General features: G+C 39.2%; 2 protein-coding genes across 3 annotated transcripts; both read right to left on the bottom strand.

Moving 5' to 3' along the window:
* Window positions 1-3,433: 3,433 nt before the first annotated feature.
* Window positions 3,434-36,342, bottom strand: LOC139951492 (uncharacterized). Its single transcript, XM_071950400.1, has 22 exons — window positions 36,211-36,342; window positions 35,438-35,776; window positions 27,695-28,039; window positions 26,975-27,301; window positions 19,115-19,417; window positions 18,517-18,834; window positions 17,145-17,441; window positions 15,922-16,251; window positions 15,102-15,386; window positions 14,552-14,575; window positions 13,699-13,977; window positions 13,164-13,298; window positions 12,504-12,531; window positions 11,489-11,538; window positions 10,788-10,991; window positions 10,019-10,129; window positions 9,238-9,425; window positions 8,700-8,822; window positions 7,835-7,946; window positions 7,165-7,261; window positions 6,770-6,869; window positions 3,434-6,526 (listed from the first exon to the last, which is right to left on the bottom strand). Exons 1-22 carry the CDS (start codon window positions 36,272-36,274, stop codon window positions 6,449-6,451), a joined length of 4,137 nt encoding a protein of 1,378 aa, XP_071806501.1. The 5' UTR covers window positions 36,275-36,342; the 3' UTR covers window positions 3,434-6,448.
* LOC139951500 (uncharacterized) lies at window positions 20,141-22,466 on the bottom strand. Of its 2 annotated transcripts, none has more exons than XM_071950434.1 (2): window positions 20,840-22,466; window positions 20,141-20,727 (listed from the first exon to the last, which is right to left on the bottom strand). In XM_071950434.1, exons 1-2 carry the CDS (start codon window positions 21,203-21,205, stop codon window positions 20,437-20,439), a joined length of 657 nt encoding a protein of 218 aa, XP_071806535.1. In that variant the 5' UTR covers window positions 21,206-22,466; the 3' UTR covers window positions 20,141-20,436. Both variants share the same exon structure in this region; 1 of them encodes a protein (XP_071806535.1).
* Window positions 36,343-58,673: the final 22,331 nt, after the last annotated feature.

The raw sequence follows: 58,673 nt of genomic DNA, 5'->3' as shown, positions 1-58,673 counted from the left end.
CATCGCGGGATTGTCAGTCGGTACACCTCGTGTCGAATCCGTTGTTTCTGATGATCGCAACGTTCCAATATACTCCATTTTGTTTCATGGCCCCCTAATTTCTTTTGTTATGAGTTTTCAGAAAATGTTGATGATGTCAAAACGTAGGTGAGCGCATTTTGTTAAACTGACAGTGTTATTGTGTGAGTAGCTTAAAACAATTATGAGAATTTTTATAAACGGTTGAAATAAAAATAATGATAAAACAAAATTCCCTCAAAGCATAATTTTGTAAAACAAAGTATTATTTCTTAATTCTGTAAATGAAGAGTTATTTTTGAGGTAATGATTAAATTGGACAACTAGTGGAATTTATGACCCGACTATAGTCGCCTCAAATAATTGCGACTTCGATACTATAGTCGCGAAACTTACTCCCGTTGCCCCAGATGCATCGTGAAATATTATTTGCCGAAGGCGCAATAAAGTAAAACTCGTGCTGAATTGATTGAAAGATTGTGTCACTGACGTCTGGTTGTGTTTTGTAAAAAGTTTTTGTGAATAGTCATGAGCGACAAAAGTGGTTATACCAAGCAGGAATTTGATCACAACTACTTTTATAGTACGTAGCCGCGATTAACCAAGTGAGTTGTAGTCGCCACTCGACAAGCAATCAAAATTTGCAATTTCTCATGAGTTGTTCCAAAAGATATGATTACGACTACATTCCAAAAGATATTATATGGTTACGTTCCAAGCTACGCAACTACTCGGCTACGTTAACGTTCCAAGATACGCTTAGGTATACGTTCCTTCAAGTAATACTAAAATATCAAAAGGTACGTTTTCAAGCCCGAGTCAAGCTACGCTTACGTTCCAAGATACGCAGCTATGTTTACGTTCCAAGATGCTACGCATAAGTCCCAAGATATGCTTACGTTCCAAAAGATATGTCAACGTTCCAAGCTACGCAGCTACTCAGTTCTGCTTACATTCCAAGATCTGCTTCAGTCCTTGAAGTTACGCTATAATATCAAAAGGTACGCTTTCAATCCTATGTCAAGTTACGCTTACGTTCCAAGATACGCAGCTACGTTTATGTTCAAAGATATGCTTACGTTTCAAAAGATATGTCAACGTTCCAAGCTACGCAGCTACTCAGCTACGCTTTCATTCCTAGATCTGCTTGCGTTCCTTCAAGTTATGCTTTCAAGGTACGCTTTCAATCCCGAGTCAAGCTATGCTTACGTTCCAAGATCTGCAGCTACGCTTACGTTTCAAAATACGTTCTCACAAGGACGCTCTTGAATCCCTCAAGATTTCCTTCAAGATTTCCTTCCCCCAAGATTAAACCATGTTACCAATTAAATGGAACTCCACTTGAATGTGTTGAATCTTTGATGCTGCTCGGGTGTTCTTTACAGAGCAATTTATCTTGGGATCTCCAGGTCAAGGAAACTGTTTCTAAATGTAACCGTATGATAAGACTGATCCGTATGATAGTTGGCAATTGCAATCCTGAAGTTGCCCTACACCTGTACAAATCACTAGTTTTACCTACTTTGGAATATTGTTCACCTGTTTGGTGGGTACATTGACATACTCGAAGGAATTCAACGTAGGGCTAGCAGGATGATTTTGCGTCAAAGATATATGAAGCAGTCCTACCAGGGCAGAGTAAATGCATTGGGATTGATGGTTTTATCTAAACGTAGAGATTTTTTAAACTTATCTTTTATTGCCAAGCAGTTGGTTTTTAACACATGTCATGCTGGTTGTAATTTTCTCAGCAATTCTGCAGTTATTCGTTTTCCTAAAGCGTTTTCTGAACTCAAACCACAAACCCGAAACTCTTTAATTCTTCATTCCTTTCAGACGTTTCGTTCCATCTTGCGAGATAATTTAGCCAACTAAGTTTATTTTGGTTCGGCCCGGTAGATGTTTGGCCTTGATCTTTCCTGAAGTTAAATTTTTACATGTGCACATTTTTATTTCGTCTTTTTATTGTCTTTGTTATTATTTTATTACCCCCCCCCCCCCTCATTTTAACTCGTATTGGTGTTTCTGCTTATTTTTTTGACAATATTTAATGGTCTATGTACTTTTTAGTTGGTTAATGTACTTTTTTCTAACAGAAATTATAGTGTTCACGGATTTACATTGAGCTTGCAGGGTTTGGGGATGGTGATGGTGGAGGGCTTCCCTTGGAATGTTGCTTGCTGGTGTGCTGTGGTTTTTGGGGGATGGGTGGGGCAATGTCGCAGAGTTTTAAAATGTTCGTCTCAGTTTTGGCGTGTAGGGTCGTATTGGCCAGTTATGGGATGTTTTGGTATAATATCATGGCTGGTTGATGGGTTTTGCATGCTAAAATAATGTTCGTCTCACTGAGACGAAACATGTTTTGTGACTTTTTTTGCTCATTTCTCAGGGGCTGCAGTTCCTCGGTAAATGGTATTTCGGGGGAGGCTTTCTACTGTCATTGTCTTCAGGCCCTGTAGGTTTGGTGTGAATCTGTGGACATTTTGAAAAAGTACCTTGTGTATATCGTTTGTGTTATTGCTTTTTACTTGCCATCTTTTGTGTAAATTTTTACTGCAATTTTATAATGTTTAATGTGTAGTATATAATGTGTATCTTTTATGAGCTAGGTCTGGGAGAGCACATCTTTTTTGATGACAGTTTTTGGACTTTTGCCCTTCCCTGGACGGCCTGTGCTTGTTTTATTGTTTTGCTTTTTTTTGTCCGAAGAATTAAAATAAAATAAATAAATAAAATAAACAACTTTCACTGTGAATAACACTACAAGACCCACCAGTTATCTGTTTGGCAGAAAATACTGTACAAAATGTCCACGTGGTTTTCAGGAAAGGCAAGCAACAGCTGACTACGTAACAAGCAATATGCAACTGTGGCTGGTAAGCCTATTTTTATCAAGGCAGAAATGTAATGCTAAACAAATTGTTGTGCCTAGCAGCTCTATGAAATTGGGCCCAGTGGTTTTTCAAATTAATAGAAACTTTGATTGGCTATAATGTTCCCGTTTTTATGGATCCTTCCCTTAATCCATTCCCCCCATTGTCTATAAAAGGAAATGTATTTTTTCCGCCTCGCAAGAAGGTTCAGTTTGGATCGAAAACTAATTATAAAAGGCCATCTACCCACTCATTGCTGCACGAAGCTTTTATATGTAATTCTACACGCCATTTCATTTTTTATTTATTTTTTTACAAACAATGATGATTGTTAATTTTGCTCATGCAGTTATTTTGATATACATATTGGACAACTTTCATTTTATATGGCAACGAAAGCGTTCTTTCAATTATACACATATATTTGTTTGTTGTCAAATTTATTATTTTTAAATACAAGTAAAATAGTGGATAAAATGATTTATGTTATGTGAATAACATCGTTAAATAACTAGTTTACAATTGGCGCCTCATACGACACAACGTGCAGACAACATTCAGCTTTAGATTTCGCATCCAAGACGTCGACTGACACGTGACTACATCTTGCTGTGGCTTTGCGCATGCGTCAAGTCGTCACCAATGTTGTCTGCACGAGTTGAGGACCCCAAAACTGTGGTTTTGACGTACGTTCGGAAATACCACAGCCGTGCTGGACGTGAACGTAGCCTTTATAAAGGCGCACGCGGCACCTAGATGTCACTCATGCCACTCAAGAAAAGAGAAGAGCGAGAGTAGCGACGCAGCGAAGCGCCTTCAATAAAGGCTAACGTTACAACGTGAACGAAGTCCGCGTTCACTTAAATCTAAAGGTCCCTATTGGCTACGCACCTTATATCCCTTATAACTATACCCTGCCTATATAGAAGGATAGTATTTAAAAGCAGTGGACGCTATTGGTACCAATTCAAAATATTTGTAAGCATAAAAGCTTAGTTGGTAACGAGCAATAGGGAGCTGTCCAAGAGTGTACATTTTCTCAAAATACATTTTGAGAAAGGGCTCCCTCTGAAGTAACGTGGTTTTTGAGAAAGAAGTAATTTCTCAGTAAAATATTTGAACTGATTTCGAGACCTCACGCGTAAAGGTGTCCATTGTCTTTAAGGTGATTAAGCCAATAGAAAAAACGATCCAGAGACCAGTCTCCACGGTGAGATTAAATCTGCAAAAGTTTCATTGAAATGCTAATTTAAGTTATTGTATTGTGCAGTTTTATTGGTATTTTCGTTGTTTGTCGATAATTAAGTTGAGATCCCACATCATTACATTTACATATTATCAATAAAAATTATATGATAAAAGCGTTTGGCTAACAGTTTAGGAGCGGACAATGAGTTGTAAAACTCAGTGGCAAGTAGTCAGTGAAGAGCCTGCTTTTGACTCATACTTATACTTCCAAAAAACATTAACAAAAATTTCATTGAACAATCCGTACTAAAATGAGCTATAACTAGTGTAAACACGTAACAACACATCAAAGACCACAACAAAACTTATACACCCTATGATCTTAAAAGTAACCGACACGATGAACATAAAACTGATTTCTGCAGTTACTCCGGACCGCCACTGAGTATTAATTGGGACAATTATCAATATAAGGGAAACCACTCAAACCATCTAGAAACACATGCTAAAAGATATGTGTACCTGAAAAATATTGTTGCAACTGCATGCCTCAACTCAAGCAGGAGCTTCTCTGCGTAAATAAAACTCTAGCCAGAGGGTTCATGACCATGCAGCCCTGTGATATTAACAATAATTAATCATTCTTAAAACAGGGTTATTATCATTACACTTTACAGCATACAATATAAGCCAATAAACTTGGGGGTATGAGTTTAAAAAGTTAAGGGGTTGCGCGTCAGAGCAGTAAAGGTATGTCATCACCAACAATCCATTAAACACAGTAATGGGGCCGGGTGGGGAATAAGCAAGACCGTTAACTTTATGGCAAACCCTAGCTCCTCTGACGGGTAGGACTTAAGCTCGAATAATAAAATAATATAAGCTCCATATCTCTGGTGTAATACAATCTCGAAAAACATATTAAAGTTGCAGCTACTCATAGTTGTTGTCGAAATTAATAACAATTACAATCGAACAATTTAGGGAAAAAACTCCGAATTCGCATGATAAACACAATTATTTAGTCCTGATTGGCAACGTTTGTTTTCACACAAATAACTTAAGAATAGTAAAATAACTGTTTTAAGTTCTGACAATGATTCAAAGACCTTCCCCTGCCATTCCGAGCCAGTGGATGTGGAGACCTCACTGATAACCGTACGAAAGATTAGTGGTCATCGCCAATCATTAATATTTATAAATATTTGTGTGTGATTGCGCCTGTAAACAATTAGAGGGATTGTGGATGTAAAGGCGACATATCTTTTAAGAACAACCCCTAGAGCAATTTCAAATAATGCGATAAGATTTTGTTTATAGCAAACGACGTTCGGAGATATTATGTACACGTTTATTGTTTAAAGCCACCTGGAAGAGGTATTTTTTCAAAATAAAGCTTTTGTCACTAATCTATGTGTTTTGATGAGTGGAATGTGAATAAACAGTTAACTAAGGTTTTAAACAATCAGTTCTTATGTTATTTACAAATTTAAGAGTAGACCCCGACCCGAGAGGGCGCTGTTCGTGACGTCAATCGAGGCAGACTTTGCCTGTAATGCGTAGAGTAAACACAATTGCAAAGTACATGTACGGACCAAGTCGTGACTTGTACGTTTCAAAAAACAAAAAAACAAAAAAAACAATTTCCGGCAATGCCGACCAGGTGTATTGCTGCTGAATGCAGAAAAACAGTTTTTGAAACAGGCAAAGTCTGCCTCGATTGACGTCACAAAAGGGGTAGGCGGAGTCAGCCCCCCAAACAACTTTATATATTTTTTAAATATATAAATCGTGACAAACAATTACTAAAAAAAATTGTTTTATTGTTCGTAAGCATATACTCTTATGTTTGAAAGGAAAAAAATCTATTTCCAGGTGACTTTAAATAATGTCTGACTGCACATCATTTCTTTTGATTACAGGAATTACATAATTTTCTAAAAGGGTCTTGGTAAATGTTACATGCTCGGGTGCTTTAGTTTTCGAGAAATTAGTAAAACAATGACACACAATTTAATACAAATATTGTCGTCTCAGTTTTAGGATGTTAAATGTATTTACCAGTTATGGTATTTTCCCATAATTGGCTAATTCGTGTTTACATGTACTGAAATAATTTTCGTCTCATCACTGGGACCAATATAATTTTTGTGACTTGTTTTACTAATTTCTCAAAAACTACAGCACCTCATCAAGTAGCACTTTAAGGGAAGCTTTCAAAATCAATCTTCAAACCGTGTAAGATGTAAATACATGTATATGGGCATTGTGTTTTGTTTCGTACAAAAAGTACCCATTGAAATCCTTTACAATTCAACCGCATATATTTTAAATCCTCGATTTACGCGTCACCATCACACATGAGAATTCTAAATCCGTTCGTGTTTGTCGTCTGGAACTGTGACCTCATAAATGATATCTTGGTAAGCCTTTATTGAGATACATTCCTGAAACAAAACATTGAAACATAAACAAACAAATTTAAAACCGGGCAACGATGAGCGAACTGAATATTTATGTGCAACCTGTAACACGGTATTGTGTGCGGATTGGTTGCAGTATTAACCTCCACATGAGTAATTGCAGATATCATAATACAACAAAAAATAATGTAAACATTTTGCATGGGGAAGTGTTTCTTAAAGGAAGTTTATCAGGGTCAGTGGCATCTTGATAAAGAATATGCTTACCCCGCCTGAATTCATGAGCTTGTGCAGCTCATTGCCGATTTTCTTGAATGTTGGTCGACGATCTTGCTCAACTTTCCAACAATTAAGCATCATTTTATACCTTGATAAAAACAAAAGGAAAGGTTAAGCTCCATAAGAGATAATAAAAGACAATCCTTTATTAACAAAATTATTTTGTTGTGTTTTTGCAACTTAGTTAAGTTACATCCTAAACTTTAAAAATGACGTTGGATTAAGAGTATGCTGGATATTTCCAAACTACCTTATATGAAAAACCGCAAATTGCAACTGATACTTAAACAAAGCCAATGTATAACGTGAGTGAAATTAATAATCAGTTGTAGCAAAATATTTTTAATTGAATGATATGTTTGAAAAGAAGCAAAATTACTTACAATTCTTCTTCACAGTGGTTTGGTTTTGGCATACGATATCCATTCTGAAGTTCGTTGATCATCATCTTGGCACTCATCGAAGGATATGGTCGAGCACCTGTTGATTAATTAGCACAAGTGCATGGGTTTGTGTTGTTGTTGTTGTTGGTTTCGTATATTTTTAGTTTGTTGGGATGCATGCATGCACATTATACGAATACAGGCTCCTAATTCTTCTGAAAAGGTTTGACATTTAAAAATGGAGCACTTTACGAAGTCATTCTAAACAGCTCGAGGTAAGGAAGGTATTCGGTGACAAGGTTAACCGGTCCCAAACGTAAAATGACCGGTCCAGTGAAACAGTGCCATCACTTTTGTCCAGACGAGAAAACTTTAATCTGCAAGGCGCTTTGTTTTATGGAACATTTTAGTGTGTCCTGATAATCGTCAAGCAATTTTACTGACTATATAAGAAGTCAAATTACTTTCAAAGTTCAACTGCTTAGTTTTAAACAAGTCAACCGGACGAGATGAATCGCGGTACCTGTCAAAGTGTATGGCTGGAAGTGCCTACCCGTTGATAAGTTGTAGCCCTACTGTAACCCATTTAACATTAGCCGCATCGAAAAAAAAGATAAAGTTCTAATAGTTCAGACACGTAGCTGCCGGGGATGAGATTTCGTCTGCTCACCAAGGGTAACTATTTCCCACAATAGTACGCCGTAAGACCATATATCGCTGAATGTAGTGTACTCGTCGTCGATAATAGATTCCAATGCCATCCAACGAAGCGGCAGCTTACCCTTGTAGAAAAGAGTACAATTTTAATTATTAGCCTTACAGGTAGCTTCTACAAATATTATAGGCAATGGACACTGTTGGTTTTGGTAACTACTCAAAGTAGTTATTACCGTAAAACCTCTCTCGGTATAAAACATTGTGAGAAATGGCTCCCTCTGAAGTGACGTAGTTTTCGAGAAAGAAGTAACTTTCCACGAACTTGATTTCGAGACCTTAAGTTTAGAATTTGAGGTCTCGAAATCAAGCATCTGAAAGCACACAACCTCGTGTGACAAGGGTGTTTTTTTTTCTCTCGTGGTTATCTCGCAACTCCGACGACCAATTGAGCTCAAATTTTCACAGGTTTATTTTATGCATATGTTGAGATACATCAAGTGAGAAGACTTGTCTTTGACAATTACCAATAGTGTCCACTGTTTTTAAACGATTGTGTATAATCTGTAAATATGTACTGAGACATTTATCTTCGCTCCAGAAGGAACGAAACAAAGTACGCCTTGTTAAATGCATCTTTACTGATTCATAGAAGGTGAACTTGTTTTAAAAAAAACATTCGGATGGTATTTTTGCTTTTTAACCATAATGGGAGACTTTGAATGGGTCACAAGGCAGCAGACTTACCAGGTCATTTTCCATTGTTTGCGTAGTTCTGAATGAGCATGCGGAACAATAGATTTACCTGGTAAGTCTGCTGCCCCAAGCGCCTCAAAAGAACCCAGGTGTTTCTTCATTCTCCTATGTATTTTCATCCTTACCTCAGATTGCCGTTCGTAGGCTCGAGTTTCGATGACATCTCGAGCGAGTCCAAAATCTGACACTTTGCAAGTCATATCTTCAGCCACGAGGATGTTCCGAGCTGCCAGGTCTCGGTGGATACACTGGGGCACATCAAGGTAAATCCAATAAATTAACTAATTTTTCAAATGTATGACAACTAATCCGTTTAATTAAATACATTGATCAACATAAACCACAAGGGAAACTGACTAGGTAAATATTTCAATGATAATTGTGGTTGAACAAAGAATTGATTGTAGTGGGATTCGAACCAACGACCTCCGGATTAATATTAACGTGCCGACCCTCTATAAACTGAGCTATCTAGCCCAAATGTTGGCGGTGTCCCTATTAATTTGTCAATATCTTTGTTCGTGGTGCCAATCAGAAGGCATACAATCGTATTCAATGTATGTATTGAAACATAGCATTTTTTTGTGCAACCCCTTTGTGCGCTTAACTTTGTTTGTAGAGTCTTAGTTGCTGCGTTTAAAATAATATTTGAAAAACTTTTACCTGCTGAGAACTCAAGAACGCCATACCATCAGCCACGTCATTAGCGAACTTCATAAGGTCTCTGGATGTAAGTGACTTACTGACACCGTGTAGGTTTCCATAGACCCGGCCTCCTTTACTGCGACTGTCTTTCAGTAGATCTTTCAGGTTACCTCGCGATAGATACTCAACAATGATGTAAGGAGGGTCTAGAAGAGCGAGAACAAGTAAAGCATTTATACCCGATGAGTAATTAATTTTGGAAATTGTTGTCATGTTTTATTGACAAGGGGCCTATAGTCGGTATTTCCTCTGACGGTAGCTTTCCTACGGAGCCCCTTTTGGGTCAGGTAAAACAACAATGTTTTCTTTTAAATTGTACTTCGTTCCCCTTGAATCATTTTGTTTCCTCAAAATCATTTGTTCCCCGAATAATATTTCGAGAGAACGAAATAGTTCCCAATATTTTGTGTACGAACCCACGCCCAATGTTACCTATTATGCAGGATAGACGATTGTGAGGGGTTGGTGGGGGCTTGCAGCAGGTCAATAGGGGGCTTACACTGATTTTTTTTTTTGAGAATCGGTAGCATATATCCAATAACAACAAAAGAGATCATTTATCAGGATTGAAATATGAGATGGGAATGGGTGGCCTGAGCAAACACCAAGTATTGGATTCCACATCCAACTTCAAGTTGAAGGAAGTCCAAGATGAGATTCAAGAAACACTGAATAGTTTTTGGAATATTAAAATACATTATATAATGAATGAATATCAATGGTTAACTAAAAATGTTACCCTTCTCGATGCAGAATCCGAGCAGTTTGACAACATTGCCGTGGTTAGGAATTTTTCTCATTAACTCAAGTTCTTGGATAATGTCTTTCTTTTCATTTGAACCAGCCCCATCTAAAACATAGGAGAAATACATTCAATTTGATTTTGAGGCATTTTGTTGAAATGAATCGATAAGAAACAAAACCTGTACAACTTATAATTAGACTTTCAAAAGTTGTGTACACTATCTGCATAATCCGTATTTTCAATGCTGAATTCATCATAGATTCTTGACAATTAGACACATTTGTTTCAAACAATTAACGGTGAAATCTGTACCTCCACGAAAACTTTTAAATTTGGTGCTATACTCTAGGGAAGAGTGAGGACGTATAGACTTATTTAACCTTTTTTTTTTCAAAAAAAAGTTCCGCGGTAAAGACTACACAGAGAACGGAACAGAACCCTGTTATAGTGTTTTTTTGTTTTTCTTGTCTCAAAAAAAAGCTTCCTTATCATCTTTTCATAAACTGCATATTTTTATGAAGTTGCCATACATGCAGCAACATTCTACTTGTGGGGTCAAAGCATAATACTATAATAGTCTGATTTGCAATATTGTTGCAATCGCCTTGGAAAGGGCTAACACCTCCATTGTTATGGATGGTAAAACATCGAAGGGGTATAGGGGGTTTGATACGTTGTTTGTTTTGTTTTGTTTTGTTTTGGGTCGGGTTTGGGGTGTTTTTATCGTGTTTTTTTTTTTTTCTTTTTAAACTTAGTTTATAACCTTTCAATGTTTTAACAGCAACTACTGTAATTGATGATTCTTCAATAAGACCCTTGGCTTCAGCAAGAAGCACCTGTCCGAATGCACCATGTCCAAGCTCCTTGCTGATAGTCAGCAGATGCCTCGGAAACGCCTTTTGTGTGGTCGGTAGATTGGCATATATCACATCTTTCTCCTGGCGCTCAGAATGTAAGCTGGTCATTTCTGAAAAGTCAATGTTTCAATCATTTTATCCTCTCACTTTGTTTATTATTATTTATTTGTTACATAAGGCTATAAAAAATGTTATTTTATTTAATTAATTTTGAGAAAAAGGCCTTTTGTACGTATTTAAGTCTACGTGTTTGAGCTATTCGTGTGATTAGTTCATTAGTTAAATTTCTTGTGAGACTTATAAACTGTGTTGGTTCTCTGCATACTCCCGGAATAGTAAAACCTCTAGTAAAAACAAATTTAGTATAAGGTACATCAGTGCAAAGTAAATGTTTTGTTTAGCAGCCAGTGTCCTAGGGAAATCTATCCACATGAGATTCTGTCACATGTGAAACAAACGTGGGCTGGAGGAAAAGTCCAAAGAGGATATCATCATCAGAAGTGTGAACACAGTTCTTCGTATCAGGGGAAAGAATCTCCTCCTGCCGTACCGGCAGTCCAAGTTATTCTGCAAAATTGTATGGCTTAATTCTGGTTCGTAAACCCACCTGTGACTCCTGTATCGCATTGTGTAGTTACAGCTGGACTTCTGCGTGCTCTGTTGAAATTCACAATTAGCAGAAATATCAGTTTGGAAGTTTTGTTTTGTTGTTGTTGTTTAAAATTCCTTTAAATTTTCTTTAATTACAATGCTGCCGAGGATAGTTTGTTTAGCTTGTCTACTTTAAGTTTTCAAAGATATATGAAGTTTGACATACAGAAAACTTTGTTATTCACGTTATTCGTATACCGAATACGAACCCCCATCCCCCTCCCCCCAAGATAAAGTTATTATAATAAGGTTGAGTTTTTACTCTTAAATCATGGTCTTAATTTTGAGCCTGAGGTGTGAATCAAATGCAACTTGTGCTCCTAGGCTGCCCAACGTGTTTGCATAATTTAATATTGAAAACAAAATGGAAACCTGCATTTGTTCCGCAGTATAAGAACTACACAATGACAGCTTTTAAATCAGCTAGGTTAAAGGAACACGTTGCCTTGGATCGGTCGAGTTGGTCTTTGAAAAGCGTTTGTTATAAAATGCACATGGGTAGAAAGATGTTGTAAAAGTAGAATACAATGATCCACACAAACATGCCTCGAAATTGCACGGTTTTCCTTTTACCTCGTCGACTAACACGGTCGGCCATTTATGGGAGTCAAACTTTTGACTCCCATAAATGGCCGACCGTGTTAGTTCGCACAGTTAAAAGGAAAACCACGCAATTTCGAGGCAAATTTGTGTGGATCATTGTATTCTACTTTTACAACATCTTTCCAACCATATGCATTTTATAGAAAACGGTTACAAGACGCTTTTTATAGACCAACTCGTCCGATCCAAGGCAACGTGTTCCTTTAAGAATGTTATACTTTGCCTAGAACTTCACACAAACATCAATAACTCAGGAAGCTTGTTTTTTTGGACTTCGACAAACAGTGTTAAACAAACCAAAAAGAGGGGTGTAGATTAGTAAAAATTGTTATCATAATTATGGACACACAGGGATTCCCTTCCATCACCTTGTTGCGAGTTGAGGTCTGTCTGTATCTGAAAACGTAATAAAAAGATTGTGTTAATCAAAACACGTCAAACGGAAACGATTAGGATCCAAATTTAAGAAGACACAAAGAACATTCGTCTGGTAAGCTGTCGATTGTCACTTCGTATTATAATTGCGAAGCTGTTTATCCTTAACCATCCATTTTGTGTGGACTCTTTCTTGACGATTTACAACAAAAAAAACTCTAACCACGACATAAACCAATTGATGACCAAACGTGTAAATACTTCTTGAATTGAAAATTGTAAATTTCCTTGTTTCTGTCGAAATTCACACATTTATTTTTGAGCGTGTAGTATAAATAAATTTCAGTTCAACTTTCTTTCTCATATTAGCATTAATTCCGATATGCCCTTGGTTATCAAACACAAACTCAACATTAAATTGCGTGGGTTTCAGGGTTGTGATCTTAATAACCACACGATTCGACTACCAACTGTTGTTAATATGTGAGGCTTAAGGGGGTAGATGCCAAGCTTCAAGTGCGCCCGAAGTTACCGCCTAATGTTGCCACCTGCTTCGATTTTAAGTGACGAGCCATAATTACAGACATATCATTATCGCACTTTGTACGTTCTCTCTGTGAAGTCAAATCGGGTGAATTGTAATAATAAAGTACCTTTTGTCATCTGGTTGTTTCGGGAAATCTTCATCAAGCACACCACGAGACCAATGATGCCGGTTAAAACCAACATGCCTCCTATTACGCCTACTACAACGACGACACTGGAACTGTCTTTCAAAGGGCTTGAGTCTTAAAATAAAATGTTAGAAAAGTTACACAAAAGAACTAAAATTTAAGGTAACAAAGCCAAGGAAATAAATCAATACAAATAACAAATCCATTACATCAACAAAGTTGTCCCATAGCTTTGAGGTGTTAATTGTGTTAATTTGCACAATCAGTTTCACTTTAAATGATATTTTTGTGGCAAAATGTTCTTTGATTGAAGAAGGTCAATTCAGACACTTGATGTTGTGGAAAGGGCATATTTTCTAGGGACGGTGTCATTCAGGAGGTTCTCCGTAATACAGTAGTATAGCCTAGATAGTCTTTTTTATAATACATAAAGTATTTTTACGTTGACAAAAATAATTGTAATTTCGTTTGAACATTAGGCATAAAAACAAGCGTTGTAAAATCAAAAACTTACCTTCATTAACTCCAGTTGGAGCACTACATATGTTGCCATTCATTTGGCAAAATCTCGCACGCACTTCTTCAACGGCCATTGCAGTCCTTCTTTTCCGTTTTAGGGGTTGTTGACAGTGATCAGATAGAAGCGCCACCCCATTGGCTTCAATACAGTTAAGACACTTCTGCCAATCTTTGCTTCCTTCATATTTCAGCTCGAGCTGAATGCATTCACCATTGCCCCTCAATCCATTAATGCTGACTGTGCCCTTGCCTTTGTCAAACTTTATAACAAAACCTGGTTCAAACAAAGGTCAGTATCAGTGTGGTTTCAATTCCCGGTCAAGACACTTAATCTGCTCTTGAGTAAGAAGGCACTTGTAAGTGATTAAAATCATAGATGCTTCTTAAAAAGTTGGGTGAGAGTGCATTCTGCTCTGCCAAAGGCTCCCAATAAAGTTGGACTTTACCCTACGTCCTCAAGGACTGTAGCAGCCCCATAGGTGGCAAAGTGCCCACTGTGAAGGTTGATTAAAGTCGATAGCCCAAACATCAATTTCAAAAGGCCGTCCAGCCTTTGTTAATAGTCGGGCAATCTCATATATACCTGGCTGGCTCATCGCTCTGCTCGTGCTTCCAATTTTGTGTCCCAACTCCACTGGCTTCCTATCCATGATCGTATTCCTTTCATGCTTTTAAGAAGCCTCTGTTAATTATACCGATGTTCATAACTTGGTCATCAGTTAACTGTATCAAACATTGTTTCAATTCGTTTGTAAATATATAAATTTAAAATAAAACTGTATATTATCCACATGAGTGTATTAGTAATTTGCTTATACAGATATATTTAAATTAACAAAATTGTTTACCTGTTTCTTCCGATGGTGACTCAGCTGATGACGAAAATCCATTCATATATTCAAGGGGGAAAGTAAACATGATTATTATCTCTTTATTTATTATAGCAGCAAAATTAGTAGGTGAAGGTTTTTAAAATGGCAGTTACAACCACCAGTTTATTTAAATTGTTTTCACACACTTCATTTAAACACAAAAAGCGACGAATATGTTGCACATTACTTGTTCCAAAGATCGTGTAATATTAACTTCCAATACTTATAATTGACTATTTCTGCAACTTCGTTTACTACTTGCCATCAAATGTCCTTAATTTTTCCCGCAAACTTCCTTAAAAAACGAAGACAAAGCCATAACAACATTAGGCCTATAACCACAAATATTTTGCCACATTATAACAAATATTTGGAACTTCAATTCATTAGGTATTTTCCTTTTTATAAGATAATTGGCAAATTTGAATTTGCGAATTTCACTTGAAACCAATCAAATGGACTTTGTGTTAAATGGGTTATTTTTCTAGAGAGGAAACAATTGGTATTACAAAAGACTTCTACTCACGTGTGGTGTACTCCACTATGCTGCCGGGATTGGTATTCTTCCCTTCGTCATTCTCAGCATAGACCTTGATCTCGTACTCTGTGTATGACTCGAGACCAGTCACGTTGTATGTAGTCACCTCTCCATCAATCCTATCGCTGAATGTCTCTGAGGAATCTGCAGTCTTCTTATGGCTGACATTAAACCACTGAGTCTCACCACCATTATAACCAGCTGACCATCCCACTGCTATTGAGCTTGAAGTACGATCAGTCATTACGACACCAGTCGGCCTGTTTGGTCTTCCTGTAAAATTCATGTCATTGTATTAAGATTTGAATATTTTATAAGAAAGCATGACGGCACCTTCAAGATGTTCAGTCTTATTGCAGGGGATACGTTAAAGGAACATTACAGAACTGGTTTTTACTAATGAACCATGTAAACCGGTTGCTGGTGGAAGCACTTTAAAGTCCTCCATTTACATAAACTGACAAACCTGTAGAAGTTTGACATCAATCAACCATCTGGGTCACAAGAAAATAGTGAAAACCGATTACACATTTTGCATAACATCGATTTAACAAAATATTTCAAGGGTTGTTTTCTGTTATAATCTTCATTAGCAAGCGATTGCCTCTGTGCCCCCTGGTCATTGCCTTGGTGCCCTTGAAATGCTCCAGTAGAAATTGACAATTTCCTCATAGGGTGCCCTTTTTAACAAGGAGAAAATACCTTTGTGCCCTTGCCCTTTTAATTTGTTTTTACAAAATAAGAATTGAAAGCCATTACCAAAGTTTGACCCCATCTTTAAAAACTCAAATTTGTATAATGATCTTACTTGTTCCATTAAGAAGTACCCTCAGCATGTCCACCTGTCCGATCCCATTAGAGCTATTGCATGTATAAAGTCCATAGTCAACCTCTGAGTTCACTCTCTTGATGGTCAAGCTACTGGTCACCATGAATCCATAGATGTCATCCCCGCCACTAGTGGTATTTTCTACTGTGTACTTATCCGGAGTTCTGGTGCTATTAATGACAGTGTTGTTTGGATCAAACCACGTCATGACAGGCGCTGGATTGCCGACTGCTTTACATGATAGGTTAGCATCTTGTTCATTCTTTGCACCCATCTCATTGTCCTCCTTGTTGGTAATATTAACCTCATCTGTAAATGGAAATCATTGACTCAACACATCGGTATTTTGAAAAAAATTCCATGCCCACCCAAGGTACTAGTGTTTAAAAACTTTTTGGACTTTTGTTTTTAACTAGGATTTGACGACTGTACATTAATATCAAAATGTGAGAAGATCAAAATTCACCCATGCCCAGGCCTGTATGTCAGAACGGGCAGAGCACTAAGGCATTTTCTCCTTGGTAAAATGAAGTACACCCAATGAGAAAATCAAAAATTTCTACTGGAGCATTTTAAGGGCACCAAGGCAATGACCAGGGGGCACGGAGAGGCAATCATTGCCTCCAGAAATTATCAGGCCTGCATGCCATGCTGGAACCTCGGAGAGCTTGAACTTGTCTCCCATTGAGCCGAATACAATGATAACCAGTCTACCCATTCTTGTATGCCACATGTGTACAAAAAAGTAGGGCAAAGCCCTGAGGTCAACAGGTAATCCCAATAACCACATGAAAAGGGATACTACAAGGCATGGTTCCCAATACCTGGTCTCCCTCTTTGTATCAGTCGAAAAGAAGCATAAATGTAGTACAGTTAGTTATAGTTTTGCACTCTACACAATGAAAAGTCTGGGTGGATAGCAACTCTACTGTGACTTCAATCAATCCTTTTTCATGCAGCTTTTTTCAAGGAATATAATATTTGTAGATGAACAGATCCTCTTTTCATAAACTACAAACATCACAAAATTTGTTTGAACAAAGAAAAACTCTTGTGGTTGATTACACGACAGTGAAAAATCAGATACTTGTACTATGTGTAAACTTCGTCATAGCGCCTGCAAGATATTGTAAAGGAGCAGGCTACCATAACAGTGCGCAGCGCAAGCTGATAACAGCCTTAAAACTAATTTACATACTTACAGTGTACTATGACAATCACTGATTCAGAAACCACATCAAAGTTACTTATTGGTATCCCATTGTTAGCTTTGCATCTATAGCTCCCTGCTTGATCTCTCTGGATATCACTCAATGCTAGAGTACTGGTTCCATCACTGTATACACTGCTAAGTACTGTACTGGAGGAGTCTAGCATCTCCCATATGATGAAGTTACTAGGTTTAGGATTAGCATCGGCAGTACATGTTAGGATGACTTCACTGCCTTCGATGACTGGGGTCTCTGGGTTGGCTGAGGCTTCAGTAAACTCTGGAGTATCTGTAAGATAAATCAAATCAATTAGAAATTCATAGAATGAGTACAGACAGTGACCATAATAATATTTTGCAATGGAAAGACAAGATAAAACAAATCATATAGAAATCCATAGAACAAACAGAACAATTACTTTCACTTAATAATATTTTGCCAAATTCTTTGAAGATCTTCTTCACTTCTTTCAAGATCTCATTGCTTTTTTTAGCATACATACATGTATGTAGGTAGATGTTGTTAGGCAAAGCAGCACATTTCAAAGGACACTGAGACAATTAACAGGGGCTCGGAAACACCGTTGCCTCTATGAAGTAGTAGGCCGTGACCCTTTAGGATCAACATTTTATGAGTAAAATTAGTTTTTTGTACTTACCAACGTATTTCACACCCTTTGATTAATGAGTTAATATTGGAGTTATGCTAAATTTTGAAGCAGTCTTGGAGTGTCAAACAAGGGGTATGTTCAGACAGCGTACTAAGTTAGACCCGAACCGGTTTAACTTTTATGAGCAGCAGGGGGTGATCGTAAAAATAAAACCCCTTTGCGTTCAGACAGCACCGAGTTAAACACGATCCGGTTTATCTTTGGTTTAAAGAGGTCAAAGGAAACGCGACCCCGTTACTCTAACATCCTGTTTATTGTCCTGTTCATTAATTGGTCACCGTGTGTTAACGTAATGATTACTTACGGAGGTCTAAAGATAAACCCCCTCCCTGGACGGTTTATCTTTTGTGGGTTGAACTCAATTCGGACTAACTTTAGATCCGTTCAAACACACTGAGTTGAACTCGATCGAGTTGAACCATGAGTTAAACCAACTTTAGTACCGTGTCTGAACGCACCCAAGATGTAATTTATTAGTTTTGGTTTTTACCCATACACCGATGTGTGTTAGCACTGTATACTCAGTACTTTCCCGCGAGTCCTGTAAAAAAACTATCACAGGCATACTACTCTGGTAAAAATGTAACATTTATTAAAGATGTAGTTTTATTCTTGCATTTTACTTCTTACATGACAAGTAATAAACCAAGACAATAATCTTGCTCAATGTATCAAGGGAAGCCATATACTTACGCTGCACATTCAGTGCACATGAATCGGTGACGTCAATGTCGACTCCACACGTGACTGCATCATTAGATGCGCTGCATTGGAATACAGCACCATTATCATCTTTAGTCAACACGTTGGTTGTGATGTCCAGTGTAGTTATGATGCCTCCATTGCTACCATCAGAGTCTGGTCGAGGACTAGTGTTAGTTTGATCCGTACCATCTCTTGACCATGTCAGTGTTGTGGCTGGGTTACCACTGCCGGATACACATCTTAATACAGCAGTGTTGCCCGCAGTGGCAGTCTCACATGCCATGATGCTCACAGATCTTGCACAGACTAAATTAGAAAGGGACAATAGAAACTGTTTTTACATGTAGGTTGGTTAAGTTTAATTTTTAAAAGAATGTAACTTGAGATATTGTCCATAATACCTGACGTCGTTACAAATAACACGTGTGTTCATTCGCAGCGTTCTTTTTGGGGCAAAATGTGTCCTGCTGCAATGCATACAGTACAGTGTAGCTACACACTTCCTTAATGGCAGATTATGGGCAGACAGTAGCCGTGTCTGACGTCAGTGTAAGGGGTCGACGTACATGTACAATGATCAACTCACATTGAACATCTATCGGACCAAGCGTTGCCTGAGAGCCACTCATTGAATTCTTCTGTGCACCACACTTGATGGTATGTCCATTATATTCTCTGATTGGTGTGAAGTCCAGAGTGCTGGTGAACATGAAGCGAGTTCCTGACTGTGAAGGCATTGTGGTAGGGTTGGGTGTTATTGCTGTATCTTCTCTGAACCAATGTAAACTCCAATCGTCTGGAAACCCCATGTCAGCTGCACACATCAGACTAGTTTGTACATTCTCAGTCATTTGTGCATCGCCGGTTATGCTTGGAGTGTCTGGAGCACCTATTGAGAGACGAAAGCAGACATCATTGAGATTAAAAAATATAAAATGTATTTGCTGTTTTCTTCCAACCTCCATGACAAGGATGGATAAATTTGTCATGGCATCTTTTTCTAAATTGTGTGAGGGTACCCAGTTCCATTCACACTTACACTAAGGAACACGTAATGATGTAGGATAGAGAAGAAACATAATGACAGAAACCAGTTTAGGTGATACAATCTTTGATAATTCAAAGAACCAGTCATTCAATGCAATCCTTTATGGTTTTTAAATAAACTACATGTGACGTTAAGGTGACAGTGTTTTGACTGAATACATTACAGTAGGTAGCCTGTGTAGGATTTATTTAGATTGTGGCAATCAAAATAAGCAGGATATTAAGGTCTTTTTATTTATTTTCTCCACTTTGAGAGTAATTCAGAATTTGACAGCATTTCTCATATAAACCATGTACTTTGTCTTTGATCTAAAAGTTTCTTCTTTGTAATTTTGATGTAAATACATGCTAATGAAATTGTCACTGTTTGTATCCTTGTTTAAGGGATTACTTTGTAATAGTCAGGTAGCTTAGGGATGGAATCGTGACCGACTGGCCCAAAGCACCAAATTTGGTAGGTACCTTCTATAGGCCCCAGAAATAAATTTTAGAAGGGGTGACACCAAAAAATATTTTTGGAAAGTACTTAATTTGCATAATTTCAAAATGGCTGCGAAATCCTATACTTAAGCACTAATTTCGGTACATTTTTATTATTTGAATGCAAAAGTCATTTTGAAATTTTTACTTCGATGGTTTTGTTTTCATATCCTGCACTTAAACAACACCAATTAACTGATGATGTGCCTAGGTAATTATGTTTAGTCAAAAAACCAAGATGGCCACTATAATAATAAATTAAGTATCGTGGTTCGAAATATGCAAAACAATTATATTTTGTTGTTACTACTGTCTGGATTTGCACGTTCACCTAATAAAACAGTCCCATGTGTGGAAAACTAGTTTTGCCTGACAATATCTTCAAAGATCTTGGCAGCTTCCGCCGCACTTGCAAAGCGCTGTGCAAGAAAGGCCAGCTTTGCGGCATTTGCAGTTTCTCGAGCACTGCGGATGTGTTTGGCATCCGCACTTCAACAGCTCTCTGCAGACACTGGCTGCCTCTGGAATGAGTGACCACACAGGCTTCCAGTCAGATGCAACCTTTGTCCAACCATATCCCTCGGGCAGTGGAGCCCTCTGTTCAGACTTCAAGCTTGTTGTCCAGATGCTCGCCTGATACAGGGCCCGGTTGGAATGCTGCAGAAGTGCCGCCTGTCACACCCCCAAAAAAGAGAAGGAACAAGAAATGTATCATTTCAAAGAAATGTAATGCTAAAATTCATCATTTGGTTTACGTTAAATGATTGAACGAAAATATACAAACCTGTGTTGGGGGGATTTTTTCCATCGTGTGTTTTGCCTTTGAGAACAGTTCCTCTCTTAGTTCATTTACTCTCTCCACTGGACTTGTTTTGTCATACAAAACGCAGGTGAACCTTTCCAGCAGCTGGAAGTCAGGACTGGCAATCTCCAGAGGCTCAAACGGATGTTGTGAAATAGAGACGAATGCTTCACTGACGCCAGGAAACGAATTCCATGCCTCCCATGCCGACTTTTTTCCTTTTCCAAGAAACTGGGAAGTTGTATCAGACCCAGTGAAAGCATGGAACGGTGGGAGAGCCCTACATTTTGGTTCCTTTAGCTTGTTGCAGATTGCATTGACACTAAAGTACTGGATTTTTTTTCCCATTCCAAATTCAACCCATAAGTCGGTTCCAGGGTGAGAAGTGAGGAGGTCGAAGAACACACCAACAAGGATGACAATGACGTCTGTGTCTACAGTTCGGACAAGAACTGTTCTGGATCCATTGATCAGGGCATCTTGGATGTGAATACAGATTCTTGAATCTGCTTCTTCATGGTCGCAAGGTGGCAATGGTTTGCTAGAATTTCTTGAAACTACTGACTCTCCTGTAATGCAAAAAAAGGGTACATGTATTTAGTTTATTCAAATCCACATGTTTAAACAAAATTCTGGTACATGTGTTGTATTATTCATGGTATCCAAGGTATTGCGTACATTTTTATTATGTTCATTGGACGTACCTGAAGTAATATGCACCTCCTTTCCAGCAGGAAACTCAGTGTTCGATACCTTCTCAGTTAGTAGTTGAAATAGCTCTTGTTTATTGGTGGGATCCTGCAGAAAGTTTGGGAAGTTTGTTGGTAGTTTAGTGTTCCCTGCAACCTTCTTCCTTACACCTTTTCCTCTCTTCTCCCTCGTAGACTGCTTCAAACTGTCTGTCTTGTATGTATCCCACACTATGTCTACTCGGTTGCTGTTTCTTAATTGTTGTTGGATCCAGGGGAGAAACAACGTTTCACTGTATTCATTGAATGTACTAGTTTGATTTGCAGGGAGTGCGTGGACGATAGCAGCACCGTCAAAAACCTTGGCATGGTAGTATGACGGAGGGTCTGGCTGATCTGTTGTCAGAATTTCTATCAGATCAGATTTTTTCGTCGGCAGGCGGAGCGCTCCATACAACGAGAGAGAAGGTGGCCAAGGATGATTTTCATGGGCGAAGAATTCTGTTAAGTCTCCATCACGGTACTGACTTGCAATGTAGAGCTGGCTGAAAAGATTGCAATCAGTTTTTATACTTGAAAGCTGCTGCTTAGCACTTGTTGTTGGCTTTGATTTCGGTCTCTTCCAAATGGCCAAAGAGTTTTTTTTGATGGGCTTATGAATGCTGGTGCTTCGGTCTGAAATCACATCCTTAACATACTTCTGGTACTGGGATATGCCAAGAGCTTCAATTGTGCGGACTGTGGAAACAACATCTTTATTAGCACAGTTCCGAGTGTCCAAAGCAAGCAGTTCTGAAGAATCTTCAAGGAAAGGGTTACCCATTTCTGAGACTGCTTCAGTGAGGCTCTTCACTTGTTTCCTGAAGACCTCTTGCGTAGTCATCCCCTGTTCGTGCTGCTTGTAACTGTTGACGTTTTCTCCGTCTAGAAACTCCTCCTCAAATTCCTTCAGCAGCCGTGCTTGCTGTGGACCTGAAACCATCCATCTTCTGAAGGCAGCTGGGTTTTCAGTAAGTCCTACCACGCCACCAGATCCCTTTACCAGATCGTTGTTTTGTTCATGGCCTTGATCAAGAGGCATGCACGAGAACTTGTTTTGAGTCTTTTGCAGGACCCACATTTGTTTGACCTCTTCTTTGATATTTGGTGGTAGAGCCTTCATGTCTCGGATGTGAATGGGGATCCAGCGAGCGTAGTTGGTGTGATCCAGAACAAAGAACCAAGACACCAATGCCTCCAAAGCCTCCACAAAGAGATCAAAATCTCGGATACGATGAGCACGGATGAAAATCAGCACAAGTGTTTCATATTTCAAGATGATATCCCAGTACTGAAATGTAGGGCTTGCCGTAATCATCTTCTGCTTCCACGTTTCGAAAGAAATCTCACTGTCAGACTCCACCTTCAGTTGCCAAGCATCTCTCTGCAGATTTGCAAGTGTTAGGGCTGTAACTTGATGACTGTGTCTGGTTCTAGTGAGGTGGGCAGCTTTGAGGAAGGAGTCTGATGTACCTGAGGAGGCCACACCAGCTTCACATAAGGCAGTGGTCCAACCAGATCCTTCCAGAAAGTCTCCAATAGTGTTCCATAGAGCCATTTCAATGTGGAGACCTCCAAACATTACTACAAAGTGCTTTTCTCCCAGTGTCTCGGGCCAACGCCACTGAGCAAACTTGGCAAGGGCAAACAGTGGTTGATCCATAGCAATAAGCGGTGTTTGGCATGGATTGAGATATGTTGTTATCTGCCTTTGGATATCCATCCCATGCTTGATCATGGCAATGGTTGCAGCCTTCTCATAGAAAAGGGGCAAGAGGGCGTTCAGTGCAGCAGGATCTGAAGGAGGCATCTGGGTTGAAGCATGGAAGGCAGACCAAGCAATGTAATCTTCTTTTTCAAGCTTGTCCTTCTTTAACAGCAAAATAGATCTGTCTATCCAGGAGACTTCTGTAGCTCTTGCATTTTCAAGTTTACCATCAATGGTACTGAGAGTAGTTTCTGGCACTTCAAGTTTAGAAGTCTGGCAAGCCACAGCTGGAACAGTTGTGTAATTCTCAGGGAGTGAATACTTCCTCGACTCGGAGCATATTACAATAGGATCTCTGATGGTTCCAGAGCAGGATGCGGTGGGAAACTGAAATATACTTATTCCAGTACCATGGAAGGAGCCCTCGGCTGTTGTAGAGGAAGGGTTATGATCGATGTTATCCAAAGCCCCAACTGTGAACAGACCTCTTCTTAGATTTGCAGGGCAGACAAGTTCTTCTTCTTGAAAGCGCTTGCATACAGCATTTGCTAGGCAATTTTCTAGGTCAATGACACGGTCGTAGCTAACACTGATGCCAAGTCTATACAGGATGTTCATTATTTTTTTGCATCTCGTGAGTGTATGGATACATAACCCAATGTAGAGAGGAAGAGGTGGCTCCCTTTCTTTTGAATGCCTGCTGTTTTTTGCCACAGAAGCTTTGTTTTTTGCATTGAAGACAACCACCTGAGCTATGGAAAGACAAACCTGTGACTCAGTGATATCTTGGTGCTTTACATTAGGTCCATTCAGCAGCATGGCAACTAGTGTCTTAAGGCTTGCCGGAACAGAATTTCCCTGGCAGTTATGCTCGAAATTCCCAGTAAAAGGGAGGGTTTCCCAGTCAAATATGTCTTGTCTGATGCTTTTAACAAGTCTAACCATGGAAAGAGCTTCTGACGTATAATCTCGTGTCTTCATGGCGTCACTGAGTAGTTTCCTCATACCATCATTGAATACAAGAAGTGTATTTCTTCCGTCAGATTGCTCCTGGCACTCCTCTATGAAGTGATCTAGCAATCGGTTCTTAAGTCTGGTTTTATTTATGGTTTTGTCAACTCCAAGGTCCCGCAATCGACTTTCATACAAGTTATGGATCTCAGTGAGTTTGAAGAGGAATGTGCCATTTTCTACACTGCTCTCAATGTAGGAAACAAGTTCTGCAAATACTCTTCCTTCATTTCTCCGCTCAAAACTTGTGTTTGTGTCAATGCTTGCTCTCTCTACACTTCTATAGCGGGTCTTGTATTTAGATAGACAATCAAAATGGTATTTAGCCTCAATTGCTATGAGGTCCCCTCCAGAAATTCTGGCAAGAAGAGCTGTATCTTTAAGTTTTGTGGCCATCATTCTGAGGTGACTGTCTAGTTTCATGGTTGAACAGTTGTGCAATTTTCCAGATGTCCGAGAACAGAAAATGCATGATTCTTTATCCGGGGTGCCAATCACTTTGCGTTTAGACTTTTTATTCACTGATTCTTGTTGGGAGTCACATGTACGTTTTTTTGCCTCACGACGTCTGCAAAGAAGTGTACTAGTAAACTTGAGTCGGCAAGCTTTGTGCCACTGGGCACGGTTTTCCAGAAGTTTCTCGGCCGTTACCCCCTTTAAATTAATTTCTACTGGTAAGGCTTCTAGCTCCTGAAACTCACGTGCGATGTCAATAAAAGCTGCATAAACCTGGAGACCATTTTTCTGGAGGCTATCTGCTGGGCATTTCATGTCTCCGCCTCCTTCTCCACAAATTATGCAAGGTTTGTCCATTGTTAATAGTCTGGAGAAGAATGTGGAAACAAGGTTCTTTTTTACTTGATTTAGTTGCAAAATCACAGAATATTCGTCTGTTTACTTTTTGGTTGTTATTAGGCTTTTCAAGTGAAAACTTGCTGTAGGCCTATATGATTTTGAGGTGAACCCTGTTCCCTAATGATCGGAAAGTGATTGTCATAATATATATAACAGCATGGACCATTAAACAATCTGACAATAAATCCCATGTTTATTTTCTATAATGTTTGTACAAATACATCAGATTTCAAAAAGTAAAAGCTACCACGTACATTTATGTTATAGTTATAGTCGGTTACCAATGATATCACTCCAGGATGAAACGTGGCATGATTGAAAACTCAACTTGTAAAGTTCATTATACAAATTTATTGTGAGCACTTGTCTCTCACAGTGTTCAAAACAAACTTGTTTCTATAACACAATGTAGCTCCCTGTACTAAATCCAACTATTATTACTACAGGTACATGTATCAATACTGCACTTGCATGAACATGTATGCCGCCATTTGCATTGTGTTACAATGAAGTCTATTACAAAAACTGAGAGTTTGACTGGACATTGGTCTGATAAACTCTTAAGAAATTTTGTAGATGATTCATTTCTGTTCCACTTGTCAATTAGGTAAATTTGAAATAAAGTTAGTGGATCAATATGTTCAGATTCCTTGTTTACTTACCAATGCTTGGAACACAGCTTGAAAAAGATACCTCATGCAGAACTTCAAGTAGTCAAGTAAAGTAATCAAAGTATCAAACTCTTGAGGGCGATTTTGAACATTTAAAAAATAATTTTGCATAAATACAAAACAATTTTCTGATCAAAGGTGAAGGTTTTCTGATGTAATTTTTTTTCTGCGTATATGACAGAAGGCATTTACAATAATGATATACTATAAAACAAAACAAAATTATACAAACTTGTATGGGGTTAGACAACTACGTAACAACTGGTAAGTATAGATTAGCTAAAATATCAAAGTGAAAACAACAAGAAGGATAAAAACAATTTTGAATTGGCAAATTGAAGCCCACTTCCAAATTGTAGGTGCAAATAATAAAACAAATATAAACAATTTTACACTGAATCTTTCTAAATGGATTTATTCATAAAAACACTAACAATTATGATGTAATTAATCTTAATTAGTGATAATTAGTTATAAGCATCAGTCTACTTTGACTTTAAAGTAAAATATACATATTTCGAACCCTATAAATAATTAATAAAGGGCTGAATACAGCACTTAACTGAAAAAAACGCCACATAATTAAAAAGAAAACGATTTTATATGCAAATTAGGCACCAAATTAGATTTATGCAAATTAGGTACCCTTCCAAGATAATTTTCAGGTGTCACCCCTTCTAAATATCTTCTCTAGGACCTAAAGAATATATCTACCAAGTTTGGTGCTTTGGGCCAGTCGGTCACGATCTCGTCAAAATTTGGACCTAAGCAACCTGACTATAAATGAGTGTCTTATTCAGGCATGTAACTGCCCGTTGAACAAAAGAGGAAAATTTTCAAAGGCACATTGCAAGTGCGGAGCGAGGCAGCCGAAACGCCGCACGAGACACGAGACCCACAATGGTACCCTAAAAATGTTTAGGTTTATTATGCCCTTGGGTGCATTGCGGGCATGTACTAGGCTTATTTTACATTATTGTAGTTGTACATTGTTGTTGCCATGCATATATATTTTCTTATAACGATTTTTATTATTTTTTTAGCACTTTTTTTTATCATTTTTTTTTTAACGTGAAAATCCACGGGATCGCGGAAGAGTTGCATGCCTGCCTTTTCTGATGGTGTATGAGTGTTCATTACGTACCATTCACATTGAGCACTGCTGTCACCTTTGGTAGATCTCCTTGTGATTGTGGAGTGCTTGCCTGACACATCACCTCATCTTTATGGTTGTCCCTAGTTGTATTAATTGACCAGGATCCTGTGGTATCATAGAGTTCATCAGAGTCTGCTGAAGGTGGGGCTACTGTACCACCAGACTGCATTACACCATCGAGAAACCACTTGATATCTGCAGATGGTCTAGTACCCATAACAACGCATGTGATTGTGCTCATGAAACCTTCATCTACAGATAATGTACCGTCTGAGTTGGTCCCTTGGAGAGTCATTTTTGATGATATTGGAGGAACTGGAAAGGTACAAATTGCCTCAAACAGGGTAATCTAAATAAGGAAATATGTGTCATTGGCACCAAAAACTTTGGTACAGTGTAACAGGATGAGAAACAATAGAACAAAGATGTACAAGGAAATGAGAGCTAGAAAATGAAAATTCACACTGAACTTTTAACAAGAAGATCTTACCTACAGAGATACACAATTATGCACATAGACCCTAAGGGTTTGTCAGTAAAATAATTTGAGTTGCATGGGGTTAAAATATATTTTACAAAGTGCCCATCAAGACTCAGCTGCATGTTTTCACAGCCAGGTTATGACACTTTTGAATTCAGACACGATCGAATATTAAGCAATTTGATTGGTGTGCTCATGTTATTCAATAAAGTCAAGAATATCCAAACCTTTGACTTGTAAAGTTACAGAAGTATCCTTCTCAGTATCTGTATTCCCATCTTGTCTATTTGTGGCACCGCATGTCAGTTGCTGCACTGCAGGACTCTCTGGAACATTCACAGTTACTGCACTCAAGCTGTCACTCAATCTGCTATCTCCACTATTAGGAGTGGCAGTCCCAGGAAGTCCTTGATAGAGTGGTGTACTCTGAAGAGTCCAGGTAAAGTCTGCATTAGGTTTGATGCCGAGCGTCTCACAACTAAACTGATGACCATCTCCTGCAATCACTTCAACATCAGCTGAATCAGCGTAGATGGTATTCTTATAGGTTAAAGATATGGTAGCAGGCGGAACTGAAATCAATCAACAGAAAAATGTTGTGTCATGAATAATTTTTATGTTGTCCTACATTAATTTGTTTTCAAACTTCCTAAAATTTTGCATTTCATGGTTACTCTACTGGCCAGAAGCTACATAATATGGTACATAATTCTGTCATGTGTTGAACCTACTGTTTTACATTTTAAGTGTTGTTCGTACATAATGTCTATGTTATTGTTGACTACATTAAACATGTATCTCCCTGTTAAAGATATGGTAGCAGGCGGAACTGAAATAAAAAGACAAACATTAATGTGATGGACCGAATGAAATTGAAAATGGGCCGATATTGCATGTTTACTTGGGCCTATCGCGCTAATCAATTATATAAAAGCATAGTCATACTCGCTAAGTCCAAAACTGATCGAAATTATAATTAGCCATCCGATCAGCCAGCGGTGTTTCCACGGAAGTCCTCGGCATCATTCCTGGAAAATAGGAGTAGAATGATCCAGGGATTGCCTCGCTGTATTCAGAGCTGTGTATTCGGAGAGTTGCGACAATAAAGGGACCAGTTATCTTTGGTCGCGTAGTTGCACAGATCCCCCCCCCCCCCCCCTCGAAAGCAGCACATCCCGATATGCAACCAGAACGGAAATGTATGTTAATCGTAAACACCTCAACTCTTTCTAAACTTTTTTGAAACTGATTTGCATCTATCGGCAATTAGTATTGCGATTTTATAGAAGAGTTAACTAAAGTAAAACATTTAAATTTTGCAGATTCCAGAGGCCAGATAACGACGCTTATGACTTTCCTTTTATTGCTGAAGGCATTATACTTCCTCTCGTGATTTCTCAAATAGTATATTTTCATTACATAGATAAGGCTACAAGGTATGTAAAATAGTGCAATACAAACAAAAATAAGAATACGGCATCTACGCCACCGCAGTTCAACTTTCTTTCTAATTTATATATAAAAGGGGAGCTATGTGACTGATTCTACAATAAACAAATTAGAACCTCGAAGTTTGTGCAGGATAGGCCTATATAACAACTTATGCACTTTCATTCGCATAAACATCTGAAATGCTCTCATCCGAGATAACTCAGCCACACACAACAGTTAATGGGGACTTGTGTGAATTTACTGACATTTTGTCATGGAGCAATTGCAAACTAATCTAATAGACAAAGTATACACGTATAGGCCCATTATTATGAGTACAAATTCTGGTTCGTATCGTTATGTTTTACACAGGTAGAGGTCTCTCCGAATTTCGGTGGAGTTCTGACATAGGTCGGAGGGCAAGCGAGAGTGGACCGGCCCCTTGTAAAGCCAGACTGGTGGGTCGTGACTGGCGAGAAGGGGTTCTTAGCGGGAAAGCAGAACATGGCTGAACACCAGACAATAAGGCTAAGTCTGTAATTGCTGCACAGGTTTGTGAGCGAAAAAATCGTAAAAGGTAACGAGCGTGTTGCTGAAAACTTCACTTCCGGACATACGGCTCCCATCTTGGCTGAAATACGTCGTGCTGTCAGGAAGCTAAATAATGGACGTGCTGCAGGACCTGACGGCATGTTCCTGAGCTGCTCAAATGTGCTCTTCTGACCTCACTAAGTCGAGTACGTGACGAAATTAGTCAGAGGCTAAACACTATTCCACTGTCAGACTGTCATTTGTTTCTTTATTGGAACCAGTGTGAAACTGTAATAAACAAGAATAAAACATACATTTAGTTATAAAGCATAACGTGAAGGAAGCCTTAAAATATAAAAAGCTGACATAGAATGGGTAAAGTCACAAAAAAGACCCTAAATCCATGCTGAAATACCAAACATGAGATTTACCCAGTTTCCGGACAAACGTTGAACGTGTAGTGCCTTCGCAATGCACACATGGTAAAAAAGTACATGTAAGGCGCACATGTAGCCGATTTTGGCAACAACAGCTTTAAGGAAAGTAAACTAGCCTGAAAACACTAATGAATCGAGCGAGCTGGACAAGGAATGATTTATAATAAGACAGAATGAAAAACTTACAGATTGTGCTTGATCCAAGACATGTGCAGAAACCCCAATCACTACTTCCCTCCACAAGCTCTTTCAAAACATATGATATGGTCTTCCGCGAGGGTTCCTTTCGACTCGCTGGACCGTGATGCTATTTGGAAGGCCCTCAAGCGACCAGTGTCACACCACTACTGCTTCAGTTGATTCAGGACCTGCACGTGGGCAGTACATCCACTGTACGTATCAGAAGTGACGTTTCCACCCCTTCTCTACCACCTCAAGTATCCGTCGGGGCTGCATCCTTGCCCCAACAATACTCTGCTGCGCCGTCGACTGGATGCTAAACCGCTGTCAGGCAGACTTCGAAATAGTGGGCGGGGACACATCCTTCACAGATGGACTACGCTGACGCTGCTGCACTGTTCCTAGGAGAGCCCGCCCAGTGGCCTGTCTCACTCTAACGATTCAAGGAAGAAGCTGGGATAATGGGGATGCACACATCGTGGGCCAAAACCAAGATCCGAACTGTACCAGCGTCGGCCCAACACCCGCTTCATTCAGTCATCGTTGAGGGTAACTCTGTCGAAATCACACATAACTTCATACTGAATGACTGAGGCCAGAACGGTTCTGATTATGGAGGATTTTAAGATGGGTAACATTGCCAGTAACTTTAGACCAATCACGTGCTATAAACTCTTGACCAGTATGTTAGCAGAGGACCTTTATCGACATAATTATGGACGTCCAGCAGTTGTTTCCGGAGAGGAGCAAAAAGGTTGCAAGAAGCGGTCCAGAGGTACGAAGGATCAACTTACCACATAAGGCGGATACTAAAGGTCTGCAAAAGCAGGAAGACTAATCTGGCGATAGCGTGGATCGACTATACAAGAAGGCATATGACATGGTATTGCACACATGGATAATGGAATGCCTGGATATGGTTGGAGTGGCTAATGCAGTAAAACGTCTTCTAGAAGAGAGCATGGAGACATGGCGAACCAATCTTACTGCCAACAATGATAGTCTGGGCAAGCTGTGTATAAGAAGAGGTATTTTCCAAGGTGATTCTCTGTCTCCGCTGCTGTTTGTTCTTGCGCTGATGCCCCGGTCAATGATTCTGAGGAAGGATAATGGAATGCCTGGATATGGTTGGAGTGGCTAATGCAGTAAAACGTCTTCTAGAAGAGAGCATGGAGACATGGCGAACCAATCTTACTGCCAACAATGATAGTCTGGGCAAGCTGTGTATAAGAAGAGGCTGGTATTTTCCAAGGTGATTCTCTGTCTCCGCTGCTGTTTGTTCTTGCGCTGATGCCCCGGTCAATTATTTTGAGGAAGGATAATGGAATGCCTGGATATGGTTGGAGTGGCTAATGCAGTAAAACGTCTTCTAGAAGAGAGCATGGAGACATGGCGAACCAATCTTACTGCCAACAATGATAGTCTGGGCAAGCTGTGTATAACAAGAGGCTGGTATTTTCCAAGGTGATTCTCTGTCTCCGCTGCTGTTTGTTCTTGCGCTGATGCCCCGGTCAATTATTTTGAGGAAGGATAATGGAATGCCTGGATATGGTTGGAGTGGCTAATGCAGTAAAACGTCTTCTAGAAGAGAGCATGGAGACATGGCGAACCAATCTTACTGCCAACAATGATAGTCTGGGCAAGCTGTGTATAACAAGAGGCTGGTATTTTCCAAGGTGATTCTCTGTCTCCGCTGCTGTTTGTTCTTGCGCTGATGCCCCGGTCAATTATTTTGAGGAAGGATAAAGGAATGCCTGGATATGGTTGGAGTGGCTAATGCAGTAAAACGTCTTCTAGGTGAGAGCATGATGACATGGCGAACCAATCTTACTGCCAACAATGATAGTCTGGGCAAGGTGTGTATAAGAAGCTGTATTTTCCAAGGTGATTCTCTGTCTCCGCTGCTGTTTGTTCTTGCTCTGATGCCCCTGTCAATGATTCTGAGGAAGGTAAATGCTGGTTATGAAATGAAGAAGGACGGGTGTAAGATCAACCATCTGCTTTTTATGGACGATTTGAAGTTGTTTGCAAAGAATGAGGCGGAAATCGACTCTTTGGTGCACACCGTCAGGATTTTCAGCGATGACATCGGGATGCAATTTGGATTTGAGAAATGCGCTTTAATGACTATGAAGAGGGGAAAGACGGTAGTACATACCGATGGCATTGCTCTTCCAGATGGTGCACAGATGAGGGTTTTGGGTGTTGTAGTCTTAGGTAATTAGGCAAAGAAGATGTGTCATCTTATAGACATAGCTGTGCCGGGAGATTTAAGGGTAGCTGCGAAAGAGATACACAAGATCCAAAGTACAAAGACCTGGCAAGGGAACTTCGTTAGATTTGGCAGGTGAAAGAGAAAGTAGTACCTGTCGTGGTTGGGGCGCTCGGCACCATTCCGAAAGCACTTGGGAAACATCTTGACGAAACAGAGACAAAAAAATGTGAACCCTGTTGCAGAAGGCGGCGCTTTTGGGAACAGCGAGAATCCTAAGATAGACCCTCGAGATCTAAGGCTACGGGACGTAGCCCGACTCGAGGAGTTACCGGTGTGGCGGTTTCAGTCTTCCGCCGTGTCCAGTTTTCCGGGTGACGTAGTCGGACATATCAGCACGTTGTTCGAACGGTTTTAGCTTTCTGGCGTGTTCAGTTTTCCGGGTGACGTGTCGCGATACCGCCGCGAGTACCCTGGCGAGTACTGTAGTTCTCTCAGCAGTTACCCCAAATTGTTTATTATTACGATTCTTTTCTGTGTAGTCACATATTCTCTTGCCCCATCTTTACCTGTATTCATGGCTACAACTTTAGGCAGGTCACACTCTGCTTGCATAAAAAACAACTCATACGATCCACGCGTTTGCCGCTAGTTGTACTCGACTCGTGGACGCCGCCATGACAGCTACCGGAGGGTAACGGATGACTCAATACGGCACTAAAATGGACTACTTTCGCTTGCTGTGCGCAGGCATCGCATGACGTAATACTACCGTATTTGGTCATTCGGAAAACTGAACACAGCGGAAAGTTGAAACCGCCACACCGGCACAAATGATAAGATGGAATAGTAATCATAATAATTCTTGGGTATGCATTAAAACCGGTCCAGACCATCGTTGTAGCTAAGCTGCTATTAAAGGCTGATCTGGAATAATTTACGATGCAATAAGGTGTTTAAAGGTACTGCACACGTTTGGTAATTGTCAAAAACCAGTGTTCTCACTTGGTGTAACTCATGATAAGCATACAATTATAAGCCGGTGAAAATTTAGGCTCCATTGGTCAAGCTGCGAGATAATGATGAAAGAAAAAACACCCTTGTTTGACGAATTTGTGTGCCTTCAAATAGGAATAAAATTTATTTTTTTTATTTTAGTGAGAAAATACCTCTTTCTCAAAGACTACGTTACTTTAGAGGGAGCCGTTTCCAACAATGTTTTACACTATCAACAGCTAGCTCCCCAATGTTCGTTACCAGGTAAGTTTTCAAGTTAATATTTGTTTTGAGTAATTAACAAACGAAAAAGAACAGATTAACACCAGAATCCTTTGTTAATTGCTACACTAGAGATAATGCGTTATGTTTCACCACTAATGGTGAGGTCAAGTTTAATTACTAATTGCCTGTTTCACCAAGGGCCGTGCTCTTTCACTTGACCCTGTGTTTTTAAGGGTTTTTTTCATGTCAGCATTTTTTTCCCCCGAAAAAAAAACGTTATTATGTCACGCTAAATTATAGATATTTGTATATTTATATTAAAGGTATTTCTTTAACTATTTAAAGGATTCGGGTACTTTTTCAAAGCGTCAAATGATTTACATTGAACTTACGGGGTTTGAAGATAATGATAGTGGAAAGCTTCCCTTCAAATATTACTAACTAAGGTTGTGTAGTTTTTGAGAAATGAGTAAAACAAGTCACGAAATAGTTTTGGTCTCATGACACCAAAATTATTTTAGCATGTAAAATCCCCTTAGCCAGTTATGATATTACCAAAACCATAGCATGACTGGTTAGTACGTTTTTACATGCTAAAACTGAGACGAAAATTATTACTTTAACTCATTTTCATCAAAAACTACAGCACCTCAGTAAGTAAAAATTCAAGGGAAGCTTTCTACTATCATAATTTTCATACTGTGTAAAGTTTAATGTAAATCTGTGGACATTGTGTTTTTTGTTAGGAAAAAGTACATTACCCTTTAATTAATTTGTGTATAATTAATATTGTTATATTTCTGTGCTACTTCCTGTTACCTACTGTGCCTGTTATATATTTTAAGTATTTATTAGTGTTTATTTGATGTTTTTGGTGATGCTATTTTGAATAAACGGAGTAGCATAACTCCACATCAAGAGAAAAAAATATAATATATAAATATAAAAAATTACTCTGACACTCGTGCAAATGCGTGGCCACAGTAGGCAAGAATAAGAGGAATTTGTGAGTCAAATGTTCTCCCTGAGTTTTTCTCACTTTATCAGCATGTGTGACGATAAGGGGCGTGCCTTTTGTTTGCTTATGAAAACAGCTACTATATTCCAAGTCAATCCTCAAAATGTATATAGTTATGTAAATCCACCTGCAGCTAGGTTAACCTCTCTGGTTGAATAACCGCACTTAACTTTCATATGTAGTTGTGAGATGTGGACAAGAAAATAAACTCGCATGTGTGTACTTTTACCAACTTTATAAAAACTCTCCTGTGTACATTAAAATGATTTCTTACACCATTAAACTCATTGGCGGGTCCAGTTGAGGGAGTATCGGGGACCATGCCCCAAAATTGACCCATTACCATAATCATCAGACAATCAGGGTCATTTTCAAAACGTTCATACCAGATGTAGACAACGCGCTGTCTCCCGACGTTTGCCAATAGCGAGGCTCGCCGTAGAACTCTATCATTAAATAAGTGGTAAAATAGTTATTAAGTCCTTCATCATCATATGTTTTTCCTTTGATTTTCTAAGCATTGCCCCATTATGGCATAGTATTGCCAAAATCCAAAAGGACTTGATTCTACAGCTCAATATTTGAAGGCTTATTGTTATGATTATTTCCTTCATCAATATTATGCATTTACCTAAATTGCACTAGGTTTGTTATTTTATGCATATGTTGATATACACCAACTGTGAAGACTAGTCTTTGACAATTACCAATAGTGTCCTGTGTCTTTAATGCAAACTAAAGTATTGCGCCCAAAATCCGGTAAATGCCCAATATCTACAACTCAAATTTTGAAGGCTTTTGTTCTGTTTTCTTCAGTAAAAATATGCCTCTAATTTGCCTTAGATTGCACACAAAGCATTTTATAGGTCCCCTTATAAGCGGGTCCCGGACCCCGCGCCCTAACATTTTGGTCTGAATCCGCCGGTGCATAATATCCTACCTCTTATTCGCACTTCCTTTGTGGCATGACTAAAACCAGCAATGTACACATCACACCAGTACTTAGCCTCATCATCCAATGTCACTTGTTTTATTGTTAATGGATAAAAAGGATCATTTGGATCAAATCCATAATGCGTCTCATCTCTGTTGATGAGATCCCCAGATGCTTTCACTACTCTCACTATAGTGGACGTGTTTAAAACATCGTCATTGTTGAAGCTGCTATCTCTCCATCTAACTTGTAATATCGTTCCATTTCCAGGTATGCATTCCAAGATGGCGTCCATTCCAATATCTGCCCATGATTCTCCACTAATAACTGGTTGTGCAGTCAGTCCTGCAAAACATCAAAAGGCTTTTTAAAGACACTAACTTGACAATACATAGTTTTATTCAAGCCTTACATGCAATCAACTCACTCTCAAGTGTTCATTACACCGGTCCAACTGTTGGCCTAATTATTAAACTGTTAATCGTCAAATAACATCATTTATTTTTTTGTTCCTATACTATTCCCTATAAAAACTTATGATATTCTGTTCTCATCCAATATGGAATACCCCATGTTCAAAATTCCACTTTAATATAAAGTTGGATTGACCGTAAAATCGGTCCGTATCGACACAGATACGATAAGTGCTGTTACGAATGTTCATTATTGTCGTTCTTATATGCTTCCTATATAAGTGTGCAGTTTGCTGGATCTGATCCAGTTGTTGTGACCCAGTTGTTCAATTTTAATGTAAGGTTAACAAACTATGGTATTCTTACCTTCAAGAAACATAAGCAGAACAAGGAGACGTGAATCACAGTAGCCAATAAATTTTGACTTCATATTTTTCGCCGAATCGAGAGATACTTTAGTCCGTTAATGTCACGGTTTTAGTTGCGATTGTGCTGGACTCATGCAGCAATGGCAAACACTAAAACACTAATCATGTGCTTGGTGTAATCATAACTTAAAAAAATACTATTTCGGGTGCCGCACTTCCTGGTTAGGGTTAAAGGTCATCAAATCAAGGCTCGTTGGAACGCATGCGAATAATTATGCACTTGAACTGGTTTAAAATGGCAAGTAAAGCGTATCAACCAATCTCGACTTGTGTGTGCAGGCTTATGAGGTTATCCTTTGAGTAGTCTTTTGATAAAGCATGCACCACCAGGGCTCAATTTCATAGAGCTGCTAAGCACAACAAATTGCTTAGCATGAAATTTCATCCTTGTTAAAACAGGATTACCAACCAAATTTCCGTTTGTTGCATATTGCTTGTCACTGGTATTCAGTTGAAGTTTGCTCATCCTGAAAATCATGTGAACATTTGGTTGGTAATCCTGTTTTTATCGAGGTAGAAATGTCATGCTAAGCAAATTTTATGTTGCTATACAGACTGCTAGAAAGCTACGCAGGGTTCATGAGAGAGTGGAGGTACTCAAGACTATGATTGATAGACAGTTAAATTGTAATCAAAGACAAAGGGTTAACGAATTAATTAATGTAGCTAAAACTAAATACTACTCCTCTCAAGTTACAGATTGCTCGGGCGATCAGAAAAAGTTATTTATAGCTGTAAATGGGTATAAACTACATCAAGCCAAGTATAGAGCCTGTATTGCCCAGTTTGGTTCTGAAAATAGTTTGTCTCGCTCTTTCAGCAACAAAATTCTTAATATTCTCATATCGCAAACTAACCTGTGTGTGCTCAAGTATCAATATTATTTCCCAGTTTGTATCCACTGTAACTGTGTCAGAGATCACTAAGCTAATAAGAATTATCCTTCTAAATCATTTGAACTGGACCCAATACCTATACTGATCTTTTAAAAAAGTGTATTGATGCTGTATCACCTCTTATTACATGCCTTGGGATTTGAGGAATTCGGGAGACTTTTCAAATAAATATTGAATAACTTTTTTTTAGTTAGTCATGATTTGTCTTGTTATTGAGTAAATTTGTGTTTTAAGGGGATCTATTCATGACTTCTGTTTGTGTCACGTTAATGGATTAAATTATCATTCTTTATTTGTAAGCCGTCTTTAAAGGCTCTTGCTTGTTACTGCTTCGTAAAGAAGTGGAGATTTTCCCACTATTGCACCCTAATTATGTAGATTTGTACCCCCACTTCTGGCAGTGCACTCAGCCTTGTGCACCAAGTGTGTGGAGAGGGTAGGTAAACAACCCCATAAAAATCAGGGGCACAATATTGGAACATTCATGTTAACAATCCATAAAAGCCATGGCCCTCACATCTCTGATTAACAGCAAAAGTTGTGGGATAAGGGCCTACTTTTGTTATTCGATTATCTCTATTACCACCTGATAAATATACACAGACACAAGGATTTGTTGTTGTAGTGAACTCTGCCAAGAGTTAATTTATTCCGTACTCTGAATTCCGTGGTAAAACGCCAATTCATAATAATATAAGGGATTTCCCTTTATTTAATTCCATCCAGTGATATCCACTCATAAAGAAGTATACCAGTTCCCATTATAATACACTTTGCGACTAATTCGCAAAGGGTCCCAATTCCTCACTTTGCGAACGGTAAATTTCCAATCCGCAAAGGTTCCCACTTCTCGGCGATTTGCCAAAGAAGGTACCAGACTAATTACAATTATTATAATTATAAATGCACTCATTGACTGGAGAAAACTCCGGGTCAATGAGGTTCCCACTTCCAGCGAGTTGCCAAGAAGGTACCAAATTAATCTACTTCTTTATATACAATCACATCATTTTATTACCACCATATTTATCCATATCAATTCACATAAATTTATTTACCACTTCCTCACAGGCTACAATGCCTATTAGCTTCTTGTTTATAGGAACAACCTAAACTTACCGCCAAAGCAAATTTTGATACTAAAATTTGCCCAAACACCCCCCCCCCCTTTTTTTTTTTCTTTTCTTTTTTTTTTTTTTTTTTACAAAACTTTCTCCGAGTGTGAAGTGGAGAACCTCAACCCGTCTGATAAATTTTGATGGAACCACATGAATCATGTCTTGCCAGTACGCACCTTCCGGGAAGGGTTAATGAGATGGGGGTGTTTTATAACATGTGCGTTTTGCATCTCCCGAAGTATCTTCTTTGCATACATATTTAAATCCCAAGTGCAGCGTTTGTCTGCCCTCCTTTAACTTTACCTTGATACTTCGCCCTTAACAAAATGTCTGACCAAATTAACCGTGTGTTGGGTAGGATGTTCCTAATTACCTTTAGGCTGTCTTTACCCTATGTCTACTCTGTCCCGAATTTTCCTTCAAGATATCTTTGGTTCCTAGATATAACACTATTGTCTTCGGGACCTCGCCTTTTGCCAGGTATCTCCTGAGCCTAGTACCAGCCGTCCAGGCGTGCCCCAGACACGCCTTTCCATGTCACTGTACCACCACTGTGTCGCTGCTGTGGCGAATGATACTGTCCCGGTACCCACGTTCTTGCTTCGGATTGATGAACATCTTTAGGCTCCCTGTTACCCTATATCTTATCTGTCCCGAATTTTCCTTCACGATATCTTTGGTCCTTATATGTAACACTATTGTCGTCGGGACCTCGCCTTTTGCCAGGAATCTCCTGAGCCTAGTCCCAGCCGTCCATGCGTGCCCCAGACACGCCTTTCCATGTCACTGTACCTCCACCGTGCCGCTGCTGTGGCGAATGATACTGTCCCGGTACCCACGTTCTTGCATCGGATTGATGAACATCTTTAGGCTCCCTTTTACCCTATGTCTTATCTGTCCCGAATTTTCCTTCAAGATATCTTTGGTCCTCAGATGTAACACTATTGTCGTCGGGACCTCGCCTTTTGCCGTATCTCCTGAGCCTAGTCCCAGCCGTCCAGGCGTGCCCCAGACACGCCTTTCCATGTCACTGTACCACCACTGTGCCGCTGCTGTGGCGAATGATACTGTCCCCGATAAACATCTGTATAAAAACAAATTCAAAGAAAAACAGCCTGGGTAATCTGTTCTGACCAATATTTTATCTTGTCTAAGTCTTGTATGTACAATGTAGTTGAAAATGTTGTACACAATTTGTTAACAATCAACTCAACATTCACCAATCTTGTAAATGATTATTTATCTTAAACAGCAATATGCTAATTAAAGAAGCGGTTGTCTATACACTGCTTATTTATGACCTTGCTACAAGCTACCCCCTTTTAGACAATTGAAAACATTAAGTCTGGCCTAATGTAGGATTCAAGTGCTCCAGACTTCCATCTCCCCATACTTTTGATTTGTTCCTCCCGAACCCCAAACATATCCTGCAACTATGAACTGAAAAGGGTGTGGGGTTTACCTGATGGGCTTAATCCCTGCTTTAGGATGTGATTAATTTGTCTGGCTGACATAGGGTCCCCCCTCAATGTACAAACAGTTCAGTATTGGCATTCCTGTCAATATAAATGATTGAACTTTACCCACTTGATCCGTTTTTGAATATCTTAGAACTACTTGCAAATTCCCTTCCTGATTAAAGGAAATATCACCAAAACGCAACGCCCGGGAATTTGCCATCGTGAGTTGTAAACTCACTCACCCTCAGAATAACCGAAAAGGGCAACCAAGAATGCTGCTTTTAACAGCAGAGCTTCATATGCTGATTATACTTTAAACATTAACTATGCTACTTTAATAAAGGTCATATAAGTCAAATATGGTATGTCTGCAAGCTATGCTGCAACCGGATGAAGATGTGTGCAAGCTATGCTGCAACCGGATCAACTGATTACTTTTTAATCATTCATCTTCTCTTTCCATCTTCACACTCTTCTACGTTTGCATCGAACATTTTTGTCTTCACTGTAAAAATTACACCCTGTAATTAAACCTTTTTTTTATCATGCATCTTGTCATTTCATGTGTATGCTCTGTTACATTTTAGTCCATTATTATAATGTTTGTTACTTTTTGTAACCACTTTACGAATTGTTATCTTCACTGCCAATAATTACACCCTGTAACTTGAATAACCGGATCACTCGATCATTTTTAATCATGCGTCTTCTCATCTCATGTACACACTCTGTACGTTTAGTCCCACATTATAATGTTTGTTACTTTTTGAAACGACCGAATTTTCGTCTTCACTGACAATAATTACACCCTGTAACTTGAATAACCGGATCAACTGATAGTTTTTAATCATGCGCCTTTGTTTTTCATATACGTAAGCTTTACGGTTTAGCCCGCCTCCATTGTTCGTTACATTTTGTACCGACATTTTCACGACACAACGTGTCATTGCCATGGAACATCAGTGCTGTGTTGACCGCCAGATACGAAAAACCAACCGATATTGGAAACGTACACCTGATCTATGCAAATCAACGCTTTCAGGTTCAAGCTAGTACTGACCTCCCTGCTAAGCTATGGTAGCTGCTACTGTTACCGATGATACTTAAACTATACAACGACTAAGAAAAGACTAAATTAACAAAGCTTTAACGTGTATATTGATAGCATAGCCAGATAAGCCTTACCCTGGGTACCGCACCCAGTCCTATTCAATGTTCCCGCCAAACCATTGAACCGTGTAACTCTTTATACATAACAAGTATAAAGCAGAATTATTCTAATTCGCCCCAGGACCCAACCGAATAATTCAATATTTTGCAGACTGGCGGTAAAATACTAACCAGACTGCTCAGCACTGGAAATGTAATGGAACATCTTGAATCTTGCCGAGGGTCCAAGCGTCTACAATCCTCTTGCATCTTAGAAACAATGAAACTACCCGTGGGATCCTCCCAATTGTGCAATTTATGAACCTATGAAATATAACTGCAAGCATAGAGAATCACACTGGATTCACCAACTCAAGACAGTCAAACCCTTTGGACTAAACATAAACACTGGTGTTAAATAACATCCCGTTACCCCCACTTCACTTCTGCGTGAGAACTATAATGTTGTTTATATTCTGTAACTCAAGTATAAATTAATTTTTTAAAGTTGTCCTATATATTTGTTACTATAACTGTCTCATGTAAGTAACCCCCCTTCTTTTTTCAACAGGTCCCTCATACCTATTTTTAATACCATCGTACCTTTGATCTTGCTTTTCTCTATTAATTGACCATTGTTAATTGCATCATGATGCAACTTGTTCTCTAATTCTACCCTTTCATGTTTCCCTGCATTGTTAACGAACAATGCATTTACCACTTTTATGGTCCAGTAATCCATCCTTTCATATGAAACCTCCTTTGTCCTCGCCACTTTACTCGTATTGGTTCATAGCCACCAATTGTTTCTGAAATAGAAACTTTGATTGGCTGTTATTTTCCCGCTTCTTTCTTTCCCGCTTCTTTCTTCATTTAATCCATTTCCCCTCTCTTTTTCTATGAATGGATATGTATTTGTTTGTACTTGTTTTATGCCTCTGAACTAGGTCCGGTTTGGATCGAAAGCTAAGGCCATCTATACCCTATTCATTAAACATATGAAATATCAGATACGTATGTACCAATGGAAGGAGATGCAAAGTCTTTAATTTTAATATTATGCAATAGGCTACCCCTTGATTTATGGAAGCTGGCCATTTAGTGCCTAATAATGATCAATCATTCCGAAAGGTCATAATGAAACTTGGTATTGCCCTTCTATTCTTTATGTACACTTTGTTCTAGAGCTTGATTAACACATGGTGCTGTGACGTGCAATGCCCATAATTCATCGTCAATTATGTCCATGATCTAACTGGTGTTAATTGCTGCCTCATTCTGAAAGTGCGCCATCCCCCCTTATTGGACGAGCTGCTGCTCTCTGTGCGTACGATCTGACAATATTTCAATAATTCTATGTGTTCTATGGAGATGAGCTCGCAAGTACACTGCTACATAAGTCAAAAAATGCAGAGGTCCATGTATGTATAGAAGTAATTGGACGCCTGTGTTTATTATCTTTCCATATTATAAACCCCCCCCCCCCTCGTTTACAGCCAGCAATAATTATTGTGTCTTGACCGCTATTTGTACTACTATAGGGTCACTCTGCTTTATTAGATCACAGCGAAATCCACAAACTCGCTATGAATGATCTTAAAAATTTAAGGTTAGCGGTACGCTATTTGTACTGCTATAGGGTCACTCTTCTTTATAAGATCACAGCGAAATCCACAAACTCGCTATGAATAATTTTTAAAAATTTAAGGTTAGCGATAGGCCCTCGCCCAATTCGCTACAAACCGATATCAATGGATTAAAGGGAGTTGATGGTTAATTCATATGCTGCATGTTATTCGCCATCGGTATGCTTCAAGAGCCCGCTGTGCAATCAATGGACCCCGACATGCTACTGCTCCCTACTGTACTTATTTTGCACCCTGCACTTGAAAGTTGGGCACCACCCAGTTCTATTGAAGATGATGTCCCTCCTAACCTACTACATGCCCCATCCCTGTTATGTATGGAATACCCTGAATAGAGTTTGCCAAGTTGTACACTAAACTACTAGGCTTACTTATTCCTGATTGGCCTGACTGACACAAGCTCTGACTAACTTTATTAAACGGCAAGCTGCCAGAAAAATTATGATTGTCCGCCCTTTCTTGTCCTTGTGTACCTGTACTCATGCTTTGAGAATGTTGGCCCGTTATACCCCGAGTTACGTGTAAAGGCCGTGAAATATCCTGACTATTAATCTGTGGGATGTTCGCAATTATTGGCCCTTTATACATACTAGATGTTTGAAACCTTTCCGTATTCACGGTACTCGTGTTACCTACTAGCGTTACTGTTGGGGCTGTACTTGCCCCAGCATTAGGTCTGAAAATGTAGCGACTCACCCGATTGGCCCGGCTAGTAAGCCATCGGCTTCACCACTCTCTGTAGCCGCCCATCTTCGCCCTCCTCATCAGGTATCACTTGGATTTCTTCAATGCGGTTCCCACTTCCAGCGAGTTGCCAAGAAGGTACCGAATTTTGCGAAACTAGACAATCTATCTTAACTCCTCGGTGGCAGAATATTCAATGACGGTTCCCAGAAAGACAAGCACCCTTTCCCCAAATGCATTGCTTTGGTTGGTTGAAAAGAACAATGGAACCACGTCTGAATGCGCCCTGACAATCCCAATCGCTTATAGCCCCAACTGTGCAACCTGACTATAATTATGCATATTTCCTGGTGTTAAATCGGTTTACTGCGTTACGCATTAAACCCTATTATAGCGTTGCAAACTAAATGGACAGACGAGTCGAACACTCGCTATCAACTATGTATCAAGCTACATGTAGAAAACACATTAAACGTGAACAGTGGTTTTAGTTCTGTAATTTTGTCATTTGTCTTGTCATAAAAAGGCCAACCCCCTTTTAGACTTTTTTGCTTAATAATCACTAAAAAAAGGCAACCAAACTTGCACCCAACTTTGAAGTTTACGGCGAACGCGAAAGGACCGGTTTCCATATCTTGCTTTTGAGTACTGCACATCATCCTGAATCAGTAGATTAACTACGTCATGAAACATACAAACGCATAATGCACATGTACACAAACACACGATTTTGAAATGAAGGTCACTGTCTGTAGAGAAACAATTGATAAAACGATACTGCAGAACTGACCCGCTTCATGGAATCTAACGACCACAGGAATTAAATGTTTGTGCCCCAAAAACAGTGGACACTATTGGTATTTGTCAACGACCAGTTTTCTCACTTTACCACACAGTAAAGGCTTCACATCCGAATGCTCCATCGTTGACAGATTTGCACCTACCCCTTAAAAGAGTGTGAGGGTCGTGTCCCCTGCCCCCCTTTTTTTTTTTAAGGATGAGGGACACAATATCAAAATTAGAAAAATCCTCCATATCTTTGACCAGCTTTATCATGCAACTCAGGTATTGCTCTGCGTGTAAAACCAAACCATGTGTCCCATAATGGGCATAAATCTATAGTAAGGGGGTGGGGACACGTCCCCCACTTTTTAAATAGGACACAATATCAAAGTGTCCCCATGTTATTGACCACCTTTAACATGAGGCTCAAGTTTTGCACTGTGAAGACGTTTCCCGTCGTTTGCATCAATCCTGGGGGAGTGTACACTCCAGTCCCCTGTTTTTGTTAATTCGTGTGTCTTAGGGCACGCGCGTGTCATCTCCAAAATTTAGTTCTAAACTCTTGTAGTTTAGTTACTTTACGGTGAGGCGCTGTCTCTGTCTGTCAGCGGCCGTTCTGCCGCCTCCATGGCTAGTTTGAGCGATATTGGTAACTTCTTACATGAACTCCGCACCCAAGGTTGTTATAACTCGGTTCACTTTGACACCATATTCATTGAGACGTTTCTGAGATTTTTTTTTTTTTTTTCGAAAGCTTGAGTACAAACGTTACAAGCAATCAACTTCCCTTTTATTTTAATTTTGTTTTAATGAAATTTCAAGTATGTCCAAAATCTAAAAGAGCCCAAATTCTACTGCTAAAATTTTGAATGATTATTGTTCTGTTTTGTTCGCCAATTAGGCCGCCAAATGGCATAAGATTGCACTCGGAGCATCTAGAATGCAAACTTTTCCCGAGCCCGAAGCGGGCCTGGACCCACGCCGTAAAGGTTTCCCACTCGCATGGTTCACTCTTCGACAGATTGCCCCCTAAAATCAGTGTCATAGATCCGCACCTAAAGATGCTGTTAACCCAAAAGGTTCTACTGCTGCTCACCCTGAAGTACTCCAGCTCTGATGTGGCAGAAATCGGTGACCCCATCTGGTGAAGTGACCTTTGCTATGGTGTTTGCGTATGTTGACCCGATCACTTCAACTATTCTGTTTGGGATCCCATATAGCAGTGAGGATGTTCATCATCTTGTCCCGGTGGATCGTGTCAAACGAAACAGGTCAACTCGTACCCAAGTCAACTCGTACCCAAGTCAACTCGTACCCAAAATATTATACCCAAGTCAACTCGTACCCAAGTCAACTCTTTTTTTTTTCTTGATTTTTTTTTTTTCGGGGGGGTTGATTTCTTCAAGATGTTTTACGGTAGTATTCTTCTAATGTTTAGGCTGTAATTTCGTTTTTAATGTTTGGTGCTTATAAAGACATATGAGACATAAAAAGGGTTAATTTTGTTTTATGTTCTTCTCTGTATTGCTTAAAAACAAACTCATTCAATATAAAAACATACAATGTATAGTACGCAAACGTTCCGTGTTTTTCTTGTTTAAGGGTTCCCATTAGAAAATTTCATGATAAAAATTCATTCAATTCCTTCATCTGCGTATGTTCTGATTATCTTTTTACATGTATCTGCAACATGAAAAAAAGAAATCATTACAACAATGAATAAATAAATGTATGATTTACATAACAAAAATTAAATAAACCACAATATTTATCAGTACGAGTTGAAACTCCAAAATTGTGTAAAAACTTATTTGGGTACGAGTTGACTTGGGTACGAGTTGACTCGGGTACGAGTTGACTTGGGTACGAGTTGACTTGGGTACGAGATGACTTGGGTACGAGTTGACTTGGGTACGAGTTGACTTGGGTACGAGATGACCCGAATTCGTGTCAAACGCCTTACGGAAGTCGATAAAAGTGATGACTGCAGGAAGATGTTTGTGCATGACTCCTTCAACGATTCTCCTCAGCGCAATGATGTGCCCCACCATTGACCTCTCTTGCCGGAACCCATTCTGCTCTGCCCTTAAGAGCGGGTGTAGCACTGGCCGTATCCGGTTAAGTATCATGCGTGTAAAGGTTTTGGAGACAAAAGAGGTAAGACTTATCCCTCGGTAGTTGTCCGTGTATTAAGTGAGTTCACCAGACTTTGGAACCGGGATGATATTGATTGTGCTCCGGTGATCTGGTGCTTCTCCCTTCTCATATGCACAGTTGGTGATGAATTCAAGCATAATGTCGTTGATGGGGACATGCTTTAGGACTTCTGGGAAAACACAATCCTCCCCGCAGGCCTTTCTACTCTTGAGACTACTCAGTGCTTTGGCATACTCTTCCTGGCTGGAGGGACTATCCTCTATGTCAAGATCAATGAACACTTGTTCTACCTCCGCCTGAGCTTCAAGCACAGCTGGTGCGTCTCCAAGTAGGTTTTTGAAGTGACGATACCATGCGTCTACCCGTTGCTCATCGGTGTCTCCTTTGATCTGAGAGGGCATGGATGACTTTTTACCAGTGATCTCGTTGATCAGTTTCCAGCTCAATGCATGTTTTTGTTTATTATGAACCTGTTCCACTTCACTGGTTTTCTGGGACAGTACCTCATGTCCATGCCGATCTCTGCAGCCTCCTTATTTGCTTCAATGAATTTCCCGTAGCGGCAGGTTGCAGATTCCTCATCCTCAGTCAGTACCTGGAACCGATTGTGACCTTCAATGGCGTACCTTTCCTGTAGATTACTGTCTCCTTGGAGTTTCCCCCACTCATACTTAACCCTTTCAGTGGCTGCCTTACGTGGAGATCTAAGGCTAAGGCGCACCTTTGTCACCACAACCGTATGGTCTGAACCAACTGTAGAGAATGTATTGTGGGCACAAGAGTCAAGTATGCTGTTATTCCATTTACGCCTGGTAAGGATGAAGTCAATCTGGGCCTTTGAACCTGATGGAGACAACCATGTCCAGAGCCTTCCCTTACGCTTTTCAAACTGGGTGTCCACTAGTTCCTTGGCACTCATATCCTATTTGATTGTACGAATATCCATGGTAGCAATAGACGTATTCTTCTTAAATCTAAGTAGCGCGTTTGTTCTCCGGTGTGGCGGTTTCAGTCTTCCGCCGTGTTAAGTTTCCCGGGTGACGTAGCCGGACATTTCAGCACGTTGTTCGAACGGTTTCAGCTTTCCGGCGTGTTCAGTTTTCCGGGTGACGTAGCCAGACAAAAATACCGCCGCGAGTACCCTGGCGAGTACTGTAGTTCCCTCGGTGACCCCAAATTGTTTCTATTTCGATTCTTTTCTGTTTAGTCATATTCTCTTGCCCCGTCTTTACATGTATTCATGCGTACAACTTAAAGCAGGTCACACTGCTTGTGCCACTGGTTAAATACAGGATAATTTGCTTGGTCTTCACACCAAATTCTCTCATACGATCCACGCGTTCGCCGCTCGCTGTACTCGTGGACGCCGCCATGACAGCTATCGGAGAGTAACACGGATGACTCAATACGGCAATGAAAATGGACTACTTTTGCTTGCTGTGCGCAGGCTTTGCATGACGTAATGTTACCGTATTTGGTCATTCGGAAAACTGAACACGGCGGAGAGTTGAAACCGCCATCCATCAGCCGCCCCTCCCAAAAGATGATACATTGGGGTTTACGGGAACGCCGTCATCTTGCTCACAGGGCAAGCTTGCTCGAATCCCCTCAACTAAGTTCTTGCGGACTATGGTCGCAGGAAGTATACGATTCATCAATGGATTAGAAATCATGGTTGGCTTTTCAATTGCGGGGGTTTACCGTAGTACTTGGGTGGTCGCAATTTCTCCAAAGACGGTTGGTTTGAAGTTGAAGTTTTCCATCTCCTAGGCGGCTGCCTTCCCATGGCTATAACGAGCCCCTCTTGCCCGGGTTTGGAATCAGAGTACCTTCTCCTAGGTGGATTGCCTCCAATGGCTAACGAGCCCCTCCTGCCCGGGTTTGGGATCAGTGTGCCTTCTCCTAGATAGATTGCCTCCCATGGCTAACGAGCCCCTCTTGCCCGGGTTTGGAATCAGAGTACCTTCTCCTAGGTGAATTGCCTCCCATGGCACACGAACTTCACCTTTCCGGGGCAATCTGGATTAGAGGTGCAATGATGGTGGAAAGTGGCCTAATACTTCCCCAAATCCCGGTCATTATTAGCCCTTCAACCCCCAATACCTATTATTGGCCTATGATTGCACCACGGAGCATCTAAAATGCAAAATTTTCCGGGGCCCTTATAAGCCAAGGCTTTGCGTTCCGCAATTGCATGCTGCATGACCCCCCCCCCCCCCCCCTAAAATTTCTTGTCTGGATCCATGCTTGTGACGATTGGGATGAAACGCAGTCTGAGCATTACATATCAAAAATATTATGGATACGAAGCTAGTTGAGTTGTTTTTAGATACCATAACCAATAGCAAATAAAAAGTGCATCATAGCTTGAAATAGGCCTTAAGTTCCAACATCTGAGAGGGGCACATATCCCCTCAGACTCCATAGATTGCACCAGAGAGCATCTTTACGGCCTAAAGTTTTCCAGGGTCCTAAGTTTTCCCCACGCCGTAAATGTTATAACTAACAATGCCCCCCCCCCCCCCACCCCCACCCCAGGCAGGTTGACGCCAGTAGCCATATTCATAGAGCTGCAGCACGAAAATAGCTCGCTTATTTTACACATGTTACTGGCCAAAATTTCATGCCATATACATTAGTATTTAGCTGTTGTTTAATTAGCATGAGTGGAGTCTTGGCCGGTAATCTGATTTTACTAAGCAATGAATTTTTTGCTTAAGCAAAATTATGTGCTTAAGCAGCTCTATGAAATTGGGCCCAGGTCACATTCACTCCCCTTTATAGTTTGCTTATGGACGCAATTTGCTATTAATCATGTATATTATTCTGTTGCGATCCAGAGGTTTTGTAACCGCACTTGATATTTAATTCTCAGACGGCGTTTCATCCCATCATCACCGAGATTTAACCCAATATTAAACGCTACAAGCATAGGCGTAAAATAAACAAGAATACAGAGATTTGCAAACGGGATTAATAACAACCTAATTTAAAAAACACTTTTTACGTTAAATTGATATCCAAACAATGAGCTCCTACCTCTTATTCGCACTTCCTTTTTGTCATGAAGAAAACCATCAATGTACACCTCACACCAGTATTTAGCCTCATCATCCAATGTCACTTGTTTTATTGTTAATGGATAAAAAGGATCATTTGGATCAAATCCATAATGCGTCTCATCTCTGTTGATGAGATCCCCAGATGCTTTCACTACTCTCACTATAGTGGACGTGTTTAAAACATCGTCATTGTTGAAGCTGCTATCTCTCCATCTAACTTGTAATATCGTTCCATCACCAGGTGTGCATTCCAAGATGGCGTCCATTCCAATATCTGCCCATGATTCTCCACTAATAACTGGCTGCGCAGTCAGTCCTGCAAAACATCAAAAGGCTTTTTAAAGACACTAACTTGACAATACATAGTTTTATTCAAGCCTTACAATCAACTCCCTCTCAAATAGTTTTCTCTGAAAGAACAATCAACTCACGTTTGATTTATGCTTACAGACACTCGACACCTTTGGTAATTGTCAAAGACCAGTCTTTTCACTTCTCAACATATGCATAAAATAAAAAACCTGTTCAAAATTTAACTTAGTACTGGTCGTCGAAGTTGCGAGAGGATAATGGGAAAAACACCCTTGTCGCACAAGTTGTGTGCTTTCAGATGCTTGATTTCGAGACCTCAAAATCTAGTTCTGAGGTCTCGAAATATTTTAGTGAGAAAGTGAAAAATTACTTCTTTCTCAAAAACTACGTTCGTTCAGAAAGAGCCTTTTCTCACAAAGTTTTATCTCAACAGCTCTCCATTGATCGTTAACTAACTATTAAGTTTTTATAACAATTATTTTGAGTGATTACCGATAGTGTCCAGTGCCGTTAAATTTAGGATTGTCAGAGTGTCCGCATTATTGCTTCCGATGAGTGCACAATTATTCTGGTTCTGGTTTTGATGTAAGATCTTTTTGGCCCATGAGTTTAAAGACACTGGACACTATTTGTAATTGTCAAAGACTATAGTCTCACGGTTGGTGTATCTCGACACATTAAATATTAAACCTGTGAAAATTTGAGCTCAATCTCTCGTCGAAGTTGCGAGATAATAATGAAAGAAAAAGCACCCTTGTCGCACGAAGTTGTGCTTTCAGATGCTTGATTTCCAGACCTCAAAATTCGAAATCTGAGGTCTCGAAATCACATTCGTGGAAAATTACTTTGTTCTCGAAAACTATATTACTCAGAGGGAGCCGTTTCTCACAATGTTCATATATCAACCTCTCCCAATTACTCGTTACCAAGAAAGGTTTATACTAACAATTATTTTGAGTAATTACTATTAGTGTCCACTGCCTTTAATTAGAATGGTGTATGTTATTGTAAGAAAAGGTTATCAAGTAATTATAAACCACAATGGAAGTGACTAGGTAAATTTTTGAAATTATTTGGGGTGGAACAAAGAAAAATAATTGACTCATAATAATTATTGTAAATAAACTAAGGTAAAATGCTTACCTTTAAGAAAAATAAGCAATAAAATGAGCCGTGGATCACAGTAGCTAAGAAGTGTTGAATTCATTATTCGCCGAATGGACAGATACTTTAGTCCGTTAATTTCCCGGTTCTAGTTGCGATTGTGCTGGACTCATGCAGCAATGGCAAACAATAAAACACTAATCATGTGCTTGGTGTACTCATAACTTTTAAAAAAGACTATTTCGGGGCGCCGCACTTCCTGGTTCGAACGCATGACGTGTGACCATCTTAAAAACAAGCAAATGTTTTGTATCATTCAGTTAATGTTATAAAAGGTTAAACCACTTCACAGCGAACAGAAGCATAAGCTAGACAAAAGAAAAAAAAAGTAACTAGTTTTGAGAAGTTTTTAATGTCTGAATTAAAGAAGGATCTCTGTGTTAACAGGGAGTTTGTTCCATTTCATGGGGCATGTGTGGCAGGATATTATCTGTGTCTAACACGGCGAACTGTAGCTCGACTGTACAAACTTACTTTAATAGCGCCCTCTTGCATCAACCTCATCCGGCAGCCCATTATTATTAATACAAGCGGGATGCCGCGCTTCGCACGGCACCCCGCTAGATAATGAAAATCCTTTACACAAATATTTCGAAATGTAATGTGGGTGAGGGTGTTATACGCCTCTCTTAATATTTATGCATGGCGTCATCATTCTAACCCAACCCGTCATCCACCACTTGCAGTGGGTGCGCCCACCTCGTTTTGGGTTAGACGACGTTATGCATACTTCTAGAAACTATAAGGCTCCCCCGTGAGCCTTGTAGGGGTCTAATATTTTGGGCCTCCTTAACGCTATACGTTTTTCAAATCAGCGTTGATTGGTGAAAGTTTTACGACCGTTAGCCAGCAATAACTAAAGTTTCTTTTGTACTACACTACCAAAACTTTCCACACACACTCAATATACATTCATAATGCTTGCAATTCCTTTTTAGCTGTTCCGACCGTCCGTCGGAACAGGTATTGTTTTCGTCTAGATTTTTAGCTGTTCCGACCGTCCGTCGGACAGGTATTGTTTTCGTCGAGATTTTTAAAACGTTTTTGAAACGGTTTTTTTCAAAACGCCATAGGTTTAACGCACGACTTTTTTGTGGCAAGATAATCTCAGAAACGGTAGAAATGACAGACTTGAGTTCTATATTAAATCGAAGCTTAGTACGTAACTTAGTTTTTCTACGTATGATTTTTAATCTCTTAATCAATTAGCCGAGTTATTAAAGATATGAATATTTAATTAGGCAATCTTGTTAACAGCATATCTCCCAAAATAAACGTCCGATTTTCAAAAATTCTTCATATATTGATTCTCTGGGTATTGAAGATGTGCAAAATGAAGTAATTTTGTATCTCACGTCATCTTGTAATTATTTTTATTAAATGTATACAGTTATTTTATAAGGAATAAAATCACGAAGTCCGCGTTGATAGATCCAATGTGGCCGCGGTTAAACGCGGGTGCTATTACCCAGGTGATCTGAGTCCGAATTCTCCGGGCATTTCGACGAAATCAATATATAGAGGCATACATTTTACTTTTTTTTTACAATCAGAAATATGTACCTACATTAAAACAATCTGTACAACATGTTCTTTTTCCCCAAATTTTTGGCTCATGAGAAGCTTCTTTCCTGGAAAATAAAACGGTCCTGATTTTGTCCTCGCGCAACACGATCTTTGGTGTACGTTCTTGTATGGAGGAGAGTCTACATACATGTACATGGTTCTACGTTACGAAGCATGGAGGGAAGATAATGATAGTTGAAAGCTTGCCGTGTTGTTGAAGTTTTTGAGAAAGGAGTAAAAAATAAATGTCACGAAAACTATTTAAGTCTCAGTTTTAGCATGGAGGTAGAAATGGCACATGGTTTTAGCAAAGCATGTAAAAACGTATTAAGCTCTGAGCGTCGCGCGTCTTTGACCGGGCTCGTTTCAGGCGACGAGCGTAGACGACGAAAATAGACCGCCCGGGATTTGGAATGATTTACGGGTAAAGTCACCTTGTTTGCGCCGAGGACCAATTGCCTAAACTAATTCCAGTGTTTTGCGTTACTTTCGGAAATTAGACCATGATCGACAAACAAAAACTCTTTGACAGGAATACAAAAGCAGAGATTTTATTATGCTGATCGTTTCTCTGGTGTTGAGTGGCTCAGTTTTATAGAGCTGCTTATAATAAACAGGCAAAACATTTTGCTTTACAAAATTGCAGAAATTGAGCAGAACACCTGGATTCACAACTTGAACATGAGGCATGGTTAAGGTGCTTTTTGTGTTTAAAAAGCTATTATGTAGTTTGGTCCTGGGCCAATGGCTTTTAAAGGAAAGAATCGCAGCGCTTAAGTAATCAGGGAACTGTGCTTACGCTAAGCGTATTTTACAGCTTAGCAGGGAATGTGTTCTTCACGTCACAATTCGCATCAAAAAATTTGCTACAGTTGACTAATTGTGCTCAACTCCTGCGAAACTTTCACTGCGAAAACAGTGACTTAAAAATTTGATTTGCATTCGCAGGAAAAACCGTGCTTTACTTGAGACAAAAGTACGCAGGGGCGACTAGTGTGCTATAGTGTTAAAGTCGTGACTACAAATTATTATTTGAGTCGCGACTACTGTTTTTCTCTACTCCGTTATAATCGTGTCCACACATCGACTACAAAATTTGTCCCGAATACCTGTTTGGTGAACCAGTTGTGTTGGTTACTATTATTCGCAACATAATTAATATTGCCCTTGCGGCATAGCGGCACAAATCTTGAGAATCCGTACTTTATCTCGACAAGTGTCATAGTTAGTTTTGAAGTGCGACTAGTCGAGTAGTAAATTTCACTAGTCACACCTATTCGCAACATAATTAAAAATTTGTCCCGACTATATTGGTGAACCAGTTGTGTTGCTTACTACTATTCGCAACATAATTAGCTGTTCCGACGTAGTGGTCGGAACAGCTGTTGAAATCGTCAAGATGTTTATTTGTTATTATTAGCTGTTCCGAACTTTAGTCGGAACAGCTATTGAAATCGTCAAGATTTTTATTAGCTGTTCCGACGTAGTGGTCGGAACAGCTATTAAAATCGTCAAGATTTTTATTTGTTATTATTAGCTGTTCCGAACTTTAGTCGGAACAGCTATTGAAATCGTCAAGATTTTTATTAGCTGTTCCGAACTTTAGTCGGAACAGCTATTGAAATCGTCAAGATTTTTATTTGTTATTATTAGCTGTTCCGACGTAGTGGTCGGAACAGCTATTGAAATCGTCAAGATTTTTATATGTTATTAGCTGTTCCGACGTAGTGGTCGGAACAGCTATTGAAATCGTCAAGATTTGTATTTGTTATTATTAGCTGTTCCGACGTAGTGGTCGGAACAGCTATTGAAATCGTCAAGATTTTTATTTGTTATTATTATTAGCTGTTCCGACGTAGTGGTCGGAACAGCTATTGAAATCGTCAAGATTTTTATTTGTTATTATTAGCTGTTCCGAACTTTCAGTCGGAACAGCTATTGTTCTTATCAAGATTTTTATTTGTTTTTATTATTATTATTATTCTTTCCTTCTCTCAAAAAGCCATTGGATTAGTACACGCATTTTGTCAATTCGAAAAAAAATACTTAGCTTAGTACAAAAGAGTCAGATCTTATGTCATATTAAAGCTTAGGTCTTGAAGTTGTAGTTAAATGTAATTTGCATAAATTAAATAATTAATTAACTAAGTTATAACGACATGAATATTTAATTAGCCAATCTTTAGATTGCCATATCTCACAAACTATTCGTCCGATCGCAATTTTTTTTCAATTTTGTACTGTTTGGGTACTGTATAACTATTCCATGGCCTTAGAATCCGGACGACGTCACCATGACGTCATGTATTGCACGTTTTGTGTCTGTGCACAAACACAATGGCTCTTCAAATGTCAACATTTAAATGGTCAAAAACTAAATAACTTCAGAAACATTTATCTGTTTGTGTTCTAAATTTGATATTTTGTGTCAAAAAATATACTGATTCTAAAAATAATAATTTCCGTCCATTAAAACCAATCAAGGGACGTCTATCATTAACGAATAAATTAAAATCTTGCCGTCATGGGTACAACGTAGTACTTATGGATGTAGTCACTAAACTGCGTGCAGTCGCATTCATGTGGCTGTACACTTTCTCTATGGGTGGTTGCAATACAGTGTGGACCTGTTTGCATTGAGGACTTACTTGAGGGGAGTCTACGACGCTGTCCTGATGTTAGCCCATTGTATTTTTTTTTCTAACCGTGTTCTGGACATACTCCATTGGATTTGTACACAACCAATAGGCATACATTGGAATCCTACGATGGTTCAGGGTATTCGTTAAAACGAATGTACGTTCTAATAGTTTTTTTTTGTGAAAGGCATTGGATTGGGGCAAGTTACACACCATCGTGTACCTTATGAAATTTGTTAGTACGAAAGACACAATTTTAAAACTGTGACGTCATCCCGTGATAGTTTATGATAATAAGAAGCTTTAATGAGTTTTTCTTTGCAGCACTATATCTCAAGAGGTGAACGGCCGAATTCAAAGATTTTTTCAGTAAAATACTCCTTAGGCATGATAGATTTGCATTGGTAACCGTGACCCCGATTTGACCTCTACTTCCGGGTCAACCGGAAGTGGGACCATATCTCAAGAGTTACACAACCGATTTATTTTTTTTCTTCAGTTAAAGACTGCTTAGGCATTAAATTTTGTTGAGGAAAATTCGTGACCCCATTTTGACCTCTTCTTCCGGGTCAACCGGAAGTGGGACCATATCTCAAGAACTACACAACCTATTTTCAAACTTTTTTTCAGTTGTAGACTACTTAGACATTAAATATTAACTTTGAAAACTGTGACCTTGTGTTGACCTTTATTTCCGGGTCAACCGGAAGTGGGATCATTTCTCAAGAACTATACAACCGATTTTCAAACTTTTTCAGTTATAGATTCCTTAGACATTAAATATTAACTTTGAAAACCGTGACCCCCATGTTGACTTTTTCTTCCGGGTCAACCGGAAGTGGGACCATATCTTAAGAACTACACAACCGATTTTCAATCTTTTTCAGTTTTAGACTCTTTAGGCGTTCAAAATCGAACTTGATTTACCGTGACCCAGTACAGGTGTATTGACCTTTACTTCCCAGAAGTTGGATCATATCTCAAGAACTACACAACCGATTTTTTAACATTAATTAAATTTATTTCAAATAATGACCACGATGCCATGTTGACCTTAAATTCTAATTTTAAAGGTCATTCCGATTCAGTATGAGATAAAAGACAAGGTAATCACATTTCATAAAGCTGTTATGTATGGGTTTTGTTAAAGCATAGAATACTTTTCTTAACAAAACATTCTGGAACAGCTTTGTGATTGTTCACAATCTCTAGTTAGCTGTTCCGAACTTTAGTCGGAACAGCTATTGAAATCGTCAAGATTTTTATTAGCTGTTCCGAACTTTAGTCGGAACAGCTATTGAAATCGTCAAGATTTTTATTTGTTATTATTATTATTATTTGTTTCCGTCAAAAGCCCATAGGTTTAACCAGGGCATTTTGTTATAGCCAAAAATCATACTTGGCTTAGTATAAAAAAGTCAGACCCTATATCATATTAAAGCTTAGGTCTTGAAGTTTCAGTTACATGTAATTTGCATAAATTAAATAATTAATTAACTAAGTTATAACGACATGACTTTTTAATTAGCCAATCTTTAGACTGCCATATCTCACAAACTATTCGTCCGATCGCAATTTTTTTTCAATTTTGTACTTTTTGGGTACTGTATAACTATTCCATGGCCTTAGAATCCGGACGACGTCACCATGACGTCATGTATTGCACGTTTTGTGTCTGTGCACAAACACAATGGCTCTTCAAATGTCAACATTTAAATGGTCAAAAACTAAATAACTTCAGAAACATTTATCTGTTTGTGTTCTAAATTTGATATTTTGTGACAAAAAAATATACTGATTCTAAAAATAATGGTTTCCGTCCATTAAAACCAGTTAAGGGACGTCTATCATTAACGAATAAATTAAAATCTTGCCGTCATGGGTACAACGTAGTACTTCTGGATGTAGTCACTAAACTGGGTGCAGTCGCTTTCATGTGGCTGTACACTTTCTCTATGGGTGGGTGCAATACAGTGTGGACCTGTTTGCATTGAGGACTTACTTGAGGGGAGTCTACGACGCTGTCCTGATGTTAGACCATTGTATTCTCTTTTTTTTCTAACCGTGTTCTGGACATACTCCAATGGATTTGTACACAACCAATAGGCATACATTGGAATCCTACGATGGTTCAGGGTATTCGTTAAAACGAATGTACGTTATAATAGGTTTTTTTGTGAAAGGCATTGGATTGGGGCAAGTTACACACCATCGTGTACCTTATGAAATTTGTTAGTACGAAAAACACAATTATAAAACTGGGACGTCATCACGTGATAATTTATGATAATGAGAAGCTTTAATGAGTTTTTCTTTGCAGCACTATATCTCATGAAGTGAACGGCCGAATTCAAAGTTTTTTTCAGTAATATACTCCTTAGGCATGATAGATTTGCATTGAGTAACCGTGACCCCGATTTGACCTCTACTTCCGGGTCAACCGGAAGTGGGACCATATCTCAAGAGTTACACAACCGATTTACTTTTTTTCTTCAGTTAAAGACTGCTTAGGCATTAAATTTTGTTGAGGAAAATTCGTGACCCCATTTTGACCTCTTCTTCCGGGTCAACCGGAAGTGGGACCATATCTCAAGAACTACATAACATATTTTCAAACTTTTTTCAGTTGTAGACTACTTAGACATTTAATATTAACTTTGAAAACTGTGACCTTGTGTTGACCTTTATTTCCGGGTCAACCGGAAGTGGGATCATTTCTCAAGAACTATACAACCGATTTTCAAACTTTTTCAGTTATAGATTCCTTAGGCATTAAATATTAACTTTGAAAACCGTGACCCCCATGTTGACCTTTTCTTCCGGGTCAACCGGAAGTGGGACCATATCTTAAGAACTACACAACCGATTTTCAATCTTTTTCAGTTTTAGACTCTTTAGGCGTTCAAAATCGAACTTGATTTACCGTGACCCAGTACAGGTGTATTGACCTTTACTTCCCAAGAACTACACAACCGATTTTTTAACATTAATTAAATTTATTTCAAATAATGACCACGATGCCATGTTGACCTTAAATTCTAATTTTAAAGGTCATTCCGATTCAGTATGAGATAAAAGACAAGGTAATCACATTTCATAAAGCTGTTATGTATGGGTTTTGTTAAAGCATAGAATACTTTTCTTAACAAAACATTCTGGAACAGCTTTGTGATTGTTCACAATCTCTAGTTAGCTGTTCCGAACTTTAGTCGGAACAGCTATTGAAATCGTCAAGATTTTTATTAGCTGTTCCGAACTTTAGTCGGAACAGCTATTGAAATCGTCTAGATTTTTATTTGTTATTATTATTATTATTTGTTTCCGTCAAAAGCCCATATGTTTAACCAGGGCATTTTGTTATAGCCAAAAATCATACTTGGCTTAGTATAAAAAAGTCAGACCCTATATCATATTAAAGCTTAGGTCTTGAAGTTTCAGTTAAATGTAATTTGCATAAATTAAATAATTAATTAACTAAGTTATAACGACATGACTATTTAATTAGCCAATCTTTAGACTGCCATATCTCACAAACTATTCGTCCGATCGCAATTTTTTTTCAATTTTGTACTTTTTGGGTAGTGTATAACTATTCCATGGCCTTAGAATCCGGACGACGTCACCATGACGTCATGTATTGCACGTTTTGTGTCTGTGCACAAACTCCTTAGGCATTCAAAATCGAGCTTGAGTTATCGTGACCCAGTATTGAACTTTACTTCCCGGAAGTTGGATCATATCTCAAGAACTACACAACCGATTTTT

The sequence above is a fragment of the Asterias amurensis genome, chromosome 19 (assembly GCF_032118995.1).
Source record: "Asterias amurensis chromosome 19, ASM3211899v1".
In the NCBI taxonomy this organism is placed as follows: Eukaryota; Metazoa; Echinodermata; class Asteroidea; order Forcipulatida; family Asteriidae; genus Asterias; species Asterias amurensis.
This window is presented reverse-complemented; position numbering and strand designations above follow the sequence as displayed.

Excerpts from the sequence above, each read along its gene's own strand:
- LOC139951492 (XM_071950400.1), bottom strand. The coding sequence starts at position 36,274 with ATGAAGTCAAAATTTATTGGCTACTGTGATTCACGTCTCCTTGTTCTG. Across the intron at positions 8,823-9,237 it reads CGTTCTTGAGTTCTCAGCAG|TGTATCCACCGAGACCTGGC; the intron begins GTAAAAGTTTTT and ends GATGTGCCCCAG. Across the intron at positions 6,870-7,164 it reads AACCACTGTGAAGAAGAATT|GTATAAAATGATGCTTAATT; the intron begins GTAAGTAATTTT and ends GTTTTTATCAAG.
- LOC139951500 (XM_071950434.1), bottom strand. The coding sequence starts at position 21,205 with ATGGGAAAAAAAATCCAGTACTTTAGTGTCAATGCAATCTGCAACAAG. Across the intron at positions 20,728-20,839 it reads AAAAAATCCCCCCAACACAG|GCGGCACTTCTGCAGCATTC; the intron begins GTTTGTATATTT and ends GGGGTGTGACAG.